The sequence below is a fragment of the Nicotiana tomentosiformis genome, chromosome 11 (genome assembly GCF_000390325.3).
Source record: "Nicotiana tomentosiformis chromosome 11, ASM39032v3, whole genome shotgun sequence".
NCBI classification, from domain to species: Eukaryota; Viridiplantae; Streptophyta; class Magnoliopsida; order Solanales; family Solanaceae; genus Nicotiana; species Nicotiana tomentosiformis.
Window position 1 is genome coordinate 76,998,455 of NC_090822.1, and position 72,089 is coordinate 77,070,543.

Below are 72,089 nucleotides of genomic sequence, written 5' to 3' on the forward strand. Positions count from 1 at the left end.
TGAAAAGACAAACAAATATAAAGAGATAAAACATCTATAGGTAGATCGTCGTAGTTCTAGATTTTAGTACTCCCCTAAAGGAGGGGAATATGGAGTGATGTGGCATGAAGTCAGAATTAAGTGGTTCTAGTAACTACAGAATGGTAAAGGAAGAATGCGATAAAAATGAGAAAGGGATGAGATTGCACTTATTCAAAGCCTACAGATATGCTACGATTCTAGAATATTATGCAGACACGACGTCAAGGAGAAAAAGTAAGGGTTCGGGCCCGGGATGTTTTTGATAAATAAGGAGCCACTGCAAATGGTAAGTTAAGAAAAAAGAAATAACCCAAGAATGATTATGCGGAATACTGATATGAGAATGGGCCAACGAGTAGTCAGTAGTTGATTCAGGAAAGACCTAGTTATGGCTAGACAAGAGAATACAGACAAATCAATAGATCTTGCAAGATAAACATAATGAACCCCAACGTGAGGCATTCAGTCTCGTGGATATGACATCGTAACCTTGAGAAATATTAAGATAGAAGTTGGCGTAGTAAAGCTACCATGTAAGGGTTACGGAGATAAAAGAGAGTGTCACTAGGAAGACAATCAAAATATCAGCTCAGAAGCAACCCTACAAGCATAAAGGCATGAAGGTAAGTAAGTAAGGATAATTACAAGTAATAAAGAACATCAAAAATTCCGCCGGATAAATGATGTAATAAGCTCGCAGCCTTGAAAGAATCAGAGGATCCTCCCTAAGTCCTACAATGAAAGACTATGTGAGTAAATAAGGAAGAAGGCTTCAACCTAAGCACAATGACCTAAAGAGGAAATGGTCATGTAACAACAGTCTCACAACAAAATTATATGCACTCCAAAAGAAAGTGGCACCTACCGTGGCTAATGAACGGGGAGTAAAAATCGAAAGTAATATTCGAGACCATATGAGTTGCACAAAAATTCCGGCATGCATGGGAACTAATATAAGCTAAGTATGTACGCAACAAGGGGGCAGAAAGACCAGGAAAAGTAATTGCCTACGTTTAAAGAAAGCTGAGATGGAATGAAAGGAATTATTCGATCAATTATCCAGAGCTAGTTACGTTATGAACGCACTTAAGATTTCAGAGTATTATCCATACAACATATATGTTGACAATCATACGGCCATAGAAGGTTCCGGTATAAGTTAGAAGGAAGAATTGAGCTCGGGTCATAGACAAAGGATTGAATTGTTAAAGGATTGTATCATGGATATTCCATAGCTCCCATGAAAGGCTAAAGTAATCGCTAATACCAGGAGCCACAGATCGGGAGATAGTTTAAGCTTACATAAAGGTTGATCAGAAGGTAGAGGAAACTAAAGAGTTACGTTAACCAAGTAAATCACGAGTCTAATTATTGGACCCAGAAAATTATAGACATCATGATTAAGAACATTGTAGAATCACTCTTAATATCAGAGCTACAATAGAGATAGCACAACAACCATATTCTATAATAGCTCTACGATAAATCCAGTTAGAAAAGTACGAGCGTCATAAGAAGTCAGTATGAAGCCCCCACCGAATTGTGTATGCACCAGAGGTGCAAGTATTGTAATTGAGCTTCAAGTCGTGGATGTGAATTATACCTATGTGGAAGCGAGGTCATGAAAGAGATATAAGATGTAATGCGAGACTTTAAGGTAAGTAAGGGTAAAGGTGGATAACGTACGAGATACTCAAAAACAGAAGGTTGTGAATAATCCATACTTCATATAGAGGGCTAGAAGCGTCCGGATTCAGTATCCAGGAATAATAGCAGTGTCATTAGTGACATACCTTCCAGCCCATAGTTTCTAAGTATCTAGAGGTCTAGTTAAGAGAGTAAAGAAGAGTTAGAGATGATGCGATGTCTCGCTTGATGTTCCAGAATAACATAAGGAAATTTATAGGGCGAGAAAGTTGAAGGAAGGTTACGAGTAGTATATATAGATATGTATAGGTCACAAGCTAAAGTATGGAAAAGCGACAAGGTTTTAGGAGGACAGGAGTAAGGATAAGAAAGGGAAAGTTAGAAGGTGACGAGAATGGATAAGTCCTCAGTATTGAGCCCATGTAAACAAGAGAGCTAATGGTTTCTCTAAGTTTTAGAAAGCTCAGTATAGCCGAATGAACTCAAAGGAGTCTAAGACTAGTAGAATTTAGAAGAGATGGAATGTTGCCCTGGTAATAGAATGAGGGTGTAATTGTGATAAATAAAGGGATTTCAAGAATTGTACAGGATTAAAATACCCACGTAAGTGAATCACATTGGGATGCTATGAAATACGGTTATGGAAGTATAGTATCATATCGCCCCAGGTGGATCAGAAAAATCACTTCAAATATTCCACGATGCAACGTGAGCCCTAGTGATTACGTAAGAGGTTTCAAGTTATCAGTGGTGGATTACAGATTAACATTAAGGTGAATCAACAATGGATGGACAAAGGTCACAAAGTATGAAATGAGATTAGGCCATCATTCTTACGATGAACAGTAATGAGGAAGCATTAAAGGACTTAGACTTATACATATAGGATAAGCAACGAGAGTAACCTGGAGTTTGGAAGTAGACCTCAGTAACGATAAATTGAAGTAAGAGTTATGGTATAGTATGCCCTATCTAGATGCATTAAAGTCATACGGATAGATAACTGTGTCTATGAAATAAGATATAGCAACATTCGTAGGTTCGACAAAGTATGGAGCGAAGAACTTCAGTATACCTATAGATGCCCAGAGAGACATCTTGTCAAGCTCTGTATATGTTTACAAAGTGAGGCCTAAAGATTGGCTAAAACTGGAGGAAAAAGCTGGAGGGAAGAGTCGCATAGGCGCACATACAAGGAAAAAGTAGCACATGCTGCATGATAGAAGGTAGCAACAGTTACGAGATTGGAAGAATTCCGACCACAAATCGTGGTGTGAGAAAGAGGCCAAAAGGAGGGAATGCCGTTGCCTTTGGAGTTATTTGCCGAGCAGTTGCCTAGATGTAAAGGAAAGTACTAAAGTATTCGGAAGACATAAGTTATGAAAATGATAATTGCATCAGTCAACATTCGAGAACGAATGTTCCAAAGGGGGAATAATGTTACACCCCATGTTTTCGTACGTGGAAGTACGCCATAAGTAAATTGATATAAGCTCGAAAATGAGATGTTACATCCGTATGTTAAAGTTTCGTCGTAAGTTAAGAGACATAAGTTCGGGAATGAGATTATTTTGGGATTATAAGTATTACGTTATTTCAAACAAGTGATAAGTAAATTCGTGAAGGTGAGAGGGTATGCAAATCGAAGAAGATGAGTTTCGTCGAAGTTTGGCAATTTGAGATAAAATACGGTCCAAGCTATAATACTCGGTATTTATGGACTAGAGCCATACAAGGTAACACATGACCGTGATTATAAGTTGTATAAAGTGTGTTAAAAGTATATGACATTTTAAGTAATTTGAGATAATTTCTAATAATGTGGATAATTGGATAATTATTGGTTAATGGGGGATTAACAAATTAATTAAGTAACTAAGTGGATAAGAATTGTGATAAAGATAAACCCCCCCATGTGGCAGCCACCACATATCTTAATTTGCCACCTTTTCTAATGACTTAATGAGTAATTATTATCTTATTTTCTCCGGATTATTTGACACAATACAATTCAAAGAGCATTTGGCATATTAATTTGCTTAACGTTTAGATGGGTGTAATGATTATAGTATTTTAGTCTAAGATCGGTCAATTGAAACTCAAGAAAATTGCCTATGGTGTATCATTTCTCCAGGTTTCAGTCGTATTTCATTTTTTGCAATTGGTTTCGTTGCTTTCTTTAACGCATGAAAAGAGAATCAGAAGATGCTGGTTTAGCCATCTATACATCGCAAATTCTTGAAAAATGGTAGGCAACTTAGTAACGTGATATTTTTGCTTCAACAAGAATTCGAGCAAAAATAGCATACGGAATTTTTCCTACTCCAGGTATGTTAAGGCTAAGCCCTTCCTTCATTTTGGCATGATATCATAATTACATGTGTTTGATAACGAGGCATAAAGAGGAGTTCATACTCCTGAATTTATATACATTATCCTAGTCTCATAAATTACAGTATTCTCATTATCGGGACTTCATATTCAATTGAGTATTGTCTTCTTCCAGTCAAGAGAGCAAAAAGCCTATATATACAGTATTACAGTATTTTCATTACCATCGAACTATAATCGATGGGCAGGCCCCTATTGGGCAACCTCTGATCAGATTGTAAGTTATATACCGAGCCTACTGTAGCCGAGCCCCTATGAGCGAGCCCAGTTGGCCGAGATACAGATCCTAGTATGGCTGAGTGCCTATGAGCAAGCCTACTACGGCATAGCAGTTGTATATATATACCTAGCCTTATAGGGGCGGACAACTATTTTACTTACTATACTGCGAGAGTTGTATCAGCAGGTAAGCATATCTTCAGACTATCTTTGACTCCCAGTTACTTTCAGTTATTATATTATCAGTTCAGTTTCAGCTTTCAGTATATTGCCTTACATACTCGGTATATTATTTGTACTGACGTCCCTTTTGCCTGGGGATGCTGCGTTTCATGTCTGCAGATCTTGATAGGCAGGTCGAGAGTCCTCTAAGTAGGCGATCAGCTCAGTGGAAGATGTTGGTGCACTCCATTTGCTCCGGAGTTGCTTGTTTGGTCAGTGTGATTTAGATGTGTATTGTTTGGTATGGCAGGGCTCTTTCCCTACCTTTATAATAATTATGTATTCTTAGAGGCTTGTAGACAGATGTTATGTACGTAAATGATTATATGGCCTTGTCGGCCTATGTTCAGTGTACGAGTGGTTATTTTGGTCTTATAGGCCCATACGTTTTATGTATAAGTTGGTATTACATATTGTATTCTACCTATCTCACGGCATCCTTTACGGTTTAGTTATCTATGATAGAATGATATGAAAAAATACATTTTGTTGGTACTCGGCTGAGTAAGGTACCGGGTGCCCGTTGCGGCCCATCGGTTTGGGTCATGACATCAGCTTAGTATTTGGCTTTAGTTCTTGTCGGACGAGAGAGAAAGCGATCTCCATGACTTGTTGGTGTGATGAGTTGTTATGAGTTTCTGTGTGCTTCTGTCATCATCAGCAGTGTACAAAGATTTTGAACGAGGTTTTATTTGATATGCGGTTTACTTGCGGTATCGGTTTTATTTTGAGCAGCTACTGTGATTGGGAATTATTGCTACGAATATGCGAGTTTTGTGGTATATCATGTGATTACATATTGGGTTATGGTTATGGCATGATACAGCTTATTAAGACTTATACAATGTGTAGATGCGAGATTTGGGTCTTGTAAGAAATTCTAGACGTTGGAAATTGGGTTCTAAAGCTTACAGACTAAGGTTAAACTAATGATCTTCAGTTATGTTGTGTTGTCGGGCTTACATGGATTGGGGTGACATGGGATCACCCCCGGGTATGTGCATGTTAAGGTTGCACAGTGATTTGAAGGCTTTGGAATGACTCTTGGCACATTCGAGGATGAACGTATGTTTAAGTGGGGGAGAATGTAACGACTCGACCGATCATTTTGAGCATTTGCTTTTTGCTCGGTGGTTTGAGGGCATGAGTATCTCCATATGATGTATTATAACTTGTATGTATCGCCGGTTTTGGTTTCCATGTGATTCAGAATTGATTTTAAAGAATGATTCTCAATAGGCAGCTTTAAGTTTGAAGAGTTGACCAAGTTTGACTATTGAGTATTTGACCTCGGATAGGAGTTTTGATGGTTCTGTTAGCTCCGGATGGTAATTTTGGACTTGGGTGTATACCCAGATTTGCATTTGGATATTTCTAGAAGGTTTCACCACTAATTGGTGAAAGTTGGCAATTTGAAGGTTTGGAATATTCATAGGTTTGACCGGGAGTTCACTTTGATGATATGGGGTACGTATTGTGGCTCCGATATTGAAAGAGATTCGTTATATCATTTGAGACATGTGTGCAATATTTGAGTTCATTCCGAGTTGATTTGATAAGGTTCGACACGAGTTTTGAAAGTTGAAAGATTCAAAGTTCATTAATTCGATTTGAGGTACGATACATGGTTTTGATGTTGTTATGAGTGATTTGAGGCCTCGAGTAAGTCCATGTTATGTTATATGACTTGTTTTTATATTCAGACAGGATCTCGAGAGGCTCGGGTGAGTTTCAGATAGGGTTAGGTTGGGTTGCGCTCGTTTTTTATGTCTCGACATCGTTTCTTCGAGCATAAATGGTACCACATTAAGCAAATAAGCTCCAATTTCTGTTTAGATTAACGCATTAGATTCGTATCGTAATTTTGGAACCATAGCAACTGGAATCATCAGGTTTCGGCATCGTATGAGAAATTTATGGTCATTTCACTAAGAATTGAGTTACCGGATTTGTTTCAGATTAATTACGAAATTGCCACTGAATTCGTATTTAAAAATCTGCACTATTTCCAAATATCTCCTTCATTATAAGGTCAAATGGAGTGATTCAAAAGCTTAACTTGACTGGAATTTCACAAGAAATCCATTAGAGGCATCAAAAGCGAGATTCGGGATCATTTAGCACAAGAAACAAGGTAGAACAGTTGTGCATAAACATATAATATCGAGGGTTTGCTCATTTGGTCATATTTTGATTTGGGGAGCTCGAATTTAGTCAATTACAGAGGATATTTTCACCACATGGATTGGGGTAAGTGTTATATACTCGGATTTGGTTTTATTTCATGAATCCATCTTCGGTTTTGGCATTCAATTGATGATTTCAAAGTGAAATTTGGGGGGTTTTGTCTAAAATTTCAAAAAGTGACCTTTTGAGTTTTGAACATCGATTCGGAGTTGGATTTGAGTGAAACTAGTATGGTTGGACTCGTAATTGAATGTGTTGTCGGATTTTGTGAGTTTTGGTAGGTTTCGAAATACGAGCCCGGGTTTGACTTTTTGGTTAACTTTGGTGCTTTTGATTAAAGATTCCACCTTTATCGATTTGGTGTTTTTCCTTTGGAATTATTTGATGTTCTTGAGTTACTTTTAGCTAGTTTCGAGTCGTTAGGAGGTCAGTACGCGCGGGATGGCATTTCTAGAGTGTAGTTTGGCTTGCTCGGTATTAGATTTGGCTTGTTCGAGGTAAATAACACTTTTAAATTTGGTGTTGAGGGTATGAACCCCGAATATATGTGTTTTATGTTTGGTGTTGAGGTGACACACATGCTAGGTGACGGGTGTGTGGGAGTGCACCGTGTGAATTATGACTAGATTGATTCTGTGGTACTGTGTAGTGACCTAATCTTGTTTATATCCATGAAATTTCTACATGCTAGAGTAATTGAGCTGTAATCCATGTGAGAAATCATGTTTAGGCTATATGCTTAACCTGTTGGAACACGCTGAGGTCATTTATGTTGTTGACTTATTTTCTTAAATTGCAATTACATACTCAGTCATTCTCATTCATTGCATATCATATCTCAGTCTCTAATATAATTTGTCTCACATCATATTATCATTGTTTGGGCCGATTGGCATGAGATTTGTGAGGCCGAGAGACTAGAGAGATTGATGAATGAGTGAGGTCACTGGCCTGATTGAGATGATGTTTATGAGATCAGGTTGCACGTTGTAGCATACTTTATTGATTTATGCCATCATTGGCTTATATTAGTTATTGGGCAAGATCCGCCCCTCCGGAGTCTGCACACCCACAGTGAACGTAGGTACCTACTGAGTGCGAGTGTCGAGTATGACTGCGAGTGCCGAGCGCGAGTGCCGAGCACTAGTACCGAGTGATTGGGAGGACTGAGTGACTATGAGGACTGAGTGAGTTGATAATCTGAGAGTATGCATATGGTTTTATCACTGTGTTGTATTGCAATTCGACATGCACACTTGACATACATGCATTGAAGTGCATTTTTCTCATGTTGTACGGTATTGTGTCATTCATGATATCACATATACATTGACATGTAGGCATAGAGATGTACTTTCCTCATGCCATTTAATAATGAAACACCTTACCTGATGTTGAAAGTTTTTGGAAAAATCACAGCTTGTTTTCAGATTTACTCATATTTTGGTGATTTCAGTAGAAGATTTGGGTTTTCACTGATTTACTTAAAAGGCATGCCTATTTTTCGAAACTGTGAATGAGCTGAGCATCATATATCTGAGTTATTTTTTTTCACTTTTATTATATTGTTATGAACTGTTGTTGGCTATTGGTGTTGGACTCCAACCTTTGTCCCAGCTCGTCACTACTTTCAACATATGGTTAGGTTTGTTACTTATTGAGTACATGGATCGGTTGTACTCATACTACACTTCTGTACCTTGTGTGCAGATTTTGGAGTTGATATTGCTGGTGCTTATGGCGGGAGCTGGATTTGAAGATGTACATGCGTTCCGTTTGTAGCTGCCACTTGTTCATGGTAGCTTTAGATTTATAAAGAATCAGTTTATGTATATTTCAAACAGATACTGTATTTATTTCATACTAGTTTTGTATACTCTAAATCTTAGAAGCTCGTGATTTGTACTACCAGTTCTTGGAAAGTTTTTGTATAAAAGTTCAGTTGTATTATCATTACTTCTCTTAGAAAATATCATTTGAATTGGAAGGTTGCTGATTGGCTTACCTAGCGGTTGGGGGTTAGGTGCCATCACGACTAGTTGGATTTTAATTCGTGACAAATAGTTTCTTCGGACGCTAGGCCCGAAGGAATGGATTTAAAAACAAGACAACGATTGAAGGAATTTACATTAAAATGGCAGTCGTTATAGAAGATCTCGATATCTATTCCCCAATATTATGCAGCCATTTAGAGAAGATTTTATTCATCTTTAAGATGGCAAGATTTGAGGATCTTATCTCTCTAAATCTAGTTATAGATAGAGGTATTTGTACTCATTGTAAGGACACGGTCTAGAACACTTTCCTTCTTTCATTTTCATAGTTCCATACAAAAATATTTGTCAAAGCTTCGTTATTAACTTCGCTCTAGTGAACCTCATTTGAAATTCAGGCTTGTTCATTCTTAGTATCCTTTATTTTGCAACTTTTCATTTATAGTTTTGATAATCAGATCATCTTAATTCACATGTCTATAAACCACGTATAGACAACAGGTGCAAGTTCAAATGCAACGTGCAACCAATATGCAAAACTATTGCAGTGAATATCACTTCAACAAATGGACTTCAATAGAAGTGCTGGAAAATGAGGAACATTCTTTTGTTAGTGATATGTATTAGTACTTGGTAATTAAATGGGCCTTAATTGATTCTTTGTGCCATTATCAAATTGTTAACGTGCAGATGGAAGTTGACTATTACCAACATCCAAATCCTTTAAAATTAAAATACTATGTTCATGCATGCATCGAGTACAACTGGGAAAGGATTAGCTCCAGAATTATAACTAGTCTACATTTCGTTCGAGGAGGGGTACCTAGGCCATAAAAAATTTATTTTCTATAATAAATAACCATTTGGATCTAACAACTTATTAAGAGCTTGCAAATTTTACAAAAATTGTGAAGAAAAAGCTTGACTATTCCGGAATTTAAAGTCCATGAATTCATAATGGGTTCTTTGATTATCTTATGTGAAAAGAAAGAAAAACAATTACCATTATAAGTGACATTTGAATATGAAAATTAAGATCTTTTGACAAATATTTTCGAAAAATGACAGCTCCAATGTTAAATGTAAAATAAAGAAGATAAAATATGGAAAAGGACCAAAACTGCCCCTAGACTAAAAATGTGGTGGCAACGTGTTTGCTATGGAGGAAAGGGGATGATGACAACTATGATGGTGGTAGAATTGGAAAGATGGAGAAGTTAATTTTTTTTGACAATCAAGAGTTTGGCCATTTTTTAAGGCGGGTCGGATTTTTGGGTTGGGTAAAAAAATGGGTTAAGGGTGGGTTTATTTAATTGGGGTCGTAGTTTAAAATTGGACCAATAAAAAGTTGTCACCTGTAATTTAAGTAATTTGTTTTTTATTTGGCATTGACCATTAATCGTAGGGGCATAAGTGAGCCAGAAAGATAACGGTGGGGATATTTTTGACTCAATAGGTGGACAGGGGTATATTTGTACCAAATCAAATAGTTTGAGAGCAGTTTTGACCTTTTTTCGTAGTTCTTATTGCTTTTTCGAAACAGTTTCATATAACAAAAATTCCCTCTTTAAATTAGTTATTAGTCTTGACTTGAGTTACGAATTGAAAGGCTAAATGAGTAGTAGCGAGATTTAAGTTATATATATTAAATATATTTCTTACAACCATCGTTCAACTATTATAATAGGTTAGTTATTATTTTTAACAGATTACCGATTAATGTTTATCAAGAGATTTACTTCTAATTATCTAATAAGTAACATGTGTGATAGAATCTAGATTGCACACACAAACAAAGCTCTAGTAGGAAGAATCTAGAAGGCATTAGATTACATTCACTAGCATTATTTAACAACCAAACTAACACTCGCGTGCCTCACACATGTGAGCTTGTACATTGTCTTAAATGCCTCTCTCGTTAATAACTAACTCTACTCCTCAATACTCCCCCCTCCCCCCTCCCCCCCTTCTCCAAGAAGGAGGGTGGAAGATGACTAACACACCAAGCTTGAAAACTAAAAAACTATGTTGTGCAGCAATCAATCCTTTTGTTATAAGGTCTGCTAACTGCAATAAAGAAGAGACATAACATAGATGTATGAGCCATGTCTTGATTTTTTCCTCACAAAATGACAATCTGTCTCTATATGCTTTGTTCTCTAGTGAAAGATAGGATTCCCAGCTATTTGTATTGTTGTTTTATTATCACAGAACAGAGAAACTAGTTTGGATATAATCACGCCCAACTCTTCTAGTATTCCAGTTAGCTATGTAATCTCTGTAGTTACAACAGCCATATTTTTGTACTCAACTTCTGTTGAGCTCCTGCTCACTGTTGGTTACTTCTTTGACATCCAAGATATAAAGGAATTACCTAACTTTACAACATAACTTGTCACAGAACTTCTTGTATTGAGGCATGATGCTCAATCTAAATCACAATATACAGTGAGATGGTCAATGGATACTGCAGCCATCAATAATCCCAGACCTCACTATACATAAATAGTGTATTTGCGGTAGGTTTTTATGCATATTATGGCGGTTTTAAACCGCCACTACAAGCACTAACGGCGGTTTTCGAAAATGCCACGATCACGGTCACCACAAAGTTATTACTGCGGTTTTTAGAAAACCGCCATAATTGTACAAGTGATAAAATGGCGGTTCTGCTTTGCATATCACGGCGGTTTGGAACCGCCACAATGATATGCTGACATCACATTAACATTGTCTAAAATAGCAGTTCTAAACCGCCATAATCTCTTCTATTTCTTGCTATAGTTATTTGTTCTTTTATATTTTTTTCTTTCGACTTTGACACCCAGCCTAAAGTATCAAAGCTTGTTTATTCGTTTACAATTATTTCAACACAAACATAAAAGAAATATTAAATAAGTAAATCATTCATTGTATATAAAAAATATAAGCACTTCAAAATACACCATAAAATGTATTAGAATTTTGACAGTAGTATTTTACATCCATTCATTATAATAAGGGAAATATCTACAATAAATCCTAGAAATAATTCTAACTAATAGTATGTTACATCCTTTTTGGGCTGTTATGCGATGTTGCATAGTTCTAATACATGTGCCTACAAAATTTAAAATGAAATAATAAGCAATAAGTAATCAAAATTCAATCATAATGGATATGAAAGAGAACTATTCCAAATTGCAAGCATGATGGACCTTTAAATCCTCAAATTAAATTCTCCAAATCCCTAATTTCAACTCCCAAGGTTCACCTTAAATACACATTAACTAGGTGAAAAAATAAATGGGGAAGCAAGATTATTGATCAAAAATAAGCACAAGGGACTTACCTCAAGAAATCCCTCAAAAATGCTCTCAAGAAATCGTCAAACCCGAGCTCAAAAATGTTAAAAATAAGCAAAAATCACGAACCCTTGCATTTAAGTGTTCTGTCCAGAAATCTCGCACCTGCGGCCCATAGTCGCACCTGCGGAATTTCCATCGCAGGTGCGGAAATGAATTAAAGGGACTAGGTCCGCATCTGCGAGCAATGGGCCGCACCCATGCGCCCGCTCCTGGGGAATTTTTCCGCTTCTGCGATCCCTCACGCCCTGGCCCCTTCCGCTTCTGCGCTCCATCCTCGGCATCTGCGAATGCGCAGATGCGGTTATACCTCCACACCTGCGAACTCTGGCCTCTTCCTTCCAAACCGCATCTGCGTCCATTGGCTCACTTCTGCGGGCTCGCACATGCTGTCAATGTTACGTAGGTGTGATTACACCAGGTGCAGCAGCTTCAGCTATTCTGCCAAAACCAAATTTGATTCGTTAACCATCCGAAATCAACCTGAGGCCCCCAGGACCTCAACCAAACATACCCACTAGTCATAAATCACCATACGTACTTAGTCGAGCCTTCAAATCACATCAAACAACGCTAAAATACGAATCACCCACCAATTCAAACTTAATCAACTTCAAAGTTTTGAACTTTCACAACCGATGCTAAAACCTATCAAACCACGTCCAATTGAACTCAAATTTTGCACACAAGTCATATTCGACATTACGGACCTACTCCAACTTCTTGAATCGAAATTCGACCCCGATATCAAAAAGTCCAGTACCGTTCAAAATCTCCAAAAATTTAACTTTCACCAATTTAAGCCTAAATCAGCTGCATACCTCAAATTTACAGTCCGGATACGCTCCAAAATCCAAAATCACCCAACGGAACTAATGGAACTGACGGAACTCCATTCTGTAGTTGTTTTCATATAGTTCTGACTACGGTAAAAAACCTAAGACTTAAGCTTCTATTTTTAGGTACTAAGTGTCCCAAGACACTCCGAAACCAAAAACAAGACCTCCCAGCAAGTCACATAAGCAGAAAAAAGTACGGGGAAAACAGTAATCAGGAGATCGGGGCTATTACTTTCAAAACGATTGGTCGGGTCGTTACACCAACCTATGATTGCAAATGAGAACACTTGTTCGCAAAAGCGAGGCTCGCCATTGCGAGCCAAGCCTCGCAAATGCGAGATCTGCAGTAGAGCACCAGCACCAGAAGTGCACCAGCTATTCCAATCTTAACTGAATTCATATTAAACACGTCTGAAACTCACCTGAGCCCCTTGGGCTCCTAACCAAACATGCACACAAGTGTAACAACATCATACGAACTTGCTCGCGCGATCAAAATTCCAAAATAACACCTAGAACCATAAATCAGACATTAAAATATATGAAATTTTCAAAGAAATTTAAGAACTCTCAAATTTACAACCGGACGTCTGAATCACGTCAAATCATCTCCGTTTTGCACCAAATTTTGCAAACAAGTCATGAATAGTGAAATGAATCTATACCATATTTTGGAACCGAAATCTTAACCCGGTAGCAACAAAGTCAACCTACAGTCAAACTTGGAAATTCTTTAAACCTTCAAATTACTAATTTTCAACAAATCACGTTAAATCATGTTAAGGACTTTCGAATTCAATTTCGAGCATACGCCCAAATCCCAAATCTTGATACGGACCCACCGGCACTGTCAAAATACTGATCCGGGTTTGTTTACACAAAATATTGACTGTAGTCAACTCAAATCATTTCAAGGCTAAAATTCATATTTTCTTCCATTGTACAAAAATCCTCAATTCTACCCAAATTCCTAATTTCTACCATGGAAATCGTACATTTGATGTTGAAATCTCATGAAATATAATAGGTAATTGAAAGGAAATGGATTAAAGTCACTTACCAATGAATTTGGGAAGAAACGTCTCTTGGCAAAATCGCTTCTAGGATGTTTAGTATTGAAAAATTATGAGAAATGAGCTAAGTCCCATTTCCCCAATCTTTTACCCAACTGCGGATGTCATAATTGCGATGTCTTGTTTGCAATTGCGAACAACGCAAATGCGAGACAGGGGTCTCAAATGCGACATTTAGTTCGCAAATGCGAACTCCCAACCTTCGCAAATGCAAAGACAACTCAAGGACTACTGAGTCGCAAATGCGACTCTGAGATCGCAAATGTGACTCTGAGATCGCAAATGCGACTCTACGATCACAATTGCGATCACTGACAGTTCACAAATGCGAACATAATCCTCGCAAATGTGAACATAATCCTCGTAAATGCGAAAACCACCAAATCCAGACCATGCTCGCAAATGCAAATACTTGTTCGAAAAGCGAAGCTCGCAATTGCGAGCCAGACTTCGCAAATGCGAGATCTGCAGCAAAGCACCAGCACAAGAAGTGCACAAGCTATTCCAATTTTAACAGAATTCATCTGAAACACGTCTGAAACTCATCTGTGCCCCTCGGGCACCTAACCAAACATGCACACAAGTGTAACAACATCATACGAACTCGCTTGCATGATTAAAATACCAAAATAAAACCTAAAACCACGAATCAGACATCAAAATATATTAATTTTTCAAAAACAATTAAGAACACTCAAATTTACAACCGGGCATCCTTATCACGTCAAATCAACTCCGTTTTGCACCAATATTTGCAGACAAGTCATAAATAGTAAAATGAATCTATATCAAGTTCCGAAACTAAAATTCAAACCTAGTAGCAACAAAGTCAACCTATGGTCAAACTTAGGATTTTTTTAAACCTTCAAATTACTAGTTTTCAAGAAATCACGTTAAATCAAGTTAGGGACTTACAAATTCAATTCCATGCATACGTCCAAGTCCCAAATCACGATACGGACCCACTGGTCCGGGTCCATTTACATAAAATATTGATTGTAGTCAACTCAAATCATTTTCAAGGCTAAAATTCATATTTTCTTCAAATTTTCACATAAATATTTTCTGAAAAAAAAGACACGGACTGCGCACGTAAATGGAGAAATACTAAACAGAGTTATTCGAGGTCTTGGAATACAGAAATAAAGGCTAAAATTCAAAATGACCTATTGGATCATCATATTTATACCCACAATGCTCACAAATTATCCCAACTTTCTTAGCTTTATATCCTTGATTCTGTCATGCCGTCATAGTTAAGGGCTCCCTATTTACTTCAAGCACACCTAGTTCACGTTGGCTTTCCTCTTGAATGATTAATGCATAAGCTTGATTTACAGTCAATACTGGAGTCTTAAGCAGTATTTGACTTCTTACTTGACTGTAACTTTCATTACGACCAACAAGGAACTACAACAATCGTAAATTCTTAAACTGTTCAATAAAAGGCCTAGTCTATTCACAATCACATCTAGGTGGTGGGACTAACATATCAATTTCATCCCGAAGGTCTTTCATTTTTGTATTGTATAATGTTACAGAATCAGTACCTTCTTTTAATGATCCAATTTGTATCCATAGGAGATAAAATCTAATGAGATTGGATTTATCAAACCTCTCCTTAAATTCACTCCACACTGTCTTTGCATTCGATGCATAAATGATGCTCGACTACAATTCTATAGAAATTGTGCATCCTATCCATGAGAGAACAACCGCGTTACACCTTTCCAATTGATTCGCCAATTGTCCTTTGTAAGAGCTTTTCAACCAGGTTCCTTCTATGAACCTAGCGTATTCTTCACTAGAAGTGCCATGCGCATCGATCTACTCCACAAACCATAATTTTCATGTCCGATGAACTTAATATCATGCAATGCAACTCTTGGCATATCTGTAGAAGCTAAAAACAGAGGATGATTGTGATCAATTTGAAGACTCGTCGTTTCCCCATGGCTGATTGAATTCAAGCTCTAACAATGTTCAATGTTAAGATTTTACATAATTCTGTCACAATTTCCAATTACCTACTCTGATACCATGATAGAATCTAGATTGCATGGACAAACGAAGCTCTAGTAGGAAGAATCTAGAAGGCACACAGAATTGAGAGGAATAAGAAGAAGTTGGTTTTCATTTCTTAATACACTGTTACACCGACTAACAGTATTTAACAACCAAACTAACACTCACGTGCCTTACACACGTGGGCTTGTACATTGTCTAAAATACCCCTCTCGTTAATAACTAACTCTACTCCTCAATGTAACTATTAGTTAACTTAAAGTCTTAAAGTAATCTACATCAACAGATTATCCACCTACCAAGGACATATAATGTTTAATCGTGCTTCATATTATCATCTCTATTACTAGTTACTCTACCTATGTCTCTATTTCTTTACTATTACTATTTCTAGGTAACCAAGATTTAACCTTTCAAGTTCTTCCCTCTATTTAAAGAGCGGAGACCTAATTTTGAAGAACAAGCAAATGTTAGGAAAGTTATCTACATAGCTGTGCACGATGCACGCAATCTAATATTTTAAAGGATTTAATTATATATTTAATAATTAAAAGCAACTTCCAACTGAAAATTATCAAATTGATAGTGGTACAAATAATAAGGCCCATTTAATTACCGTTATTAATACAATTCACTAACAAAAGTATCTTCCTCATTTTCAAGCACTTCTAGCTGAATAATTCCATGGCCTCCAGCTTCTCCTCCATCGGCTCCGTTGCTAAAAGGTATACTTATTTTGTTATCTTTCCCTTAATGGTGGGCTCCTCTCCAATATATGGTCTCATTTAATTTTCCGCTGCACTCATTCTTTGGGATATTCATATTAGAAAGTCCACCCTTTTTGTATTACTATTCTCTCTATTTCATTTTGACGGGGCACTATTTTTTTATTAGTTCATTTTAAAATGAATATCATATTTTTATATTTAGAAACAATCATTAAATTTTTCTTTTTATCATTAGTGCATATTTTTATAGTCATATATATGTTATATATAGCCGTTTAAAAATCACATGGTAAGAGTCTTTTTTTCTTTTTTAAACCTCCTTGTTGAAATCAGAGCTGAGAATGAGGGAGTATTACTCTGCCCACCAAAATTCACACAGATCATAAGAAGAAATCACCTGGTCTTTTTCGACCTGTTGAGACTTATTGTTGTTCTAATGATCATATTTAGCACATTTGTATGAAATCACACGTGTTCAACTGTATTAGGCTCGAAGGGAAAGTCGCATTCATAACTGGTGGCGCTAGTGGAATTGGTGAAGCCGCAGCAAGACTTTTCATCAAACATGGTGCAAAAATAGTGATTGCAGACATCCAAGACGATCTTGGCCAATCCATCATTGATGAAATCGGGGAAAGGGGAGAGGTTTCCTACATACACTGTGATGTGAAAGTGGAAAAAAATGTTGAAAATGCAGTGGACATGGCAATTTCCAAATACAGGAAGCTTGACATTATGTTCAGCAATGCTGGAATTCCTGAGGAACTTAATTCCACAATCCTAAATATCGACTATGATAATTTCAAAAACGTAATTGAGGTGAACGTCTTTGGAGCACTCATGTGTGCGAAACATGCTGCCCGTGTGATGATTCCAGCCAATAAAGGAAGCATTATCTTCACTTCCAGTGTTGCCTCAGTCACCCATAGCGGCGTCGCTCACACATATTTGGCATCAAAGCATGCCGTAGTGGGGTTTGCCAAGAATTTGGGTGTGGAATTGGGACAACATGGAATTAGAGTTAATTGTGTTTCTCCATTTTGTGTGGCAACTCCAATGTTGAGGAATGGTTTCAGAATTAAGGAGAAGGAAAAAACTGAAGAATTTGTGTCCGAAGTCGCAAACTTGAAAGGGACAATCTTGGAGGCTGAAGATGTTGCAGAAGCAGCGCTATATCTTGCTAGTGATGAATCCAAGTATATAAGCGGGACGAATCTTGTTTGAGTTTCATGTTGGGTTTTTATTATTATGAGAGAGGTTTCCCTGTTGCATATGTTTCATATACGCTGAAGTTGAGTTCAGCAGGACAATCAAGATAGAGATTCTTGTCAGCCCACACTAATTCCATGCAAGCTTCATTGATATATTTGAGTTATACTTGAGAAAGATTGTAGTAACAGAAGTTACTAGGGGTTATTTGGTACAATAATAAGGATAATAATCTGAGATAGAATTTGAGATTATAGTTATCTCATGTTTGATTATATGTATTAGCTAATAGCAGGATAAGTCCCAAATATGATAGATTTAGATATCCTATACAAAAAGTGAAATAATTAATCTCATACGATATCCGTATTTATCCCATTTTAAAACCAAACGACCCCTTAGAGTTTTGCTCAGTGTAGATGGAGTGGAATGCCTAGCTTGCTTTCATGTTTAGATAAGTTGTACCTATTTATGTTGAAGAGCTAAGCTATGTGTTATTTTTGTTGGGAAAAAATAATAATCCCGCCCAGGAATAATATCCACGACAAATAATAATAACACAAGAGAGTAACAACGACACCAACTCTTTTAATGGGTAAAATACAATACCCGAGCGCTGCAATATAATCACTATAATATTACAACTTAGTAGTGTCAAGAGATTACTATAATTTTGAAAGGACTAACACTCTTTATTTAAAATACTTCACTACAATATTACTTACACTCACTATTTATCTCACAGACTACAATCTGTGGATTACTCTCCCTAACTTTTATTGCTTCTCTCTTATTTTGGTGTAATTGAAATGAACAATAGAGGCCTCTATTTATAGTAAGATATGCCATCTAACTACTACAAAGAAGATGGGTTGTTGTTGATTTAGTCCTATAATTTTTCAACAAAGTTAGGCACCTTTTATACGGTCGAAATAGATTTCGGCCTTCGTACGATCGGTCGAGGTCAAAACATAATATATTGGAGTAAGACTTCAAAATGGGTTCCGAAGATGGTATAAACAACCTTCGAGCCCGATGGACCGATCAATGTCGAGCTCGGTATCATTATCAAGCTAGAATCCAAATCGAGCTAGGTTGCAAAGTAAAGTTATCGAGCTTATGATTCAGAAGACCGCCCAACCCTGACCCCAAACCAACGCAAGGATCCAAGTCAGAATCGACCTCAAGTCAAGATCGAGATCTCGAGTCGAGACCGAAAACTCGAGTCAATATCGAGATTACAGACAAAAGCCGTTGCAATCCCACTAGAGGAGAGAATCCTGGCAGGAATTATGGAAAAACTGATTTATCATGGGTCTCTCACTAAGTATTTTTAATTATATCTAAAGTAAGGTCTCTCTACTATAAAGGGGATGGTTATTATTTATGTAAAGCAAGTTTTAGTTTACATTGTAATTTAAGCACTATATTCTCATATAGAGAAAATTTGTTCTTCTAAGCTTCATAAATTGGTTCAACCCGTTCATCCCTAAAGATCACCCTCTTTACAACCGTGTTTACTTTGTACTCTTTGCAATCCATATTTGATATTTTTATTTATCCTTCCGGTTTGAATTAAGCTATACCATATATCTTTAGAACTGCATATAAATTTAACTTTATCCGTTTTTCGGGTAAAAACGTTTGGCGCCCACCGTGGGGCTAAGGATAACAGTGTTTGTTTGATACAAATTTGCAACACACATCAGTTTACGCTCGTCTTTTGGGGGTGCCTCTGACTTCGAACTAGCAATCGCAAACCCTGGATTAATGGATTTACCTACCGATAACGAAGACATCCTTCAAGACGAAACCAATAACTTGATGCCCAGGGCCGAAAGTCCGCTTATTGATGTCGTTGAAAATCGAGTCGAAGTACCTGAAGCTATAGCCGAAGCACTGCTAGATGTCAACTCGCATGTGGCCTTTGAGGCAAACCAACATTCTGAGCCTGAAAATAGCATTCATGGCGGTACTCAATCTGCAACTCGAGACTCCCATAACGGGGAGGAGAACGGAGTCAGCTTGCATATGATCTTTGAAATATTGCAAGCCCGGTAGGTAGCGATAGCTCAGTTGCAGAGCCAAACCCAGATACCAAGCAAAATGGAACCCAGTCCACCTCGAGAAAGTTCCTACCGAACGGAGCCAACCGTAGTAAGGTCGAACGAGCAAGAATCGGGGACTACTCCCGAAATTGCTAAAATACTTGAGGAACTCACAAAGAGAATCGAAGCCAATGATAAGAAAGTAGAAATATATAATTCCAGGGTCGATCAAATCATAGGGGCTCCCGCCCATGATAAAAGGGCTGGATTCCAAGAAATTCGTACAAAAGCCCTTTCCCTCGAGTGCAGCCCCAAAAATAATCCCCAAAACATTCTGTATGCCCGAAATCCCCAAAAATAACGGTACGACCGATCCCAACGAACACGTCACCTCTTACACGTGTGCCATCAAGGGTAACGATTTGGAAGACGATGAAATCGAATCCATGTTGTTAACAAAATTCGGAGAGACCCTCTAGAAAGGGCGCAATGATTTGGTATCATAACCTGCCACCAAATTCCATCGATTCATTTACCATGTTAGCATATTCATTCGTAAAGGCACACGCTGGTGCCATAAATGTTGCAATGAGGAAATCAGACCTTTATAAAGTAAACAAAGGGATAATGAAATATTGATGGAGTTCGTGTCCCGATTTCAAATGGAACGCATGGAATTGCCACCGGTCACAGACGATTGGGCCATCCAAGATTTTACTCAAGGGTTGAACGAGCAAAGCTCAATGGAATCATGTCGGCTGAAACAAAATTTGATCGAGTACCCGGCAATAACTTGGGCAGATGTGCACAATCGATATCAATCAAAGATCAGGGTCGAAGACGACCAATTATGAACTCCCTCTGGATCCGCACATCCAAACATATCGGCTATTAAAAACTAGAGGGACATCGATAGAGAACCGAGGATGAACAGAGATCGATATCAACCATACATCATAGATCGAATGAATAACGTCTCTACATACAATGTCGCCCGGAACACTCGAAGGAGTGATCGAAGACAGAATTCTCGGGGACTGGTGATCAAGAATGGCTTTGACAAACATGCCAATCCTATAGAGGCACCTCGGTTATCGGAGTATAACTTCAGCGTCAATGCATCGAGTATTGTATCGGAAATCGGAAGAATCAAAGATACTAGGTGGCCCAGACTCATGCAAACTGATTCTTCCCAAAGAAACCCAAATTCTATGTGCGAATATCATGGTACGCATGGCCACAGGACCGAGGACTGCAGATAGTTAAGGGAGGAGGTAGCCCGTCTATTCAGTGAAGGCCAACTTCGAGAATTCCTCAGTGATCGATCCAAGAATAACTTTAGAGAAAGGGACTCCAACAGAAAGGACAAACAAAAGGAACCTCAACATATCATTCACATGATCATCGGTGGGGTCGACACTCCACAGAGACCCGCACTCAAACGCACTAAGGTATCGACCGCAGGGGAAAAACGAACCTGAGATTATGTGTCCGAAGGTACTTTATCATTCGAAAACGAAGAAGCAAAAGGCATCTCTCAGCCCCACAACGACGCTCTAGAAATTTCTATCCTATTAAATAAAGTTCAGGTTAAGCGTGTTTTGGTGGATCTAGGTAGCTCTGCAAATATCATCCAATCAAGGGTCGTGGAGCAGCTCGATCTGCAGAATCAAGTCGTGCCCGCAGCTCGGGTCTTAAATGGCTTCAATATGGCAGTGAAATGACTAAAGGAGAAATTATTCTACCAGTGAACGTGGCTGGAACCATCCAAAATACAAAGTTCCACATAATCGAAGGAGACATGAGATATAATGACCTACTTGGAAGGCCTTGGATCCACCACATGAGGGCAGTACCTTCGACTCTCCACCAAGTAATAAAATTCCCAACGTCGGACAGCGTGAAAACGGTTTACAGGGAGCAGCATGCGGTGAAGGAAATATTTGCAGTCGATGAGGTAACACCAATATTAACATTATCAGCCCCAAAAAGATCGAGCATTAGAAATGTACGAGAGGCCAAATAGAAATCACATCCGCTAGTCTCGACCAAATCGGTGAAGCAGGAAACAAAAGAAGACGAGGAAGATTTCCTGACTCCCCGAACTTTTATCATCCCCAAGGATTCTGACGCCACCAAATTGACGGTCGAAGAGCTGGAACATGTTATATTGATCAAACATCTGCAAGAAAGAAAGGTATACCTGGGAACGGGATTGAGCCCCGATCTCAGGAAAACACTTATTCAATTTCTTATTTGTAACATAAATTGCTTTGCTTGGTCCTATGTAGACATGACAGGATTCCTACCGTCCATAACAACACACCGACTAAGCTTGGACCCTAGGTCCAGACTAGTGAAGCATAAAAAAAGACCTCAGTCCGAGTTAAAGCACGCATTCGTGAAGGACAAAGTAAGTAAACTTCTCAAAATAGGGTCGATTCGGGAAGTAAAATATCCCAAATGGTTAGCTAATGTAGTTGTAGTACCTAAAAGAGGGAACAAACTTAGAATGTGTGTAGACTATAAAGATCTAAACAAAGCATGCCCCAAAAATTCTTTTCCACTGCCTAATATCGATCGGATGATCGATGCCACAGCCGGCCACGAGATCCTTACTTTTCTCGATGCATATTCCGGGTACAATCAAATCCGAATGAACCCGGAGGACTAAGAAAAACTATGTTTATCACCAAGTATGGAACATATTGTTATAATGTAATGCCCTTCAGGCTAAAAAGTGCAGGAGCTACTTATTAACGCCTATTGAATAAAACGTTCGGAAAAAAAATATGTGAGTCGATGGAAGTTTATATTGATGACATGATAGTCAAGTCCCTGCGCGCAGAGGACCATTTAACTCATTTGAAAGAGACATTCGAGATTTTAATGAAATACAACATGAAGCTCAACCCCGAGAAATGTGCTTACGGGGTTAGCTCGGGCAAATTCCTTGGCTTCATGGTATCAAATCGGGGAATCGAGATCAACCTCGATAAAATCAAGGCCATCGAAGATATCACCATCGTGGATAGTGTGAAAAAGATGCAAAATCTAACCGGACGGATAGCTGCCCTAGGCTGATTCATTTAAAAGTCATCGGAACAAAGCCACACATATTTCTCTCTACTTAAAAAGAAGAACGATTTTGCTTGGACCCCGGAATGCGAACAAGATTTAGAACAATTGAAGCAATACCTGTCGAGCCCGCCACTGCTTCACACTCAGAAGACAGATGACAAACTTTACTTATACTTGTCCGTATCGGAAATCGCAGTAAGTGGCGTCCTAGTCTGAGAAGAGCAAGGTACGTAATTTCTTGTTTATTACGTAAGTTGGACCTTAGGAGAAGCAGAGACTAGATATCCACACTTAGAGAAATTAGCACTCGCACTGATAAGAGCTTCTATGAAATTAAGACCATACTTTCAATGTCACCCCATATGCGTGTTGACAACTTACCCACTTCGTAATATTTTACACAAGCCCGAACTATCGGGCCGATTGGCCAAATGGGCCGTCGAGCTCAGCGGGTAAGATATCAAATATCAACCCCGTACGACCATCAATTCTCAAATTTTAGCGGACTTTGTGGCCGATTTCATGCCAGCCCTCGTACCCAAAGTTGAAAAAGAACTCTTGTTAAAACTAGGTACATCATTGGGGGTTTGGACCCTCTTCATAGATGGTGCTTCGAACGTGAAGGGTTCCGGGCTTGGCATCGTGTTGAACCCCCCCCCCCTCCCCACAGATGGAATCATTAGGCAGTCTATCAAAACTTCTAGGTTAACTAACAATGAGGTCGAGCACGAGGTCATGATTGCAGGTCTCGAGCTGGCAAAAGGCCTGGGAGCAAAAATGATTGAAGCTAAATGTGACTCTTTACTGGTAGTAAACCAAGTAAACAAAACCTTCAAGGTTCGAGAAAGAAGAATGCAGAGGTATTTGGACAAGTTACAGATAAATTTGCACCGTCTTAAGAAATGGAATTTGCAGCATGTGCCTCGAGAACAAAACGGTGAGGCCGATGCACTCGCAAATTTAGGGTCATCGGTCTAGGAAGATGAGATGAATTCGGGGACTGTCGTTCAACTCTCGAGGTCCGTAATCGAGGAGGGGCATGCCGAGATAAACTCCACAATATTAACCTGGGATTGGAGAAATAAGTATATTGAAAATTTGGGAAACGAAAAACTCCCATCGAACCCTAAAGAGTCAAGGGCCCTACGAACCAAAGCTGCCCGATTCACGTTGGCTGAAAATGGAACATTGTACATAAGGACGTTTGATGGACCATTGGCAGTATGTTTGGGACCAGGAGACCCCGATTATGTTTTACGAGAGGTCCATGAAGGCACTTGTGGGAACCACTCCGGCGCCGAATCACTGATTCACAAAATCATGAGAGTAGGATATTACTGGGATAGCATGGAAAGAGACACTAAGGAGTTTGTTTGAAGATGCGATAAGTGTCAAAGGTTTGCACCGATGATCCATCAACCCGGGGAACAACTTCATTTAGTCCTATCCCAATGGCTATTCATGAAATGGGGGATGGATATCGTCGGCCCCCCTACCATCGGCCCCAAGTAATGCTAAATTTATTTTATTTATGACTGACTATTTATCTAAATGGGTTGAAGAACAGGCGTTCGAGAAAGTAAGAGAAAAAGAGGTTATATATTTCATCTGGGATCACATCGTGTGCCGATTCAGGATACCCGCAGAAATAACATGCGATAATGGGAAGCAATTTATTGGCAGTAAAGTAACAAAATTTCTCGAAGGTCATAAAATAAAAAGGATATTATCGACACCGTATCACCCCAGTGGGAACAGACAAGCTGAATCAACAAACAAGACTATCATCCAAAACTTGAAGAAAAGATTGAATGAAGCCAAAGGGAAATGGAGAGAAACTCTGCCCAAAGTCCTATGGGCATATAGAAGAACATCGAAGTCCAGTACAGGAGAAATTCCGTTTTCTTTAGTATATGGCACTGAAGCCTTAATTCCAGTCAAAGTCAGAGAACCCAGCGCAAGGTTTAGACATGCATCGATGGAACCAAACCATGAGGCAATGAACACTAGCCTCAAATTATTAGATGAAAAACGAGAAGCGGCACACGTTCAAATGGCTGCACAAAAACAACGAATCGAAAGGTACTACAATAGAAGAACAAACCTCCGCCACTTCAGGATAGGGAACTTAGTCCTAAGGAAGGTCACCATCAATACTCAAGATCCTAATGAAGGGAAGCTCGACCCAAATTGAGAAAGACCCTATCGGGTCCTTGATATAGTCGGAAAAGGATCTTATAAACTTGGAACGATGGATGGCAAGCCATTATCGAACAATTAGAACATATCACAACTCAAACGATATTATTTTTAAGGTATGATTCTATTTTCCCTTTAGCTCATATATACATATTCGAAGTTAACCCATCGCAGGAGTTCGATCAAAGACGTCGAGACCTCAGGTTTTAAAGTACGCGTTGCACTCTTTTTCCCCTTAGATCGGCTTTTATCCCAAATGGGTTTTCCCGACGAGGTTTTTAACGAGGCAACAACCATGTGCTACCTGAGGGCAATTCAACAGTATCTGAGACTTCTTCATAATTAACCTCGAATACTTGGGGGGCATAAGCCCTCAAATATATCAAGTTCTGAGGCAAGAAAGATATTTGGTAACAACAAGGTTCCAATAGAGGAAAGAAAGATATTTCGTAACAACAAGGTTCCAATAGGAAACATTATAAGAGCCAAATGGTCAAAATGAACCATGCTCATGTAGTTGGCCCGAGCCCTGACGCAAAACATGAACACATGTATAATGACTTGCAAAGAAAAGTTCTTTTCTATACCGATATCTTATATCCAAGCAAAACTCCTATATTTCGAGATTTATTATGCAAACAGGATCGAGTTCGAATCATTCACTCGACCATTATGCCTACGGGGTACTTTTATTTCGAGTTCGAGCAAGCACTCACTCGACCATTACGCCTACAAGCTACATTACTTCGAGTTCTAATCATTCACTCGACCATCACGCCTACAGGCTATATTACTTCGAGTTCGAATCATTCACTCGACCATCACGCCTACAGGCTATATTAATTCGAGTTCGAATCGTTCACTTGACCATCACTCCTACGGGCTATATTACTTCGAGTTTGAATCATTAACTCGACCATTACGCCTACGGGGTACATTACTTTGAGTTCTAATTATTCACTCGACCATTAAGCCTATGGGCTACCTTTATTTCGAGTTCGAGCAAGCACTCACTCGACCATTACACCTACGGGCTACATTACTTCGAGTTCAAATCATTCACTCGACCATTACGCCTATGGGCTACTTTTATTTTGAGTACGAGAAAGCACTCACTCGACCATTACGCCTATGGGCTACATTACTTCGAGTTCAAATCATTCATTCGACTATTATGCCTATGAGTTACTTTTATTTCGAGTTCGAGCAAGCACTCACTCGACTATTACGCCTACGGGCTACATTACTTCGAGTTCGAATCATTCACTAGACCATCACGCCTATAGGCTATATTACTTTGAGTTCGAATCATTCACTCGACCATTACGCCTACGGGCTAAATTACTTCGAGTTCGAATTATTCACTCGACCATTACACCTACATGCTACTTTTATCTCAAGTTCGAGCAAGCACTCGACCATTACGCCTACGGGCTACATTACTTCAAGTTCGGATCTTTCACACGACTACTAAGCTTAAGGGCTATATCACTTCAGGTATGAGTAAGCGCTTGCTTGGTTACAAAGGCTAGGAAGTCCAAATTTGATCAAGTTGCCTAAATCATTGTGAAATTATTCATAAGGTGTGAATAAAATCTTCACAAGACAGGAAACATAATAGAAGCAAGTCGGCAAAAAAGGTATATATATACAAAATCATTTACATAATTGATTACAACATAAAAAATAAGAACTAAGCTTCTTGGTTATCCCCGGGAACGGTCTCTTCTCTATCGGGCTCCCCTCCGTTCTTGGACCCGCTCTTACTCCCATCATCATCATCGTTATCATCGTCATCGTCATCGGAAACCAAGGATTCAGCTTCTTCTTCGAGTTCTTTGGCCCTTTTAATCTCTTCAGCGAAGTCGAAACCTCGAGCATGGATCTCCTCATGGGTCTCCCTCCGAGATAGGCACTTAGCAATTTCAGCGACCCAATGTGCTAGAGTATCGACGGTCTCGGCTGCCTCTCTTGCTTGGACCTGGGAAGCTTAAGCATCGGCCCGATAGACGGCCACGAGTGCATCCGCATCATCTTTTGCCTTTTCGATGTCAGATTCAACCTTTACAAGTTCAGAGGTCAACCGAGCCTCGAGCTGCTTTATTCTTCTCGTTTCGACCAAGCTTTTCTCCTTCATTTTTTGGAGTTGGTTTTCGGCCGATGACAATTGGGCTTGAGCAGTTTCTTTCTCTGTAGCAAAAAAGTCCATTCCTTCTTTCCACCCCAAAGACTCTGCTTTTATCACATCGACTACTTCACAGAGTTTTCCGATCATCTCAATTTCTGCTGCAGCTGTGAGACCAAAAAATTAGCCATCATTCCGGTATCGAGTCCATAGGCTTTTAAAAGTATTATTACCTGCTCAGACAGATCGATCTGATCTTGGTGATCCTTGGCTAACTCATCTCGAAGTTCTTTTTATTTCTTCCCCCCTTTGGCCTAAGAGGAGTTTTAGGGAGTTCTCCTTCGTAACCCGTTGAAGCTCGGCCTCGTATCAACGCAACTCAGTTCGGGACTGAGAACATGATTCTTGATGAACTTTCGCTGCCTGCAAAGAAAGAAGAAACGAAGTTAAAAAAGAAAAGCAAACTTAAAAGTAACGCCATATAATTAAAGACTTACCTGATTCAAAGCCTACTACACTCCGTGAAAAAGATTTGATCCGTCACTTGTACTGGTGGTGTCCTCGACACCAATAAACAGGTCACGAAAAGGATCCTCTCTATCATGAGGCTTATCTAATTCGAGGTCCCCCAAAGCTTGGGCCTCCAGAATCGCCCCTGCGAAAAAGGAAGGAAAGGTGGGGAATTCCCTTCGGTTCGAAAAGATTCGAGAAGAGTCCCTTCAGACATATCCCCCATCTGTTGGCTTCGATAGGAAGCGTCTTCGACCTCCAACAACTTGGTGACTCTGCCCGAATCTTTCTCCGATATATCCTCAGTTCGAGGCGGAGCCTTATGAACCATCATCGATCCAGCTGCATGTGGAACTTCGGTGGTCTTCTTCGTTCGGGACGCCAACGCAGACCCATCGTTCTCTTCTTCTTCTTCTTCTTCTCCTTCTTCCCTTAGACGCAGAACCGATTCTACGGTAAAGGGAATGATATTCTTGTTCGGCTTATGAGCCATCCTTTTCTTGGGACAAAGGCCGAAGCCTCTTCCTCGATGGATGAGGGTCGCAAAACTGCATCTTTGCCCACACCTATACATGGAAAGTTTTATTAAAGTGTGTGAAAAGCATTTTTATCAAAATATAGGAAAAGGTGCTTACCCTAATTTTTGGCCTCACATCGGTCCTTCGACAAGTCGCGCCATGAGCGTTCGGCGTAGGAGGAGGTCGAAACCAAATCATGTACCTAGTTCTTAAGATCGGGCATTGCGTCGGGCATCCAGGGAACCGCTGCATCACAAAAGGAGAAAATTGGTGAAGGAAATTAAAGGATGAAATAGTAGGAGATAACAACAGAATTACACTTATGCTTCATGTTCTACTCCTCGGGAAAAGGCATCTTTTCGATCGGAATCAGGTCTGAAGTCCTTACTCGAACGAATCTGCCTATCCAGCCTCAATCCTTATACGCGTCTATATTCGAGAAAAAAACCTTGGTAGCTCGACATTAGACCCTCCTCGAAAAAGGCGAGGACGGTATATTCGGACAAGGTGATCGAGGGTGAAAGGCATCCTCTCGATTTTACTCACAAAATATCGGATAAAAATAATGATCTGCCACAAGGAAGGATGTATCTGGCCTAGGGTTATTAGGTATTTGTGAAAAATATCTATGATAACGGGGTCGAGGGGACCTAACGTGAAAGGGTAAGTATACATACTTAAGAACCCTCTCACGTGAGTAGTAATATCCACTTCGGGAGACGGCACTACCACTTCTTTGTTCTCCCAGTTATGATTATTTTTTATCCGCTCGATATGCTCCCGGGTTATCGAATAAATATATCTCGCTAAGGGCTCACATCGGCCAGTGACCGGTGAACCTTTGTCGATTTTGAAATCGGAGGTAAGAACACATGCCGACGGAACGCACTCCTTAGGCCGTGGATCCACCGGTGTTTTGTCGGCGGCAGATTGGGAAGAAGAAGCTTTGTCTTTTTGGGGGACAATTTTTGATGTCTTCACCATTTTGGATTTGAAAAGGGTAACAAAGATTTGGTGGTTTAGAAGAAGAATCTTGCAAAGAAGAATCATAGATTTATGAATAAACTCAGAAAGAACGGAAACGAACTTAGGGAATTTGGAAGATTGAAGACCGACCAACCATGACCCCGAACCAACACAAGTATCCAAGTCAGAATCGAGCTCAAATCAAGATGGAGAGCTCGAGTCGAGACCGAAAACTCGAGTTAATATCGAGCTAACAGATAAGAGCCGTTGCAATCCCATTAGAGGAGAGAATCCTTGCAGGAATTATGGAAAAACTGATTTATCATGGGTCTCCCACTAAGTATTTTTAATTATATCTAAAGTATGGTCCCTCTACTATAAAAGGAATGGTTATTATTTCTGTAAGGCAAGTTTTAGATTACATTGTAATTCAAGCACCATATTCTCATTTAGAGAAGAGTTGCTCTTCTAAGCTTCATAAATTGGTTCAACCCGTTCATCCCTAAAGATCACCCTCTTTACAACCGTGTTTACTTTGTACTCTTTGAAATCCATATTTGATATTTATATTTATCCCTACGGTTTGTATTAAGCTATACCACATATCCTTAGAACTACGTATAAATTTAACTCTATCCGTTTTTCGGGTAAAACAACCTCTCATTGTTTTCTTCAACAAAGTTATGCACCTATCCCATTTTTTCTTCAACAAAGTTAGGCACCTCCCATCCCATTTTTCTTCATTTTTTTTTGTTTTTCTTCAATATGAGCCCCACAAATCTCTCCCTTAATTTTGATTTTTTTTTCATTCCAAGACTTGATCTCCTCCTCCATGGCTTGTGAACATCTTTTGTTTGTAACAACATCATTAAAGTTCATTAGTTCACTGTCAGCAAAGAGACAATATAAAGAATAAAAATTAGTAACTTCTTCTGTGTCCTCATAGAGCTATTGAATACTCCTTGTCCTTTGCGGATGTTCATTTGAACTTTGTTAAGAAGAAGGAGATGCAACACTGGTTGGAGAAGGAAGTGAGGTTGTATCCTGCAAAAGTTTCACGGTCTCTGGTTATTCTTCATCGCCAAAGTATGGAAGAAAATCATATGACGTTTCTTCCTAAGCTTCACAATTCCATGCCAATTCTTCATCAAATTTAACATCACACTCGCCACCATCTTTCCACTACTAGTGTTGTATAACTTGTAGCCTTTTGAACTCGTATCATAGCCAACAAACATATGCTTGACACTTCGATCGCCAAGATTCGCTCTCCCTTGATGTTTCACATGAGCATAGGCTATGCTCCCAAAGATTCTCAAGTGCTTGATACTTGGATTTCTTCCACTCCATGCTTCTTGAGGGGTTTGATCTCTAACATTCTTTGTTCGAGATCTGTTATTCAAATAAACTGCATAAAATATAGCTTCTGCCCAAAATTCCTTGGGCATATTTTTAGCTTTTAACATACATCTAGCCATATTAAGAATCGTTCGATTCTTTCTCTCTACAACTCTATTTTGTTGGGGTGAATAAGGTACCGTTAGAGGGCGACGAATTTCATGAGATTGACAAAAGTCATTAAATTCTTTTGAAGTGAATTTGTCTCCTCTATCGGACCTTAAACCTTTTTTTAATAGCCATTTTCTTTTTCTACAAATACTTTGAAATTTTGAAAAGCAGCAAAAACTTCAGATTTTTGGTTCAAGAAATAAACCCAAGTCTTTTTACTAAAGTCATCAATGAAAAGTAGAAAGTATTTACTTTTACCAAAGGAAGGTGGATTGATTGGTCCACACACATCAGTGTGAACAAGATGAAGTGGTTTGGTTGATCTTGACATGGCCTCCTTTTGAAAACTCCTCCTTGCATGTTTTCCAAGAAGGCAAGCTTCACACAATTGATTGGGATGGCTTATTAATGGTATCCCATGCACCATGGTATTTTCTCCCATTGATTTGAGCGCTTCAAAATTCAAGTGCCCAACTCGCATGTGCCAACACCATGATTGATCTTGCACATTAGCCTTCAAACATTTTGCATCAATTGTCTTAATATTCAGAGAGAATAATTTATTCTTAGCCATATGCACTAAGCCGAAGATCCATATTTTTCATGTGGATGTCATATTCCTTTTCAAGAAGTTGGCCCAACTTAGAATATTACTTTTAAATTTTGGGACATAATAAACATCTTGAATTAACTTGTGGTCACCATTTTTACAGGAGATCGGAATCGTGCATATCCATTCGATTTGAATATTTGAGATATCTTCAAGGGACACATTACCTCTCACCATTTTATTTATCTCCACAAACTTCTCTTTGCATCCAGACATATGATTGCTTGCTCCATTGTCCATATAGCATGAGCTGCAATCATCCCTGTCTTCTTCCTTGAGTACCATCAACAACGTTGACTCAACTTCTTCTTTCTTATCGTCAACAAGATTAGCTTTTTATTCAACATTGCTATGATATTTCCAAGAGTAATGACCAAATTTATGACAATTATAACACTTAATTTTTGATTTTTCATACATTTGTCCATTATTTTCTTGATAGTAGCCACGTCCTCTTCCTCCTCTATGTCCACGACCACGGCCTCTGAATATTTGGTGGATTTTAACTTCATTGTTGAAGTTGTTACCGTTACTTTTTCCTCTTCCATGATCGCTACGACCTCGTCCTCGTCCTCGTCCATTCCCTCGATAGCTCTTTTCACCTCCATAATCCTTGAAGGATGCTTGAGTTTTAAGAAGTTTCTCCAATGACACTTCTTGTCTCCTTTTGATCTTTTCTTCGTGAGCCTATAAAGAGCCCTCCAATTGTTCTACCATCATAGAGTCTAAATCTTTAGACTCCTCAATAGCACACGCCATAAAATTAAATTTAGGTGTTAAAGTGCGAAGGATCTTTTCTACCATACGGACATCTTCTATGTCCTCCCCGTATCTTCTTAGTTGATTTACAACAGTCTTCACTTTTGAACAATAATCCAAAATGCATTCGGATTCTTTTATTTTTAAAACTTCAAAATCAGCCCTTAGAGTTTGAAGTTTTACCTTCCACCTTGTCAACTCCTTGAAGAGAATTTTGTAAAATCCTCTAAGCTTCCTTTGAGGTAGTAACATCTGCCACCTTCTCAAACATGACATCATCCAAACATTAGTGGATGAGCGTGATGGCTTGTTGATCCTTCTTTCTTGTCTTTGCCAAGACCTCTTTTTCATTTTGAGGTAGAGCTTCCTCATTATCGGGTTTTGTATACCCTATGTCTATGATTTCTCATACATCATGAGAGCCAAGAATAACTTACATACATAGACACTATTTTTCATAATTATCTTTTGTGAGACAAGTGTACTGAAAAGATAGCGGACCATTATTCGTCATGGCTGTGATACCACGTTGTTGGGAAAAAATAATAATCCCGCCCAGGAATAATATCAACGGCAAATAATAATAACACAAGGGAGTAACAATGACCAACTCTTTTAATGGGTAAAATACAATACCCGAGCGGTGCAATATAACCACTATAGTATTATAACTTAGTAGTGCCAAGAGACTACTACAATTCTGGAAGAAATAATACTCTTTAATTAAAATACCTCACTACAATATTGCTCACACTCACTATTTATCTCACAGACTACAATTTGTGGATTACTCTCTCTAACTTCTATTGCTTCTCTCTTATTTTAATGTAATTGAAATGAAGAATGAAGGCCTTTATTTATAGTAAGAGATGTTATCTAACTACTACAAAGAAGATTAGTTGTTGTTGATTTAGCCCTATAATTTTTCAACAAAGTTAGGCACCTCCCATTTTATCTTCAACAAAGTTGTCAACAAAGTTAGACACCTATCCCTTTTTTTTTCAACAAAGTTAGGCACCTCCCATCCCATTTTTTTTATTTCTTTTTTGTTTTTCTTCCATATGAGCCTCACAGTTTTTCCATACATACCTCTACTATTTGATTAGATATTGAGGTGGTCCGCTTCCATTAACTGCAGGTGACATTTGCTTTTGTAACTCCAGTTCAGTGAATCCTACTTCCCAGAATGCAGCAATTTATAACTTCAAATAGTTTTGTCTGAAACCTCATCGAGCCCCTTAGGTCTAAAAGTTAAACATAATATATATATATATATATAAAAGAGGGCCACAAGCATGGTTACGTGTCCCCTCTTATTGTCCAGAAATATCATTTATCTTTTTGCCCTTGATTTTGCAGACTTTTTTCCCCCGATTCTCTAAACTTTTGAAAGCCACTTTTACTTATCCTAATGAATGCGTCTCTTCATCTTCTAACTTATTTCTTCCAAATATCTCTTCCATTCTTCTTCAGTCAGAACGACTCCCTCTCACGCCACTTTTACTGCTCCTACTGAACAAGAATTTATCATCCTGACGGAGGTATTCTAATCTTCCTCCCCAATCTGATATTATGGACCGAAATTCTGTTATGGTCCAATTCTAATCGGTAATAAATACCAGGACTTTGCAATATTTGATTGATCACAATTCTATATATTCCATTGACTATAGAAGTTCCAGGGAATTCATTAGAGGAATGTTTCCAATAAAAATTGTTTGTTCTTGCATATCCCTACTATTTTTTCAAATTAATCCCGCGGATACATATAATTCAGAAGAATATGTGAGTGATTCATACACAGCATCTCTTTCCTTTATCAAGGTTCGACCAATTGATATGTTTCCACAAATAATTAAAATTCAATTTCTTGATCTGTACCTTCAATTTTGACCGAGGATAAGGAACAAGGATTTCTTTCTCCATGAAGGATTAGGGCTTCATCCCCAATGAGGATTACACAGCGCAAGGTAAATCTCCTCTTTCTATTTTTACCATTTTTAGGTTTTCTAGAACGCTTTGATTGATGCTTCATTTATCTTAATATTCTACATTCTCCATTCTTTCTTTATTTCAGGTGAATTGTAGCAACCAAATTTACATTTCTTGGTTATTTTGGCCCATTTTTGCAAGATTCCTTCAATCTCTAATGGAATATACATAAATTATATTCTTTACACATGGAAGATTTTACTAAAGCCGGTTCAGTTGGGGGTGCAGTTCTTAACTAGAAGTCCAGATTTATGTAATTGAAGCTTTTCGATTCTCTTCAACTCCTTTAAATTGAAGTCTATTCAAAAGAATCTTAGGACTCCACAAGTTAACATCAAATGTTTAAAATGGCTTTGAAAATTGGCAATAATTAATTTTCTGACATCACAAAATTCCGTATAGATTACGAGATATAAGCTTCCAAAGTCAGCCATGTGCAGCAGAAATTTCTGCCATGCACACTGTCAGGCAAAACAACTGCAATACTAGGCTTTGGTTAGTTGATCATAACTTTCTGTACAAATGTCCAAATAATGAATGGTTTAGATATCTGGAAACTAGACTCAAAGAGCTACAACTTTCATGTTTTGAAAATTTTCATATTCCTTATAGATTTTGAGATATAAGTTTCCAAAGTCCCAACGCGAACGAGATGCATCCTATTGAAGGAGCAGAGAAGGAGACTATAAGGAGCGCATCCAATTGAAGATGAACAATATGTGGAGCACCTATTACCATCTTTTGCATTGTTTTTCAGGGAAAATGATGTATACTTTACTTTATCTTCCCTCTTTACTTTGTTACATTATCAGACTATTTGTACATATATATGTAAGATGCATTCTCTATCTATATTCAAAATATGTCGCAAATCTTCTAACCTCTCTGTGATTTTAGGCGAGACCATGCATCCTTTCATAGAAAGGGGACACGTAATGTCTGACACGACAGAGAAAATCTATAGAGGAAAAGCAATCTCCGCTTATGGGAATATTTGCAGGTAAAAATTCTTCATGTTTGTTGGTGTTTAATTTCATATGTCTCTGTATTAAAAACAAATTCCCTTTTTTTTACATTAGTGTTTGGCAGTGTACGACTACAAGTCTCCCAACTTGGGAATTTGGATGAAACTGTTTACTCTCCTTTTTCCATTCCATTTGGATGTTATTGTTTTTGTCTAGAAAGCGTGATTAGGGGCATGTATGAGGTCAAGCATAGGGATTCGGGCTTGTTCTCATCTCTGTCTTTCAACACTTTGTTCTAATTTATATTCTAGCTGCATTAATTAGAATATATTAACTCATTTAGTATGACTTTTCTTAATTGAATGTTACAATCTAATTTTCCTCATGAGGCTATATAATCAAGACGTTTTTTACATTTTAGATTGAAAAGGAACTACTGATTTTGGTTAGTGCATAATGTAACAACCTCCAAATACGAACTCTCACAATAACCGAAGAAGACTGATTGTTCAATTAATAACCAAAATACAGAAGGAAAGTTAAAGAAGGATAGAAGAATAGTAACCTAGAAGAAAGGGATGAGAATGCAGAGGATACAGAATAGGGGTTGAAAAATAGAAGACAACTCTATCAATAACATAGCATACCTAATTTCATCTAACCTACTACTATTTATTATTTTTCCATTTGCTCAATTCTTTCCTCACGTGCCCTTATCCCAGGGTCCCACACGTAATTTGCTACTTTTTCCAACGTGTCTGTCATGAGATTATTTTTCATTCATAGCAATACCTCCGTCCTCAATAAGAACCTTGCCCTCAAGGTTCGAGTAGAGCAACGTTGATAGGATAGCAGTGATTATGTCAAGACTTGAATGTGGCTCAGGGGTTGCATCAACAAGATATGGGTCGACAAAACTGCTAGCAAACAGATCCCATGACACTAATATTGTAAAGCTCAATGTCGGAATAGGTAACACCTTTGCGTTAACAATTGGATCAAATGGAGCAGCAGTTGGGATCCCCCAAGCGAATTCTCGAAAAATAGCATCGAGTTCAGCCACATTTAGGCTGACAACACATTGTTCCACCACATGTCCAGCCAAGATAGGACATAATCTCTTCAAAGTTTCCTGGTAAGCATGATCTCTTAGGATAATGGAGAACTTTCTTTGTTGCTGGACATGCAGGGCAGGTGATCATAAGAACATCTTAACAGATTTGCTGGCAGTTGGATCATCTGTAGGAGCTTGCATATTTTTAATCAAGGTCTGCCACCATATCGACTCAATGATCCACGAGAAAAGCCAAGATGTGACTCTCTCTAAGTCAAGTGTTGAACTGCTCTCGTCATGCCAATCAACAATGAATTGCAAAAGGTCACACTTGCTTGATTGTTTGGTTCTTAGAATAAATTTAATGAGTCCCTCCGAACTCATATTTACCGCAAGAGCTTGCACCAGCTTCATAGCGATGGTGTCGGGAAGGTCATTTCCTTCTCTTGCAAACCAGTCATGAAGAGCTGTGCAGAGATAGAATTTCAGTTCTTCAAGCTCACTATCTATCTTAGGCTCACAATCCGCACGCAAAGTCATTTTCAACCCATCATGTATACCTTTCTCAAAATCCACAATAATGTGAAAGCCTTCACTTTCGAGCCTCTCAATGGGGAATTGGTAACAAACATGCTCAATCATATGCTGATATATTCCTTGGCCATGATGCTCAAAATCAACAAGTGCAGCAACACCTCTTACTACTTTCTCTTCCTCGTGTATTGAGCCCCTACCAAAAAGTTGGCTAAAAATGCCTTTGATGTTCATTCTAGCACCTCGACTTCCAATAGCAGAATTTGAGAGTGTCAAGTTTCCATGGTCCATTGTAGTAGTATCACTTTGATGTCCATCAGTGCAGTAGATCGCATGTGGCGCGAAAACAACTTCTCGCCAACCAGTTGCAACAACATAAGAGCTCAAGGGTGAAGTAAAGACATGCCAATGTCCGGAGTTCATATCAAGGAAGTCACTGGCATATGCTTGAAATGCATCCATATTCGCAAGAGGAATTGCCAGCGCAGTGCTAATGGGCTGGAAAAACTCGGCAGCCACAATAATCATCTCACTATAACTTGGATAGACAATAGTTGGCGGTATGGAAGATGCAAACACAATGAGCAATTTGTTGTAAATTATGTCGTCAAACATCCCTCTCCAATTGTCCAGCCAACTAAATTTGATATATATTTATATATATATATGATATATATATATATATATATCAGAATACTCAAAAACGAAACTAGAGAAAACTTACTAGTTGTAAGTCTTTGCCCCGTGTTATACCACTTGTCTAAATAAGTGTTGTAATCATGGTAGAACCACCATATATTTTTAAGAACTTCATGTAGATTGGGTTCACCATGACCGCCTAAGGGTAGAAGATGTTGCGTCGCTGCAATCTCATAATCATAAATCATGGTTTTGTAATCTTGTTTTGCATGAGATTTTAGCAGCTTAATTGCATTATCAGCAGTCACTATCCTTGTTTCCCATATAGACCAATCCCATATATGACACAAGCTGCCCAGTATCAAACCAACTGCAAATTTTTAAATTAGCCCCATGAATGACCGTAAAAAATTTCGATAGACATGGACCACTGTGAATTTGAAGATGTATGACATATGTAAATGGATGTGTAATTTCAACAGGTCTCACTATGTTCTCTGGTACTACATACTCTCAGCAAGGAAAAGGTACCAGAAAATGAGGTATATGCCTTTGAGCCAATTTGTCAAACAACCGATTTGCAGTGTCGCTTGAATTTTCCTCCACCTTAATGTAGCCTCGCTGGACCTCCGCTGATTTTCCGTCATATGAATCAGAGTTTATCTTTATTGTATCTAAAAGTTCCTCCGAGTCTATAGACAAAATCTCAATACTAACAAACTGTTCAATCCTTTGGGGAGTTTCATCAAACACCTCGTCTACGACAGTCGGAGACTTATTTCCATCAACGAGAAGAGCGTTAGTTTCAAGTATTTCGGGGATTTGAGTAGATGCAGACTCAGGAAAATTAGGTATGCGACTCGGAGCAGCAAAAGGAGACACATAGGTTGCTTGAAGAATCAATGTAGTGCAACTCACGTAGTCAACACATGCTCGGGAAGTAACTGCCATTCTCGCCGAATCAGTAATGGTCCTTAGTCGAAATCGTATAAGCAATTTTTCCTTAAAATGCGTCCAATCAAAGAATTGTTTGTTGCGAAACAACAAATTGAACCAAGTAAGAGCTTCACCATCAAGGTAAAAGGAGGGGACACGTTGTTACGGAAGCCAAATGTATATAGTGTGAATGAGTCATAACTACTATACCAAAAATTATGACAACCACTAAATAATAAACAAGACAATAAGATAACAATAAAAGAACACCAGAATTTACGAGGTTCGGTCAATTTTGCCTACTTCCTCGGACACAATCAATATTTTATTCCACTCCAAAATTACAAGTGAAATAATACTAAAAGAGAGAAGATACAAATGCCTTAAGAAGATAAAAGTCAAATGAGAGGTGTATTTAAATCCTAAACATTAGGCCTCCTTTTATAGGGTGAAATTCTCATTCAAAATTGTCATCCACCGATGTGGTACTTTTGCCAATTTCAACAAATCTCCACCTTGGCAAAATTCCACATCTTCAATTTTCTCTCAATAACAAATTTTGGTTGTGTCTTCATCTTCAATCTTTAGTGTTCAACAATGTTGATCAAATCCAAACAATGTTGAAACTTGACCGCAGTCACCACTTTTGTCAGCATATCAGCAGGGTTCTCCGTAGTATGAATTTTCTTCACCGTGACTCCACCTTCTTCTATGATTTCTCGTACGAAATGATACCGAACATCAATGTGCTTCGTCCTTGCATGATAAACTTGGTTCTTCGCTAATTGAATAGCACTTTGACTATCACAAAAAATTATAATATTTTTTTGTTCAATACCAAGCTCCTTTAGCAACCCCTGAAGCCAAATTGCCTCCTTCACAGCCTCTGTAATAGCCATGTACTCTGCCTCTGTTGTAGACAAAGCAACTGTTGACTGCAAAGTAGACTTCCAACTAACTGGTGCCTTTGCAAAAGTAAACACATAACCAGTAGTTGACCTTCGTTTGTCCAGATCACCCGCAAAATCTGAGTCACAATATCCAACTACAGACCGATTGCCTTCCTGCTCAAAAACTAACCCAACATCTACAGTACTATGAATATACCGTAGAATCCATTTCACAGCTTGCCAATGCTCCTTTCCTGGATTATGCATATATCTGCTAATAACTCCAACGGCTTGTGAAATGTCAGGTCTCGTACAAACCATTGCATACATCAAGCTACCAACAACATTTGCGTATGGTACCCTTGACATATACTCCTGTTCAGTTTCATCCTTTGGCGACATAGTAGTACTTAGCTTAAAATGGGGAGCAAGTGGCGTACTAATTGGCTTAGTCTTCTTATCTATGCCAAAACGCTGTAGTACTCTCTTCAAATATTCTTTCTGAGATAAACAGAGTTTCTTTGAATGTCTATCTCTTATTATCTCCATGCCAAGAATTTTCTTTGCCTCACCCATATCCTTCATCTCGAACTCCTCCTTCAGTTGAATCTTCAACTTATCAATTTCTTCCGAATTCTTGGAAGTTATCAACATATCATCAACATATAGGAGAAGATATACAAAGGAATCATCATTAAGTTTGCGCAAATACACACAATGATCGTATTTGCTTCTCTTGTACGCTTGCCGCAACATAAACTTGTCAAATCGCTTGTACCATTGTCTAGAAGATTGTTTCAATCCGTACAACGATTTTTCAAGTTTGCATACCATATTTTCTTTTCCAGCAACTTTGAATCCTTCTGGCTGAGTCATGTAAATTTCCTCCTCCAAGTTTCCATGTAAAAACGCAGTTTTTACATCCATCTGAACTAGTTCCAAATCCAACTGTGCTACCAAAGCCAACATAATTCTAATGGAGGAATGTTTTACAACTGGAGAAAATACTTCATTGTAATCAATTCCCTCCTTTTGAGCATATCCTTTGGCCACCAATCTTGCTTTGTAGCGAACATCTTCTTGGTTAGGAAATCCTTCTTTCTTTGCAAATACCCATTTGCACCCAATTGCTTTCTTTCCCTTCGGGAGATTGGCCAATTTCCATGTATGATTCTGATGAAGGGACTGCATTTCTTCATTCATGGCAATCCTCCACTTATCTTCTTCTGAACTTTGGATTGCGTCTTTATAAGTGGTAGGAACACCATCAGCTACAATTGAGGTTGCACAAGCAACCGTCTCTATGAGACGAACAGGTTTCGTTATTGTCCTTTTTGGCCTGCTGGTTGCTATTGATTCAAGTTGTTGTCGAGGTTCCTGAGTTGGAATCTCCCTTTCTACTGGCTCTTCTTCCAGAGGGTAATCTTCATGAGTTTCCTCCTCTGCTTCTTGTGTAGGAAAAATAAATTTTCCCTCAAACTCCACCTGCTTTGATGCACCACCAGTTTGTTTGACATCTTCAACTGTCACCTTATCTGTTATGGCAGATTCATCAAAGGTAACATCTCTGCTGAATATAATATTCCTTGTCTCTGGACACCATAAGCGGTATCCTTTGACTCCAGAAGTAATCCCCATAAATATAGCCTTCTTTGCTCTCGGATCCAATTTTGACTCTTTCACATGATAGTATGCAATTGAGCCAAACACGTGCAAAGAGTCATAATCTACAACAGGTTTTCCATACCATTTTTCAAATGGTGTCTTGCCATCAATAGCAGCAGATGGTAGACGATTAATGAGGTGGCATGCATATGTAATTGCCTCAGCCCAAAATTCTTTGCCCAAGCCAGCATTGGACAACATACACCGTACCTTCTCCAGTAAAGTCCGGTTCATACGTTCTGCCACTCCATTCTGTTGTGGTGTATGTCTGACAGTGAAGTGTCGGACGATACCATCATTTTCACAGACCTTATTGAAATGATCATTTTTGTATTCACCTCCATTGTCTGTGCGAATACACTTGATCCTCCTGCCTGTTTGATTCTCCACCATCGTTTTCCATTTGAGAAAAATTCCCAACACTTCATCTTTCCTCTTCATTGTATACACCCACACTCTTCGGGAAAAATCATCAACAAAGGTTACAAAATAGTGCTTTCCCACCCAATGAAGGTGTTTTGGAAGCACCCCAAACATCAGAGTGTACATAATCCAAAATGCCTTTAGTATTATGGATCGCTGTACCAAATTTAACCCTTGTCTGTTTCCCTTTGACACAATGCTCGCAAAACTCCAAGTTGCAAGTCTTTACGCCTTTTAACAATCCTTGATTAGATAGAGCTTTCAAGGATTTTCCTCCAGCATGTCCCAAGCGCATGTGCCATAGCCTGGTTGCTTCTGCCTCTTTGTCATCACTGGATGTCACTGTTGCTGTCCCAATAACTGTGCTACCACGATAGCAGTACATGTTATTGTTCTTCCGATTGGCCTTCATTACCACTAGTGCACCGGAGCATATTCTCATCACTCCATTTTCTGCAATGATTTTGAACCCTTTTGATTCTAGAGCTCCCACAGAGATGAGATTCTTCTTCAAACCCGGTACATATCGAACATCTGTTAATGTTCTGATCATTCCATCATGGCTCCTTAATCTTATTGAACCAATGCCATATGAGGTAAGAGGGCTGTTATCCGCTGTGTGGATGACTCCATATTCTCCTTCTTGAAAATTCACGAACCAGTCCTTGTTGGGACACATATGATAGCTACAAGCCGAGTCCATCAACCATATGTCTGATGATGTTGATAACTCTGTTGTAACTAATGAGAAGTCTGAATCATCACAATCAGCTACATTTGAATCCATAATGGCCTTTCCATTGTTATGTCTGGCCTTATTCTTCAACTTCGGACAGTCTTTCTTCCAGTGCCCCTTTTCTCGACAAAAGGCACATTCATCTTTGCTGGGTCTAGATCTCGACTTGGATCTTCCCTTCTTAGTCCTCGTTTGATTTTGAGGACGACCCCTCACAATTAGTGCTTCTCCTTCTCCGCCCTTCTGTTTTTCTCCCTTTCTTTGTTCATAGCTGTACAAAGCCGAACAAACTTCTCTGAGAGAAATTTCGTCATTTTCATGGAGTAGAGTAGTTTCAAGGTGCTCGTACTCATTAGAAAGTGACCCCAACAACATCAAGGCCAAGTCACCATCATCAAAAGTTGCATCCATATTTTGCAAATCTGTGACCAACTTATTGAAACTAGTGATATGTTCATTCATTGTGGTACCGGGAACATAGGTGAAGCGAAACAGTCTCTTCTTCATGTACAATTTATTTTGACTGTTTTTCTTCAAAAATTTATCCTCCAGTGCTTTCCATAATTTACTTGCAGAAGTTTCCTTTGTGTATGGATATTTCTGCTCTCTAGCAAGGTAGGATCGAATGGTACCGCAAGCAACACGATTGATAATTTTCCAATCTTCTTCTCCAATAACATCTGGCTTCTTTTCTTCAATGGCAAGATCTAGCCCTTGTTGAAAAAGAACATCTAGAACCTCGCCCTGCCACATCCCAAAATGTCCTGACCCGTCAAAAATTTCTACCGCAAATTTCGCATTTGACACAATTCTTGTCATAAGCGAAGATGCCAACGATGACGTATTATTGACACTTGATGTAGATTCTTCTTGTTTACTGTCTCCCATTTTGACACAAATATTATTTAGTAGCTGACGACACAAATCAAGATTATTTCCTTTCTGGTGTGGAAGATCAGACTAAGCTGCAACCACAGAGAATACTCAAACAGAACCTTGACTCAGTTACCAAGATAGATCTTTTCTGATGTGGAAGATCAGACTATGCTGCAACCACAGAGCATACTTAGACAGTACCTTGGCTCTGATACCAATTGTTGCGGAAGCCAAATGTATATAGTGTGAATGAGTCACAACTACTATACCAAAAATTATGACAACCACTAAATAATAAACAAGACAATAAGACAACAATAAAAGAACACCAGAATTTACGAGGTTCGGCCAATTTTGCCTACTTCCTCGGACACAATCAATATTTTATTCCACTCCAAAATTACAAGTGAAATAATACTAAAAGAGAGAAGATACAAATGCCTTAAGAAGATAAAAGGCAAATGAGAGGTGTGCCTAAATCCTAAACATTAGGCCTCCTTTTATAGAGTGAAATTCCCATTCAAAATTGTCATCCACCGATGTGGTACTTTTGTCAATTTCAACACGTAACCAATCCTTCACCGCGAAGCCAAGATAGGTAAAGTACCGCTCGGCCCGAAAAAGCCAGCTCAATGCGTTGCCGTTGCCGTTAAATCGATCTAATACCTCCATTGGAGTCCGATGGATAGAAGCACCAATGTAACAACCTCCAAATATGAACTCTCACAATAATCCAAGAAGACTGATTGTTCAATTAATAACCAAAATACAGAAGGAAAGTTAAAGAAGGATAGAAGAATAGTAACCTAGAAGAAAGGAAGAGGATACAGAATATGGGTTTAGAAATAGAAGACATCTCTATCAATAACAAAGCATACCTAATTTCATCTAGCCTACTACTATTTATTATTTTTTCATTTGCTCAATTCTTTCCTCACGTGCCCTTATCCCAGGGTCCCACACGTAATTTGCTAATTTTTCCAACGTCTGTCATGAGATTATTTTCATTCATAACACATTGGGTATAATCAATTGCTCAACAAGTATCAATTTATTTTTCAGTTCTATCCATTATTTTTCCATGGTCTAGATATGGACGAATTCATTGGTCGAGTGACTATTAAAGATAAATGTTCAACTCTTTTACCTAATCCGTATAGTTAAGAAGTAGCTTATATACAGTTATATCTCTTTGAATTTCCAAGATTCTGGCCTGAAACTAAGGACTCTATTGCTTTTGGGAATTTGGTTATATATAGTAGAATTACTTTTGTTTTGAGATACTTTGAAGTGCTGCTGCTAGAAGAGCAGTAGACAGTGCTCTACTTATTAATACCGGAGATTCACTACTAGAAATGCGCTAAAAACCGACCAAACAAACCAACCAAAGTTGGTCGGTTATGGCCAATTACCGACCAAAACGCGACCATTAGGGTGTGAACGGTGTTTTGATGGTCGAAATGGCTTACCGACCAAAGTTGGTCGGAAATTACCGACCAACGTTGGTCGGTAGCTTAAAATGACCATCTGACAATTTTAATTACTTACCGACCAACTTTAGTCGGTATTTTGGAATAATTTTATTTTATTATTAAAAATCGACCAACTTTGGTCGGTTTTTTTTATAGGTTTAATTTTGGCATAAAATGCCTGTTTTGGCAGCTACACCACCTGCTAGCATACCAATACACCTAATAACAACTGAATTACAACAACAACAACAACAACAACAACAACAACAACAACAACACAATAACTAAAACATTCAATAAATACTTTAAAACTAACAAATTAAAGTTCCATTGAACATAAAATTTCAAAACCAAGTTAAAACTAATTACAACTAGTTCAAAATGGGTTCTATTTGTCTAGTTCAAAGTATATAAAAGTCAAGGGGTATTTTTTACAACATCATCATCACCGTCTGATGAACTTTCATTTACAAGACGGTAGAGAGAACGGTCTTGTTGAGGACGGGAAGAACGATCACGGGGAGGATGGGGGGAACGATCACGAGCATGACGGGAGGAATGATCACGTGGAGGTCGACCCTCTGGAGATAACTCACGAGACCGGGGCAACAGAAAAGCTCCAGTAGATAGGAGAGTTCTGATCTGAGCTTGCATGCCAAGGAATTGAGCATCTCTAAGCCTTTCTCTTTCCTTGGCCGCTTCTAGCTCAGATATGAGCTTTGTCACTGTCTCCCACATAGCGGAGAGGCTCTCCCTATTAAGTTGCTCGCCTTGCGAGGAAGTCCATATTCCTTGCATTCCACACTTATAGCGATGGAATATTTTAGTAGGAAGCCCGTATACCTTCCCCCTTTTTGGACCGCCAACAGACTCCAACCATATTCTTTCAGTATCCTCATCCGAAGGTTGGGTTGGCTCACCCGATTCACCAGCTAGATGACTACGGATGAATTCCTCCACGTTACTTTGGTAGCGACCCTATATTATTTTAAATTAAATCAATATTTCAAATATTTTATAAAAGTATATTATAATACTTAAAGAAAATTGAAAGCTTACATATGCAGTCGAGGCCCGGTCCTCGACCCACCTATCTTGATCCCCCTCTTTCTTCTTCTTCACAATATGCGTCTCCTTGAATAGCTCATCATGGCTCATTGGACGCCCATACTTCTTTTCCTGAAAATAAATTAATTTAGTTAATAAACAGAATAGATATACTTAGAAAAGTAAAATAATTTAAGCAATTACGTACTAATCTTCTTTTTATTGTCCCTAGGCTGATCGCACCTCCAGTGTGCAAGGAGCCTCCCTTCTCGGATGCGCGAGCTTTCTTTCCTTTTTTGCTCCTCTTTAAGAAATTCGCGATAAGCCATTGCCTTTGCAAATCATTTCAGAAATTCTCAAGTAACCAACCAGGCCTCTTGTTCTTTTTTCTAGCATCCGAGAAAGCATTCGCCATTCTCTTGCGAGCTTTATGATGAAAATTTGTAGCCACTTCCGCGCTATAGCGGTCTTACCATACACACTTGATCTGTATTTTAAAAGTTAAATATTAGATGGAAATATCATAAATATAAATTATTAAATTATTTATAAGAATATTTATACCTTAAATTGATTGAAAATTTGCTCCTTCAGCAAGAATGGGCAATCAGTCCAAGTCGCATAAGAGCCATCATAAAGCTTTTTGATGGCATTGGTGATTATCTTTGTAGTCTTATTACCCGGCCTGAACCTGCAATTTAACAATAAAAATACATTAATATCTTAGTAAAAATGTTAGAAATCAATAAACGCAAGAATAACAAATAACACTTACCCATCACCCTCAGAGACTATGATGATCCTTCCATATCGATCATACTGCACTACCTCATCATCATCATCCGAAGCATGTGCATGAGAGGCATGTGTAGACGGTGTAGGCGGTTCAGAGCTACTGCCTCGCATGCGAAGGCCTACAATAGATGGAGCCGATGATGAAGATGGTTGCGATCCCTGTGACTACGACATAGCTGGATGCGACCCAAGTGGCTGTGATACTGATGGCTGTGACCCGAGTGGCTGTGAGATGGATGGATGCGATCCATATGGCTATGATATGTAGGGATGTGATCCACGTGGATGTGATGTAGATGGCTGTGAGGCAGCTGGACTGTATGTCGGACGTATAGTCCTATGGCCCTGTGATGGAAGACCTGGTGTCTGAATGAAGGTGTATGGCTCGTGATGCTGTGGCAACTCAGTATAGCCGTGTGGTGGAGGATAAGACACAAGCATCTCTGAAAAGGGTGGACAAGAGGGACTATTATTTTCTACCCTCCTCTTTCCCTTCCTACCCTTTTCTCGATCCCGAGAACTAGTAGGGTCATTGTTACCTTGACCCTTGCATGCCATCTGCATAATATAATACACATTTAGATTGAAACATATAAGAAACTAGCTATAAAACGAGAGTGCTTTAAAAACCCAACTTTGTAATCCTCATCGACGTATTGTTCCTCGTCCGAGAATTCTTCGTCCTCACTTGTTTGAGCTTCATCAATTGACTATTCATCCTCATTTTCTATAATTGTTACTTCATTTATATCAACTTCTTCCACTATGCATTCAGGATATTCCAAATTATTTTCTAACTGACCGTCCACTATTTGGTAAGCATTAGAGATATTGTTTTGATATGCAATATCTAACACATTCTCGACTTTCACCCTACCTACATGCTTAGTTTTTATTACAACCCACCAATCGGACTTATTTCGCCGCAATGGATAAGGAGCATAATACACATGCCTAACGTTATGTGCAATTATGAAAGGATCATAGCGATCATACTCCCTCGTATGATTAACCTCAATTATGTTGTATTGGTGGTGTACACTTGTACCTCTTGTTGGATTTGAGTCAAACCACTTGCATCTAAAGAGTATCAATTTCTTATATGGCCAACCTGTATATTCTAGTTGTAATATGTTTTTGACCACACCATAATAATCACCTTGGTTGCCATCACTACCTTTAACCCACACCCCTCTGTTGTTGCTATTTTTATTTTTAGAGCAATACTCTGTATGAAACTTATAACCATTCACTACGTACTTAGACATTGTTGTGACCTGAAGCCCAGGTCCCCAAGATATATCTTTCAAAAATTGATTTACATCATTATTTGGATTATTTACCTACATAGTGTTAAAATATTTCATAAGTTAGCACAACTTAAGAATCAATTTTTATACATTCACTACGTGTGTGTGTATATATATATTACTTACAAACTGTTTGAACCACGTATCAAATCTCGTATATACAACATCATGGCCAAATTGACCCACGAAGTGACTGTGACACATCAAATATTTTTAGTAGTTGCATCAATATGTAATCACAGTAAATTTTACATTTTGATAACTAATAAATCAATACTTACTTGAGAAATGGTACAACTTCGGGACAATTTAGCAACACATGAAGTGTAGCTGACTTGTACTCCTACGAGTTTAAACATAAACTAAGAGTTCAATTTATATCCTAAAAGTTCAATTCATATCCAAAAGGTCCAATTCATATCCTAAAAGTTCAAATCACAAGAACAAATCCTAAAAACTAAAAGTTCAATTTATTTCCTACGAGTTTAAACATAAACTAAAAGTTCAATTTATATCTTAAAAGTTCAATTCATATCTAAAAGGTCCAACTCATATCCTAAAAGTTCAATTCACAAGAACAAATCCTAAAAACAAAAAGTTCAATTTATATTCTACGAGTTTAAACATAAACTAAAAGTTCAATTTATATCCTAAAAGTTCAATTCATATCCTAAAAGTTCAATTCACAAGAACAAATCCTAAAAACTAAAAGTTCAATATCCTACGAGTTTAAACATAAACTAAAAGTTTAATTTATATCCTAAAAGTTCAATGCATATCCAAAAGGTCCAATTCATATCCTAAAAGTTCAATTCACAAGAACAAATTCTAAAAACTAAAAATTTCAATTCATATCCTACGAGTTTAAACATAAACTAACTAAACTAAAGATATTCAACACATACCCTAAAAATTTGATTCACAAGAACAAATCCTAAACCCTAGATTCTAACTAAACTATTCAAGACAATACAAAGTTAATAATTCAATTCTAACTAAATTATTCAAGACAATACAAATTCAAAATTGAAACACTCATCAATTAAAACTAATTCATAACTAATTGACTAATTAACAAAACTAATTAGTTAATAAAACTAATTAACAAAATTAATTAAAACAAGACCTAAACCCTAGTCCTTAATAAAATACAATGTTCAAATAATTGAAACACTAATCAATTGAAACTAATTCATAACTAATTAACAAAACCTAGAAATAACAAAGAAATGGGTTGTAATTCAAACCTAGAATTTTTAGGAGGTGGAGATGGAGAGGGGCGGCACTGGCAGTGGCAGCGATGACGGCGACCACGGCAGCTGGGCAGTGGCCACGTGGGGTGGGGAATGAGATTTGTGTGAGGAAAATAGAGAAGGAGAGGGGAAGGTATTGAGTGAGGAGTTAGGGAAAATTTGGGGAAGAAAGGTAAGAGAAATGGGGGGAACCCGTTATTTCAATTCTGATTTCAGAATTACCGACCAAAGTTGGTCGGTAATTTTGGTCGGTACATTAAGTGTTGACCGTTTGACCAAAAACCGACCAACTTTGGTGGAAGGATTTTATTTTTAATATTCATCGATGCATCTAAGTAAGTTATAAGTCGATGAATCAATTTACAAATAGATATATTTGATGATAAAGTATATATACTAATTAGGATCTTCACAAGTCTATCCCTAAAAGAACCCGACCCTGTGGTCCTGGAGGTTCGTGTTCTTATATATATACGGCTATACCTATATATATATATATATACACACACATACACAAACACACTTCACTGTAATACTTTAACTATATATATATATATATATATATATATATATATATATATATATATATATATATATATATATACACACACACATGTCAAAGATGTTTAGTATTAATTCTTCTATTTTTCATTCATTCATCACTAATAATGCATGACATAGATTAATCGATATAGGTCGAGATATTTTATTTTTACTATTAATCGATATAGGTCAAACATTTTGTTCTTAGTATTCATCGATGCATCTAAGTTATAAGTCGATGAATCAATTTACAAATAGATATATTTGATGATAAATTATATATACTAATTAGGATCTTCACAAGTCTATCCATAAAAGAACCCGACTCTGTGGTCCTAGCGCATCGTGTTCTTATATATATACGGCTATATCTATCTATATATATATATATATATATATATATATATATATATATATATATATACACACACACACACACACATTTCATTGTAATACTTTAACTATATATATAGCTTGTCATAGTATATGGTAGTGTGTGTGTGTGTGTATATATATAACACACTTCTTTGTACTAATTTAACTATAGTTATAAGTCGATAAATCAATTTACAAATAGCATATTATATATAGTATATGTTAGTGTATTCATTATTTGTATTACAAAAGTGTTAACAGATTACATTTATATTATTTAGATAGTAAATATAAAAGTGATTCAAAAGTTTGACCAATGTTGATCTAATAACCGACCAACTTTGGTCGGTTATTTTCCAGAAAATAAAATATACCGACCAAAGTTGGTCGGTAAATGCTTCCCCTGCATTAACCGACCAACGTTGGTCGGTAATTTTAAATATTAATTCTTTAAATTTTATAAAATATTTTAAATAATAAAATAATTATTAAAATTATAAAATTGGGTCCACATTACTAACCAAAGTTGGTCGGTAATCCAAAATTTTCTTTGACTAAGTAAGTCTAACCAGCTCGGTCAACTTGTTGACCAACTTTGGTCCGTATTTTTTTTTTTTAAATATAAAATATATTTTTTCCAGTTTCCGTCCAACCTGGACGATTTTTGGTCGCTTTTTCTGACCGACCAACATTGGTTGAAAATTTTTGGTCGGTTTTTAGCGGATTTCTAGTAGTGATTGTCCTGGACAATCAAGCTTAGTTTTGAATCTGTTAAAAATGATTTTATTTCTAAGACTTGAGACTGAATAAGTTTGCTTGCATTTTTTATCGTAGCATAATTTTAGTACTTTAATCTGGTGGAAGTTTATCAATATTTGAGGACTGATTGATTCGTTAAATAGGTGGGTTTTGCAGACTTTTGCCGGTTGAGTTTTGAGGCTTTATTAAGAAGATGGAAGTCGTTGTTGTTGCTGAATTGAGAAACCAATCAAGTGGGCACAACTGAAGCAAAGGAGAAGAAAATAGTGGTTGAAGCAGAAGCTGAGAATGACGAGAAACCGGCACCATGAAAGCTGTTGTTCCTCCTAAACTAGAAGTTAAGAATAGTAAAGCCATATCTATCGTATTATTAAGTGGGAAGCCCCAAAGTAAAAGTTAAAAGAGCAAATTAACCTTATAATACTAAGAGACTAAAATACCCTTCAAACAATAATAAAATTTGTGTTAGCCGACCTCTTCATAAAAATCTGAAAATTTTGAGAAGTTGTATTCAATAAAATTTAATGTAGACTAAAGAGGAAAGACTATGAACGTATGGAAGGGAAGACCAAAGAATGCCAGCCGGTATAGAACTATATAAAGGCAAGAAGGGATTTTTCCATTTCCCTCAACTCTTGCTCTCCATTTTTTGTAGCCTGACATTTTTTAGCAGATTTAGTTTTGTTTGATCTTTCATCTTCTTTTCCATTCTTTTTTCTTTTCCTTTCTTTTCCCTCAACGTAAAGTTTGTAAAAATCAAAGTTGATATAGAGAGATGGATAAGTACGTAGAGGTGTTGGATGCTGGAATGAGAACAACAACTTCAAGGATGTACTATTAACCTTCAAGCAAGCATGATAAAGAAGACTATCATGACGTGTGACTACTAGCTATCTCCACCTGCTCGATCGGTATTGTGTCGTATTTGTTTCGCGCTAGCGTTGGCTGTGAGAGATTTCTTTTTTTTCGTGTGAGCCTTGCATTTAGATTTTTGAAAATATTTTTCACGCGCTTTAGCCCCTTATGTCGTCGCGTGACTTCAAGTAATTCCCTTACTAGCAACATAAATCCCACCTTATGTCGCCGCGTGCATATCAACTCTTATCCTTATAATGCTGCATGCACATTAACATTTCAACACAATAACATCCCGCACTATACGTGCCCATATGCCACAACTTGCCGGAATCACAATACCAATATTACCACAACATATAGTCCACGGCTCAACCACGATGTGTACAAGAACCTCAATGATAACAAAATGAATAAGAATTACTCAACAAGGAAATATATCTCAATAAGCAACAATTTCAACCTCAATGTGATAATAACTTTCATAACTTCAACTTCAATAGCTCAAAATGAAGGTGTTCCCACTTAAAGACAACTTCCAATTCAATTGTAAACCATAAGCTTAATGACGAAAAAGATAGTATGAAATAGAAATTACATCTAAATGCATGAGAATAATTCAACACGAAGATACATCATGGAATAATAACTTTAAAGAGAATAACTCAATAATTAAAAAGGCATATGACAATAAGAGAGATAACAACATCAATTAAGGCATATAAAAGCATGTTTGACAATAAAAGATAGAGCATGTAATAACGACATCAAGTAAGCATTTAAGAGCAATTTAACAATGGAAGATATACATGATATTACAATTTCTAATAAAATGTATGAAAAAGCCTAAGAGTCTAAAATTGTACTGTACTTTTAGTCGATTATTTCTACTTTATGTGAAGAGAGTACTGATATTTCTTGCATTTCTTTTTACTTAGGGAGGTGTATATACATGTTATTTCTTTACAGTTTAGTTTCATGTAAGATTGGCAATTTCGGCACTTCAATTTCGATCGCAAGAAAGATGGATCTTTTGTAGCCAACTTAAAGAGAATTGAAGGGGAAAATAGGATTTTACATGCTTCCATCAAGATAGAAAATCTTGATTAAGAAATACTCTCTACTTGTTATTTATTTCTATGAAATAGTGCCTCTTTTGTTTTTTCTTTTCCAGTAGTCAATAGACTTTTATACCAGTAATGGAATCCTTAAGCACTAAAGTTTTACCCCTCATGAATGGAAAAATAAAAATCAATCATAATGGCGATGAAATTACAAAAAGCATTGTATACCTCACTTCTTATTTTACTGCGACTCAACAACAACAACAACCCAGTAAAATCCCGCAAGGGATATGGGGAGGGTAATGTGTAACTGTGTATGCAGACTTTACCCCTACTCCGATGGAATAGAGAGACTGTTTCCAATAGATGCTCGGCTCAAAAAAATAAAAAAGACGAAAAAGACAATATATGAGTACCATCAACAGAAACTATAGAAATAATAACATTATAAGAACCAGAAAATAGTTGAAACGCAATAACAATAACCAGTAAAGAAAAATGAGAGAATAGCGTGAACACGACATTAACCACTAGCAATCTAAGATAAATCCTATCCGTCTATCCTCACACCCGGTACGAAATAGAATAATATTCAACTACCTCCTAACCTACAACCCTAATGTTCGATCTGCCACGTCCTCGGAAATCTGAAGCCACGCCATGTCGTGTATATATATAATTGTGATTTTTTTCATGTTAAAGATATTGTTTATATTATTAGAACTATATGCTTGCGATTCAAGCTTGTCTTTCTACACTACAAAGAAGTGAAGGTCATGAAAGGGCGAAAACACTGTGACCAATGTGGATACAAGTCAACATACACATCGTGCTGCTCTGTTCGAGCTTCTAAACAAAATACATAACCCATATATCTGATAAAAAATTTAATGAGGCAGTTTATTTCTTTAGTTTAATAATTTTTATTTCATAACACAATTATATGTCTAAATAATATTTTTGTAATTTATAAACTCTACTCATTAATAGATAGGAGTTCTAGCCGATCGAGTAGCAGTCAGTAGGTGAAGAATAAGTTAAACGTGATTCAACCAAAAGATTGCCTCTTCCTTTTGATAAAATATCTGGAAATTAGCTCGGTTTGACAAGAATCTTTTTGTTAATGGAGGTCAGCTATGGAGTCGAGCAATTGAGAGACGGGAAATAAGAAACAGAGAAGGAAGAATTCATTCTCTCTAGTTTTAGTATTGTGCTTCAAAGCTGAAATGAAATACAACCTACTATTTATACATGTGAACTAACTTGACTTAATTAATGAAATACAACCTACTATTTATACACGTGAACTAATTGACTAACTAACTTAACTTAATTTAATCCTAACTAATTCCAGCTCATTGACAACTGCCTATTGCTACTTAACAGCTTCTAACTAACCGTCTCAATGCTCCCCCTCAAGCTGAGGGATGACATATTTTCCAGATTCCCAGCTCGTTCTCCAGATAATCATGTTGTGGTCTGCACAAGCTTTTTATAAGTAAGTCAGCCAATTGATCCTTAGTCCCAATATGTTGAGTTTGTATCTGGTCTGGAATCTTCTCTTACAAAGTGATAGTCAATATCAAAATATTTTGTCCTTTCATGATGTTTACCCGAAAAATCGAATAACGTTAAATTTATATATGGTTCTAAGGATACGTAATATTCTTTGATACAAACATAACAATACAAGTATTTTGATTATGGGAATGAGAATGATGAACAGAAAGAATGAATAAGATGAAGTAAGACAAGCACAAGGAGATATCTTTTTTTCCCAATCTAACCGTCCCTATAGCTTACAAGGATCCCGCCTTTTATAACAAAGGGTCATTACATTATTTATGACAAAATAATAAAATAAAGCATATAGTGGAGAACCCATGATGATTTGTCTCTTTCTAGATTCCCGCCAAGATGCTCTCTCTTGGTGCGGTTGTAATGACTCTTGTCTGTGAGCTCGATACTAGCTCGAACCCTTCACTGGATCGGCACTTCGGTCTTAGCTTGAGTTCGACCTTCGGGGTGGGCATGGTGCATTTCCGACCTCGAAACAATGCCTCGGGCTCGATAAGATTATCGAGCCGACTCCTCGAGCAGCCTTCAGACTAGAGGCTTGTTTGTACCGTCGTCGGAGCTTACTCTCAAAATTCTACTCCGATTTCTTGCCACTCGATCTCGATCGAATGTAGGAAAGCCGAAATTTATTTTGACCGTGTGAGGTCGAGCTTCAAAAGGTCTCGGGTGAGAGAGATGCCCTGTGGCTTCTTTGCAGCCAAAAGGACGAGGCTATAAAGGACCTCCAAGCGGATTTGGCTAAGGTTCGTGAGAAAGAGGCCGAACTCGATAAGCAAGTGAGCCTCGTTCTATTAAAGTATGGGTCTGACTCAACTGTGGAAGTTAACCCTTCATTGTCTCAGCTGCAGCACAAGGTTGAAAAGATTGGGTTACTTCGGGAAGAAGTTGATCAAATCAAAGCTGAATGTAATCGGCGGAAGGAGACTATCGACTGCCTAGCTACGGAAAAAGAAACCATTTTGACCAAATTACTATCGGCTGATTTTCAGCTTCGAAGCGTCAAGCAAAAGGGGTCGGCTCAAGATAAGAGCATCGAGGAGCTTGAAACACGGCTTGATGAGGCCAAGGTGGAGGTTGAGTCGTCGAAAGTCATGGTGGATAAGTCCATTGCTGTGTATCGGGCCGATGTCGAGGCTGCTCAGATGGAGGCACGGGAGGCGGCGGATACTGCCGACGCTCGAGCTCATTGGGTTGACGAACTTGCTAAATGTAGGTCTCGGAGGGAGACCCTCGAGGAGATACACGCTCAAGGTTTCAACTTTACTGAAGAGATAAAAATGGCTAAAGAGCTCGAAGCTGAAGCTGAAGCCTTGACTTATGATGATGATGATGATGATGATGATGATGATGGCGGTAGCAAGAGCGGATCCGAGGACGGGAAAGAGCCTGACAGAGAAGCGAACACCCCTGAGGATGATCAAAAAGCTTAGTTCTTAATTTATTACGTTTGTAATCAATCATGTAGACAATTTTGTATATATACAACTTGGTCGACTTGTTTTTGTGAAGTCTTTAATCATATTTTGACTTCGTAGTCTCTATGATCGATCGATTGTTTTTTCAGACTTGAAGTGATGTAGCCCTTAGGCTTTCTAGTTGAGTCAATGATTCGAACTTGAAGAAATATAGCCCGTAGGCATAATGGTCGAGTGAGTGCTCGCTCAAACTTAAAATGAAAGCAGCTTATAGGCTTATTAGCCGTTGAGTGAATGATTCGAACTAGAAGTAATGTATCCCGTAGGCATAATGGTCGAGTGAGTGCTTGCTCGAACTCGAAATAAAAGTAGCCCGTGGGCTTATTAGTCGAGTGAGTGCTTGCTTGAACTTGAAATAAAAAGTAGCCCGTAGGCTTATTAGTCGAGTGAATGTTTCGAACTCGAAGTTATGTAGCCCATAGGCGTAATGGTTGAGTGAGTGTTTGCTCTAACTCCAAATAAAAGTAGCCTGTAGGCTTATTAGTCGAGTGAATGTTTCGAACTCGAAGTAATGTAGCCCGTAGGCATAATGGTCGAGTGAGTGCTTGCTCGAACTCGAAATAAAAGTAGCCCGTAGGCTTATTAGTCGAGTGAGTGTTTCTAACTCGAAGTAATGTAGCCCGTATGCATAATGGCCGAGTAAGTGTTTGCTCGAACTCGAAATAAAAGTAGCCCGTAGGCTTATTAGTCGAGTGAATATTTCGAACTTGAAGTAATATAACCCGTAGGCGTAATGGTCGAGTGAGTGCTTGCTCGAACTCGAAATAAAAGTAGCCCGTAGGCTTATTAGTCGTCGAATTTATCTTGATTCTGATTGTACAATAAATCTCAAAAATAGAGGAATTTTCTTGGACGTCGGTAAAGAGAAGAACTTTCTTTGCAAGTCATTATACATGTGTTCATGTTTTGCACCTGGGTTCGGGCCAATCTACATGAGCATGGTTCGTTTCGACCATTTGGCTCTTACAATTTTTCCTATGGGAACCCTGTTGTTATGAAATAACCTTCTTGCATCTGAACTCGATGTATTTGAGGGCCTAGTGTCCCCCCAATATTCGAGGTCGATTGTAAATGGGCCTGGGATATTGTTGTAAGTACAACACGATCAATGGTTGCCTCATTAAAAACCTTGCCGAAAAACCCATTTGGGATAAAACCGGTCTAAGGGAAAAATAGTGCAACGCGTGCTTTCAAGCGAAAGATCCATCTTAGCTCTTGTTCGGACTTCTGCAGGGGTCAGTTTCGAAATGTAAATGATTATGGAAGAGTCGTACCTTAGCAGTAGTACCATTTTAGATGTGATACATTCCATGTGCTTGATAACTGTTTGCCGTTTATAATGCTGAGCGTGTACGATCCCTTTATGACATTCTCGAGCACCTGATATGGTCCTTCCCAATTTGGTCCTAGTTTTCCTTCATTCGAATTTCGGGTATTGATGGTGACTTTTCTTAACACTAAGTCCCCGGGCTTGAAATGGTGGAGCTTGGTTCTTTGATTATAATATCTTTCGATTCGTTGCTTTTGGGAGGCCAATTGGATGAGAGTAGCTTCTCATTTTTCGTCTGATAATTCGAGGCTAGTGTTCATAGCCTCGTTATTTGATTCTTATGTCGTGTATCAAAATTTGGTACTGGGTTCGCTGACTTCGACTGGTATAAATGCTTCGGACCCATATACTAAGGAGAGCGGGATTGCCTCTGTACTGGATTTTGACGTCGTTCGATATGCCCAAAGGACTTCGAGTAGGATTTCTCTCCACTTTCCTCTAGTGTCGTTCACCCTCTTCTTTAGGTTTTGAATGATAGTTTTGTTCGTTGATTCAGCCTGTCCGTTCCTACTAGGGTGGTATGGCATTGATAGTATCCTTTTTATTTTGTGATCTTCGAAGAATTTTGTTACCTTGCCACCAACGAATTGTTTCCCATTATCACATACTATTTCGGCGGGTATCCCGAATTAGCATACGATATGATCCCGAATAAAGTCTATAACTTCTTTCTCTCTTATTTTCTCGATCGCCTGTGCTTCAACCCATTTAGAAAAATAGTCAATAATAAATAAATTGAATTTGGCTTTACCTGGGGTTGATGGCTGAGGGCCGACGATATCCATTCCCCATTTCATGAACGGCCATGGGGATAGGACTGAATGAAGTTGCTCTCCGGGTTGATGGATCATTGGCGCAAATCTTTGACATTTGTCACATTTATGAACTAATTCCTTCTCACCTTTGGCCATATCGATCCAATAATACCCTTCTCTGATTATTTTTCGAACTAATGCATCGACACCGGAGTGATTCCCACAAGTTCCCTCGTGCACTTCCCGTAGGATGTAATCGGTATCTCCCGGACCCAAGCATACTACCAACGGTCCATCATATGTCCTTTGATATAGCATTCCGTCCTAAGCCAACGTGAATCGAGCAGCTTTAGTCCGTAGGGCCCTAGAATCTTTAGGGTCCGATAGGAGCTTTCCGCTATTTAAGTATTCAATATACTTATTTCTCCAATCCCGGGTTAAGCTTGTAGAATTTATCTCGGCGTGACCTTCTTCGATTACCAATCTCGAAAGTTGAACAACAGTCCCTGAGCTCAAGTCATCTACCTTGACCTAAGACCCCAAATTTGCAAGTGCATCGGCTTCATTGTATTGTTCTCGTGAAACATGCTGTAAAATCCATTGTTTGAAACGGTGCAAAGTGACAAGCAGTTTGTCTAAATATCTTTGCATTCTACCTTCTCGAACTTCAAAGGTTTTGTTTACTTGACTCACCACCAGCAAAGAGTCACAATTGGCTTCAATAACTTCTGCTCCCAAGTTTTTAGCTAGCTCAAGACCTACAATCATGGCTTCATACTCGACCTCGTTATTAGTCAACCTGGTAGTTTTAATAGATTGCCTAATTGTGTTACCCTTGGGTGATTTCAAGACTATGCCTAGCCTGGACCCCTTCACGTTCGAAGCTCCGTCCGTAAAAAGGGTCCATACCCCCTATGATGTACCCGATTTCAACAGGAGTTCTTTTTCGACTTCAGGTACGAGGGTTGGCATGAAATCGGCTACGAAATCTACTAAAATTTGAGACTTGATGGCCGTACAGGGCTGATATTCGATATCGTACCCACTGAGTTCAACGGCCCATTTGGCCATTCGGCCTGATAGTTTGGGCTTGTGCAAAATATTACAAAGCGGGTAAGTGGTAAATACGCATATGGGATGACATTGAAAGTACGACCTTAACTTTCTAGAGGCGCTTATTAGTGCAAGTGCCAATTTTTCTAGGTGCGGATACCTAGTTTTCGCTTCTCCTAGTGTCCGAATTATACAATAAATGGGAAATTGCGTACCTTGCTCTTCTCGAACTAGGACACTACTTACGGCGACTTCCGATACTGCCAAGTACAAGCAAAGTTTTTCGTCTGTTTTTGGAGAGTGAAGTAGTGGGGGGATCGATAGATATTGTTTTAGTTCCTCTAATGGTTATTGGCATTCCGGTGTCCAAGCGAAATCGTTCTTCTTTTTGTGTAGAGAGAAAAATTTGTGACTTCGATCTGTTGATCTCGAAATGAATCGGCCTAAAGCTGCAATCCGTCCCGTTAGCTTTTGTACAACTTTCACGCTGTCCACGATGGCGATGTCTTCGATGGCCTTGATTTTGTTGGGGTTAATCTCGATTCTCCGATTTGACACCATGAAGCCAAGGAACTTGCCCGAACCGACCCTGATAGCACATTTTTCGGGGTTGAGTTTCATGTTGTATTTCCTCAAAATCTCGAACGTTTCCTGCAAATAGGTCAAATGGTCCTCTGCGTGTAGGGACTTAACTAACATGTCATTAATATAAACTTCCATTGATTTACCTATTTGTTCTTCGAACATTTTATTTACTAGGCATTGGTAAGTAGCCTCTACGTTCTTTAGTCCGAAGGGCATCACATTATAACAATATGTTCCGTATTTGGTGACAAACGAAGTCTTTTCCTGGTCCTCCGGGTTCATCTGGATTTGATTATACCCGAAATAGGCATCGAGAAAAGTGAGGATCTCGTGGCCGGCCGTAGCATCGATCATGCGATCGATGTTGGGCAGCGAAAAGGAATCTTTGGAGCATTTTTTGTTCAAATCCTTATAGTCCACACACATTCTAAGTTTGTTCCCTTTTTTAGGCACTACAACTATATTGCCTAACCATTCGGGATATTTCACCTCCCGAATGGACCCTATCTTGAGAAGTTTGGTTACCTCGTCCTTTATGAATGCGTGCTTTTCCTCGGACTGGGGTCTTCTTTTTTGCTTCATCGGTCTAAACCTAGGGTCCAAGCTTAGCCGATGCGTCGTTATATCCGGTGGGATCCCTGTTATATCTAAATGGGACCAGGCAAAACAATCAATGTTATCGATAAGAAATCGAACAAGTTTCTTCCTGAGTTCGGGGCTCAACCCCTTTCCCGGCTATACTTTTTGTTTGGGCCAATGCTCGATTAGTATGACTTGCTCCAGTTCCTCAATTGTTGATTTGGTGGCGTCGAAATCATCGGGGATCACGAGAGATCGAGGGATCCTCTGATCATCATCTTCTTTGATCTTCTGGTTATCTGGCTGGGTCAAAACCGACATCTTTGATTGCTATTTGGTGTTCCGTTCTCCTTCTGTGCCCGATCCCTTTATCGGCGAAGGAGAGGATATTGATTTCGCTTCCTCGACTGCGAACATTTCTTTTGCGGCTGGTTGTTCTCCATATACTATTTTGACACCTCTCGATGTTGGGAATTTGAGGAGCTGGTGTAGGGTCGAAGGTACAACTCTCATGTTGTGGATCCATGGCCTTCCAAAAAGGGCGTTGTATCTCATATCGCCTTCGATCACGTGAAACTTTATTTCCTGGATGGTTCCGGCCACGTTAATTGGTAGGATTATCTAGCCTTTGGTGGTTTCACATGCCATATTGAATCCGTTTAGAACCAGAGTTGTGGGTACAATCTGGTCCTGCAGGCCGAGCTGTTCTACGACCTTCAATCTGATGATGTTGGCTGAGCTACCTAGATCGATTAACACACTCTTAATTTTAGTTTTATTCATGAGTACGGATATTACCATTGCATCATTATTAGGTCGCACGACTCCTTCTGCATCTTCATCATCGAAGTACAAAGTCCCTATCGGTGTGCAATCTTGAGTCCGAGATCGCTTTTCCCTCACAATCGAAGTTTTAGTGCGTTTAAGCACCGGTCCCTATCGGTGATCGTTTTGCTTACCGAAATCCCTGTTTTTAAAATGGTTCTTCGCCCTATCACTCATAAATTCCCAAAGTTGCCCTTTGTTAAATAAGCGGGCTACTTCCTCTCTTAGTTGTCTGCAATCTTCCGTTATGTGGCCATGTGTTCCATGATATTCGCACATTTGGTTGGGATTCCTTTGGGCAGGATCAGTCTGCATGGGTCGAGGCCATTTAGTGTCTTTGATGCGTCCGATAGCCGATATGATGGCGGACGCATCAATGCTGAAGTTATATTCTGATAATCGAGGTGCGTCCATATGATCGACATATTTATCAAAGCCGCTCTTGCTCATAAGTCCCCAAGAATTTTGCCTTCGATCAATCCTTCGATTGTTCCGAACTGTATTGCGTGCTGAGTCATTGTTCATCCAATCTGTGACGTACAGTTCATATCGGTCTCTGTTCGACCTTTGTTCTCTGTCGACCTTCCTTTGGTTTTTAGTAGTTGTCCTGCTCTGATGCACGGGTCCATACGAAGCTCCCAACTGATCATCCTCGACCCTAATTTTTGATTGGTATCGGTTGTGTATATCTGCCCAAGTTATTGCTGGATACTCGATCAAATTTTGTTTCAGCCGATGTGATGCTGTCGAACTTAGCTCGTTCAAACCTTGGGTGAAAGCTTGTACGACCCAATCGTCTGTGACCGGTGGCAATTCCATGCGTTCCATTTGAAATCGGGATACGAATTCCCTCAGCATTTCATTACCTCTTTGTGTTACTTTGAAGAGGTCTGATTACCTTGTTGCAATCTTTATAGCACCAGTATGTGCCTTTACGAACGAATATGCTAACATGGCAAAATAATCGATGGAATTTGGTGGTAAATTGTGATACTAGATCATTGCTCCATTCGAGAGGGTCTCCCCGAACGTTTTCAACAACATGGATTCGATATCATCGTCCTCCAAATCGTTACCTTTGATGGCACATGTGTAAGAGGTGACATGTTAGTTAGGATCGATCGTACCATTATATTTGGGAATTTCGGGCATACGGTATTTTTTGGGGATTGGTTTTGGGGCCGCACTCGAGGGAAAATACTTTTGTATGAATTTTTTCGAATCAAGCCGTTTTATCATTGGTGGAGCCCCCGGGATCTGATCGACCTTGGCATTGTATGTTTTCACTCTCTCAGTCGTTGTCTTCGACTCGTTTTGTGAGTTCCTCGAGCAATTTAGTAATTTCGGGAGTGGTCCCCTATTCTTGCTCGTTTGATTTCACTATGGCGGGCTCCATTCTAGGGGTGATTTCTCGAAGCGGATTGGAATCCAGCCTGCTTTGTATACGAGTTTGGCTTTATAATTGAGCTATCGCTACTTGTTAGACTTGTAGCATCTCGAAGATCATACGTAAGCTGGCCCCGATTTCCCCAGCGTTATGGGTGTCTCGAGCTACGGATCGAGTACCGCTCGAGCTATGAATTGACATCCAATGGTACTTCAGCTCGAATTTCGGGTACTTCGATTTGCGCCTCAACGCCATCGTCAAGTGGCCTTCCGACCCCCGGGTGCCATGTTATTGGTCTCATCTTGAAGGCCGGCTTCATGGTCAATAGGTAAAGCCGTTGCTGATTTGAAGTTGTAAGCTGGTGTGTACTGTAGATTTATATCAAACAATCACCGTTATCCTTAGCCCCACGGTGGGCGCCAAACTGTTTACCTGAAAAATCGGATACTGTTAAATTTATATATGGTTCTAAGGATACGTAATATGCTTTAATACAAAGATAACAATACAAGAATTTTGATTATGGGAATGACAATGATGAACAGAAAGAATGAATAAGATGAACTAAGACAAGCACAAGGAGATATCTTTTTTTCCCAATCTAACCGTCCCTATAGCTTACAAGGATCCCGCCTTTTATAACAGAGGGTCATTACATTATTTATGACAAAATAATAAAATAAAGCATATAGTGGAGAACCCATGATACTTTATCTCTTCCTCGATTCCCGCCAAGATGCTCTCTCTTGGTACGGTTGTAACGGCTCTTGTCTGTGAGCTCGATACTGGCTCCAACTCGATACTGACTAAAACCCGTAACTGGGTCGGCACTTCGTTCTTGGTTTGAGTTTGACCTTCGGGGTGGGCGTGGTGCATTTCCGACCTCGAAACAATGCCTCGGGCTTGATAAGATTATCGAGTCGATTCCTCGAGCAGCCTTCGGACTCGAGGCTTGTTTGTACCGTCTTCGGAGCTTACTCTCAAAATCCTACTCCGGTTTCCTGCCACTCAATCTCGATTGAACGTAGGAAAGCCGAAATCTATTTTGACTGTATACACATGAAACATTGGATGTGCTGCAATCTGAATTACAGCTTTACAGTAACAAAATAGCTGCACAAACAAGTTTACTTTCACTCCAAGTTCTTTAAACAGCCCAATTAACCAAATGATCTCAACCACAATTGATGCCATGCTCCTGAACTCTGCTTCAGCAGAGCTCCTAGAGACAGCACTTTGTTTTTTTTTTTTCAAGATATCAAAGCCTTTCCCAACATCACCATATAGACAGTAACTGATTTCCTAGTTTTTTCACATACTCCCCAATCTGAGTCACGATATGCTATCAATTCTGTGCTTTTTCACCTGTTGGCATAAACAGTCCAAGACCTATTTTGCCTTTGATGTATCTAACTAACCTCATGGCTGTATCCATGTGAGACTGCTTAGGGGCATGTAAGTACTAACTAGGTACCTGGACTACAAAGGCAATATCAGGACTAGTTAGTCAAAGTGGAAGAACACCAGCAATAGAAAATGAAGCACCAAATATTTGATATGACAGTTAAAACTAATATAACAACCAATTTTTGGCTGTGGAACTTTTCATTGTTCATATGTAAAAAATTTCTTATCATCATTTTCTTTTCCCTTTTCCTATTTCAATTTTTGCAGGAAGACAATTTTTGTTCTTCGTTATTGTTCTCTCTTTCTTCCCTCCTTATCCCTTTTAAGTTTGTGCATAAATTCTCAAACCTTTATTTCCTTTTGATACCTTAGAGCTTTTTCATCAATATAGTACTTTTTAAAAATCCACTTCTAAAAATTGTATTTCAATATTTTTGTTTCTTAAATCGTATAATAATATAGAGGTTTATTTAGATGATAATAGAGGTGTTGTATCTAAATTTTTGCTTTTACTTTCGAGTTATTAAAAAAACTTAATGCATAAAAACTTTAAAACTCTTTTACTTCACCAATTGTGATCATTGTAATAGTTTACTGGTAAAAACATGAAAAAGGGTTAAATTAGTGAGATTGATCGAGTTCTTTTATATCCTTAATTATTTAATCATTTTCTGTTTTACTTTAGGATCGCGCGAAGTGCGTGCAAATTTACTGATTGTATAAATATATATATAATCTCAAAAGACGTTATGGAATACAAATACTCAAAACTAGGAATTCAAGAGTTACTACAAGTAAGGCTGTTCAACGGGACGGGACGGGCCGTCCCGGTCCCGTCCCGTGTCCCGTCCCGGTCCCGTCCCGTGTCCCGTCCCGTGTCCCGTCCCACTTAATTCTAAACGGGATGGGCCTATATTAAACGGGAAACGGGATGGGGCGGGATGGCTATTTAATCCCGTTTGTCCCATCTCACGTCCTATTTGTTTTGTTTTGAATTCTAGTCGTTGGGCAACGACTCAAATTGCAAAAATAGTCGTTCCCAACGGCCAAAAACGGCTATAATTGACCCTCCCCTGCCCCTACCCCCAAACAAATACCCCCCAAACTTTTAATATAACCCCTAAATTTATTAAATTACACTTTGGCCCTATTTTCCCACCCTGCTTTTGTGCATTATATTCAAGAAACTTATAATCCTGCTTTTCAAGGTTTTTCTAAGACCATAGTTAGAAATGATGTTTTAAAATTTCAAACCGAATATCTTGAGTATATTCATTGTGTATTTTTTCATTTAGATTGTAAAGTATCTATTACATCTGATATAGGTCGTAGTCCTAATGGTTGTGATTATTTAACTATTACATATCATTGGGTTAATCATCACTGGAACATACAAAAACGTATTATTGGTTATAAATTTGAATTGTCTTACACTCTTATTTAGTTAGTTAATAGCTTGAAATTAAATTAAATAAATTATAACTCTATTATAAATTTATAATTACTAGAATATTTCATTACAAGTCTTTTTGTTTTAATATTTTATAATTCTTTACTTAGTTTCCTAATTTTCGTTTAATTTTTAAATTTATTAAATAAGTAAAAAAACTAGTTGTTGCAAACTTTAAAAACTTAGGCATTGTCAAAAGAATAGTCGTTGCCAAACTCAATGCTTAAATATATTCTTTTAAAACGGCACTTAAGGCCCGCGAACCGTCCCGTCCCGTCCCGTTTGTTAGCGGGACGGGATGGGCCTACCATTTTGTCCCGTTTATCCCGTCTTGTTTCGTCCCGCCCCGCCACCGTCCCGGATAAATATCGTCTCATGCCGTCCCGTCCCGTTAATTTTGTCCCATCCCATCCTGTCTCGTCCTGTTGGACAGCCATAGCTACAAGTAAGATTTTTTATTTTTTGTTTTGAAATTAAAGAAAATGACTTTCCTAGGCCCAAGAGGAAAACGTCATTCTTTTGCACGGGCCACCAGCCTGGAATCACTTTCTTCTTCTTCTTCTTCTTCATCCCTTAGACTCAGGACCGACTCCATAGTCAAAGGGATTGTATTCGCCTTGGGTTTACGAGCCGCTCTCTTCTTTGGTTTTTGACCCTCGAAGTCCGATGCCCTCTTTCTCTTAATCACCTTCTTCGGTTTTGAGATAAGCGGTAAAACTTCTTCGTCACCTGAAATGAAATAAAAGTAAGTAAAACTTATGCCTTAATAAATACTTGAACAACAAGCAAATCAGTGAGCCAGGAGAAAGGTATACCATGAGTATGAGCCTCCCACAGGCCCTTTAACAAATCGCTTCATGCGCGCTCGACAAATGTTGACGTCGAAACCAGGCTCATGACCTAATCCTCGAGAAAGGAAATCGCACCTGGAATCCAAGCAACGAGTATGTCAAGAGGAACACTGATAAGAAAAGATGGAGAAGTAAAAACAACAAAACCTAAAATCGGAATCACACTTACGATTCATATTTCATTTCTCGGGAAATGGCATACCCTCAGTCGGGATTAGGTCCGAGGTCTTCACTCGAACGAACCAGCTCATCCAACCCCGATCTTTGTCTTCATCTATTCTCGAGGTGAACGCCTTGGTGGCCCGGCATTGAAGCTTTATCAGACCACCTCGGTAAAGACGAGGGCTATATAATCTTACGAGGTGGTCGAGGGTGAAGGGAAGCCCATCGATTTTGCTCACAAAGAAATGGAGCAATATTACAATCCTCCAGAAAGAAGGGTGTATTTGGTCGAGGGTCACTTGGTACTTCTTGCAAAAGTCGATGATGACCGGATCGAGGAGACCCAACATGAAAGGATAAGTGTAAACACTCAAGTACCCTTCCACATGGGTAGTGATCGCTTCATTCGGTGTCGGTATCAGTTGATCTTTGTTTCCCAACCACAATCTTTCTTCACCAAATCAACAAGGCTCTGGGGTATCGAGCATATATATCTCGATACCGACTCATATTGACCAGCAACTAATGAGGGTTTCTCGACCTTAATGTCATAATTGATAACACATCCCCCGGGAATGAGTTCTTCGAGGTATGGCTCCACCACCGGTTTCTCACCGGTTGTCCGAGAGGAGGAAGCAACCTCTTTCTAAGGAACGGTATTAGATATCTTGGCTATCTAAATTTTCAACAACAAAGAATATGGGAAATTGAAATATTTTGGTGTTTGGTGAAGAACAAGCAAATAAATTTTTAAACCTGGAAATAGATAACTTTGGAGTAGATGAAGAACTGTGAAGGTTAGAATGAAAAGATTTGAAGGTAAAGGTTTGAAATGATGAAGAATGGGGCTATTTATAGATTTCATAGTGACGATTCAAAATTGACAGTGGCCAACCATCGTCTGACACGCATTTAATGCCTTGTTAACTGGACCGGCAGGACATTTGTCACATACGTTATAATTGGGCTCGATGAAGACGTTAGTGTGTATCTAGTCAAAGGTTGAAAAATCATATCGTTTCTCGCCATATTCTTTTCAAGAAACAAGGGGACTATCTGTATACGGTCAAAACCGAGTTTTTCCTTTGTGTGTTTAATCAAGATTGAAACATGACTGAGGGTCATTGTTATAATATCCAGCTCTGATGTGAAGTTATGTTAATAGACCGACCCGAGCTCAAGTCAGTATAAAGCTCGAGATCCAGAGACTTACCGATATCGAGATCGAGTCAATATCAAGCGCGAGACCCAAAGACCGACCGATACCGAGCTCGAGTTAATATCAAGGGTCGAGGGTAAATAAACCGACCAATACCGAGATCAGCCAAGACTGAAATCGATCCAAGAGACAAAGAGTCGTTATAGCCGCACTAGGGAAGAGAATCTCGGCAGAAATCAAGGAAAAGCTAGTTAATTAATTTAGAATGGAATCCCCACTGTGTATTTTTAATTATACACAAAGTAAGATTCCTCTCCTATATTAAGAATGACTATCATTTGTAAATACGATATTGATTGATTGACAGATTGATATACATTCATACACTCTCACCTTCAGAGATTATTGAGATTTACATAACATCTAGCAAATATTATCATTTTTTTTGGCTTTTGATTCATCCTGTTTATTTATCAATCATTTTCTACTCAATTTGCGTTTGTATTCATTCTTTTTTACAGTCAATATTTGATATATCTCTACTTATTTTTTTGATTTGTACAAAGTTATACCACGTATCCTTAGAACCATGTATAAATTCAACTCTATCCGTTTTTCGGGTAAACAATGATCAAGGAGCACTATCGCTAAGGTGAATTTCTCCTTTTCCTTTTTGCGTTTTCCTCTTCTCTTATTTTATTCTTCTTGTGTGTGGGGAATATATGCATACAGTCATACAGTCAAGCGAGGTTTTACTTTAGTCCGGGATTCATAGACTTTTAGGGCGGAGATCCTTTTAAGTTCGTTGCAAAGATCTTTAAAAATTCATGGCGAAAACCTTTAAAATTTAGCGGCAAAGACCCTTAAAAGTTGTGGTGAAGACATTTAAAAGTGTGCGACATATACCTTTAAAAGTTCGAGATGAACGCGTTTAATAGTTTGAGTTAAACATCTTCAAAAATTCGAGTCCAACGCCTTAAAAGTTTGAGTCAAACGCCTTTAAAAGTTTGAGTCAAACGCCTTTAAAAGTTTGAGACAAACGCCTTTAAAAGTTGTCAACCAAAAACCTTTAAAATTTTGTGACGAATACTTTTAAAATTTCGAGACGAACTGTAACACCCCGGAATATTTTGAAGTACTTAAGCGCTATAAAGAAAGTTGATGTGCGCTAATTATATTATTTTTGTGAAGACAAGGGATATTATAAGAATTATATCAATTGATCATGATAATATATGTATGAGGTGTATTAAGAATGGTTTATGGTCTAAGAAGAGCCCCAAGGCTAAGTCAAGTTGAAAACTTTATGATGGGATAAAGTTTGAAGTGAGTTCGCATAAGATACTACTTCAAACGAATGTTGCGACCAAACTATAACTACTTAGGAGGTAATCTACCTATCACATTAAATCACTTTGAGTCTAGTTTCCAACTCTTCAAACTGTTCGTCATTTGGACACTCCTACAAGAAAGTATGGCCAAATTACCAAAGGCTGGAAAACATGTGATTCTGCGATCTGATGTGCGACCGCAAAATCATCATGTGATCGCAAAACAACTCCTGCGATCGCAAAACTGGTCGCAGAATGGACCTGTGCAGCCCATGTTTTGGCACCAATTTTACGGTGCATTATGCAACCCGCATAGACATTTTGCGGTCCATTATGCGACTGCAGACCTAATTTCGGAGGGTTAATTTATCTATTTTCATAAATAAGCTTTAGGGATTATTTTGGGGCAATTATCTGAGGGTTTTTAGAGAGAAGTGAGAGTGTTCTAGAAAGAGGAAGTAGATGAATTGTTTTGTTTATCAATATTTTTTCCAAGCTTTGAAATCCAACAAGGAAATCTCATAAGTTCTTCATCTAAAAGGTAAGGTTCCATACCCTAGTTTTCAATTTCGAATTTGAGTAGAAGATGGTTGATTAGGAGTATGATTCTTCGGTATGAATGTATTATTTATACATGTATGTACCAATAAGATTTGTGAAAATATTGTTGAGGTCAAATAAGTAAAGATTGGGTTATACAATGAAGGAAATATTATAGAAGAACCTTGTAGCCAAATTTGCACACATAGTGTTTGATAAAATGCTCAAATAAGCTGAGACCATGAATACCTTCCTAATTTGTGTTCAATTTTGTTAGGTCTCAAAATAGATTGGGATTGCTAGAATTTTCGGAATATTGTAGTAATTTAAGGAAAGCTCAAAGCAAGGTATGTTAGCTAAACTTCTTTCATAGAATTGAATTCCATGATGCTCTTGTAAGTCCCGAGTTATTCTTTATAAATCAATTAGTCCGAATAAGCTTTGTGTTGAAAGGTATATGTTCAAAATATATTTCAGATGCTCTTATAATATGATGTTATCCTTCTAGAATGTGTTCAAAGCATGAGTTGGATATAAAAATGTTATGACTTCAAGTAGTGTTTCAAGTGAAGGCTATTATGCCAAATTGTGTAAGAAGTCTCAATGTGCATAAGTCTCTTATTTGCTCATAGGTATACTAAAAGTCATTATTAGGGATTCCTTATTGTCAATAATCTATATAGATGCTTGAAAGTGAAAGTAGTGAGTTGGGGATATAAAGTGTGAACACCGTACCAAGAGTGAAAGTTATATTTGTGGCCAATAGCGCCAACGAAATGAAATGATGTGTGGAATATTATGAAATGAGCATTGATTCAACTATTCTGAATTGACTCCAAAAATAGAATTATCGAAAAGCCTATGTACTAAGTCATATCCAAATGTGATTGTTCTAATTAATGTTATGGTTGGTAGGTATTTCCAATATGTTTTGAGTTCTTACATTTTCTTGAGTTGAAATTTTATATTGCCCTTTCTAGGGAAAGGTATTTCAAAAATATTCTATATGATGATGTATATGATAATAATAATTGAAAGTAAAGAAATGATAGTGTGAAATATGATATACGGCCACAGTGCCATAAAAGAAGAATCATATGTATGGTCAAGAGAGCCAAGGAAATAATAGTGTTGTAAGTGGTTGAAAGTACGAATTAAGTGATATAGGGTGTGAAAGGATATGAGATGTACGTATTTGTACTTTTGTTTCCAATGTGTTATATGATAAGCCCTTACGTTCTTGCTAGTAAATCCTATGATGTTCCTAAATGTTATAAATGCTCTTAATGTTCTACGATCACCCATGGCAAGTACACGTAAGTGATAGTGTGAACATGAAATGTGGTCGTTGCCTAAATGAGAATTATTAAGTGTTGTATGTCCCAATGGTTTCAACTATAGTTGTATGCTTCTGAAATAATGCATGTAAATAACTTCGATTGTTAAGTCCCCAAGAGTCATGAACCTAGATAATGACCTCAAGAGGTCAGGGAGTGAATAATCAGATGGAAGGGAGATGTCCTTTGTTAAATGATGATGAACCTTAAGAAACGGAATTGGGCCCATGTTCCATTGAAATCGACCTATTGATTTACCATGTACATACTAATGTAATGAGTTGTGTTTCTCCACGATCAGCATGAACGTGAAGTATTCCAATGATATGAGTAATTACAACCTTAAATGTAATGACAAACTATGTCGCTTTGAGTTTATATATGGTATTGTGATTGGGATTACACCTCCACCCGCATGCATTGGGGTGAGGTAGCAAGACCGCTTTTTGTAGGGATTGTGATATTGTGATACACCTCCACCCGCATACATTGGGGTGAGGCAGTAAGGCCCATTTGTGTGGAGCTTTGGTATTGTGGAATACACCTCCACCCCCATATATTGGGGTAAGGCGGTAGATCCGCTTTATGTAGGGTTTGAGGTATTGTGATACACCTCCACCTACGTATATTGGGGTGAGGAGGTAGGACCGCTTTGTGTAGGGATTGTGATATTATGGAACACACCTTCACCCACATATATTTGGGTGAGGTGGCATGACCTCTTTATGCAGGGATTGTGGTATTGTGATATACCTCCATCCCCATATATTAGGGTGATGCAGCAGGGCCGCTTTGTGTAGGGATTGTGGTATGGTGATGCACTTCTACCTACATATATTGGGGTGAGGTGGAAGGGCCGCTTTGTGTAAAGATTGTGGTATCGTGATACACCTCCACCCGCATATGTTGGGGTGAGGCAGCAGGGCCGATTTGTGTGTGTGGGGGAGGGGGGCTGCATCTTTTAATGGATGCAGGTATACTTCTACATGATGATATGGACCTTTGATAGAGATCTTCTTCACTACTCAGCTTATGGTGAGCCCGCTACAGTTCTAGTCGGTGTTTTGGTCTAGTTAATTTTATGTATATAGGTATCTATTGTCATAGAAGCTCCATGTATATTGTGGGTCATGTAATTAAAGATTTGAGTTTTGTCATGTATTCATGTTCACAGTATATACAACTATTTATAGAGCTGTGTAACCACCACGAGACAGAAAATATGAGCCAAATGTATTTAATATGAAAGTCAAGATCTTATTATGTTATGGTAAATCATGCATGAGTAATGAAGAGAGGTTAATGCAAATTAGGCTTGCTCGACTGGGTTTACTCGGTTAAGCGCCGGTCGCGCTCCTCGAGTTCGGGGTGTGACACGAACACTTTTAAATGTTCACAACAAAAATCTTGAAAATTCTGACGTGAATATCTTTAAAAGTTAATGATGAACACATTTATAATTGTGTCAGATAACATTTTAAAATAAACTATCGATTTCGACATGTTGACAGTTTCTGATGTGGGCAGCTTCACCAAAAATCTTATATGTTTGTGTAGGAACGCTGAAATCATGAACCGTTTAATTTCACATACACTAGACTTCCAAAATCTAAGACATATCCAAAATTCCAAAATAAACACCTTCAGAATCGTCACAAAAAAAATGTTGAAGTCAATTTTATATCCCGACACATTAATAGTTTCAAATTTGTGTAACTTCACCTAAAGAAATTATATCTTGTTGTAGGAACGTCGAAATCATGAACCGTTTAATTTATCAAAAACAAGATTTCAAAATCTAAGAAATTTTCCTAATTTGGAATCGAACACCTTCAGGATCGTCCCATGTAATATTTTGATTTTTCCTTTGCATTCAAC

General features: G+C 38.4%; 2 protein-coding genes and 1 long non-coding RNA gene across 3 annotated transcripts; all 3 read left to right on the forward strand.

Moving 5' to 3' along the window:
* The first annotated feature begins 17,149 nt into the window (after positions 1 to 17,149).
* On the forward strand, positions 17,150 to 17,914 carry LOC104089732 (short chain aldehyde dehydrogenase 1-like). The gene has a single exon (XM_009594701.2). It carries the CDS (start codon positions 17,150 to 17,152, stop codon positions 17,912 to 17,914), a length of 765 nt encoding a protein of 254 aa, XP_009592996.2.
* Positions 17,915 to 33,451: 15,537 nt separating this feature from the next.
* Positions 33,452 to 50,795, forward strand: LOC108944006 (uncharacterized). The gene is made up of 2 exons (XR_011412048.1): positions 33,452 to 34,194; positions 50,632 to 50,795. It is a non-coding gene; the product is annotated as an uncharacterized lncRNA (long non-coding RNA).
* Positions 50,796 to 54,138: 3,343 nt separating this feature from the next.
* Positions 54,139 to 55,415, forward strand: LOC138901708 (KNR4/SMI1 homolog). The gene is made up of 2 exons (XM_070189490.1): positions 54,139 to 54,152; positions 54,683 to 55,415. Exons 1-2 carry the CDS (start codon positions 54,139 to 54,141, stop codon positions 55,413 to 55,415), a joined length of 747 nt encoding a protein of 248 aa, XP_070045591.1.
* The last annotated feature ends 16,674 nt before the right edge of the window (positions 55,416 to 72,089 follow it).

Coding starts and splice junctions, on each gene's coding strand:
- LOC104089732 (XM_009594701.2), top strand. CDS start 17,150: ATGAAATCACACGTGTTCAACTGTATTAGGCTCGAAGGGAAAGTCGCA.